The sequence below is a fragment of the Abramis brama genome, assembly GCF_963993115.1.
Source record: "Abramis brama genome assembly, chromosome: 7".
In the NCBI taxonomy this organism is placed as follows: Eukaryota; Metazoa; Chordata; class Actinopteri; order Cypriniformes; family Leuciscidae; genus Abramis; species Abramis brama.
In genome coordinates, this window is record NC_139969.1 from 17,024,813 (window position 1) to 17,096,901 (window position 72,089).

Here is a 72,089-nt window from a genome sequence, read left to right on the forward strand (position 1 = left end):
TTTTAATAAGACAAATATATGGTCAGGCAGAGAGGGAGCAGCATCAGTACGGTCAGGTCTGGAAAGTCCCAACCGCTTCACTCACTGAATCCACCACCGAGCAAATCAACCTTCCTGAACTGACCACATTTGAGCCATTGATTGGCTGACCGTTTCCACTAATGACAGCCCTCAGTCTGAGCATAAGCAGTGAAAGCTCTATCTGTTGCTCCAGTTTGAAAAAGGAAACTGGTCACGATGCGTTGAATTATCAGGAACCATTTAGTAACCCACAAAAAGTATATTTAACTTGTACAAAAATATAAACTCAGTCCTAGGTGGACAATAACATGCATATATGATACCACATATCTTTCTCTTGGGGATGATTTGTGAATTGTAAATGTGGTCAGTTAAAGCAAATAATATATTTTACAGACTCACTCTGGTGTTTATACTGCCTAAAACTTGGCATTTCTCAGCAGAGCAAATATTTAAATGTGTGTGTGTGTGTGTGTGTGTGTGTGTGTGTGTGTGTGTGTGTGTGTGTGTGTGTGTGTGTGTGTGTGTGTGTGTGTGTGTGTGTGTGTGTGTGTGTTACTTTAATATGTTTTATTTTTATATTTGATTTTACATTTTAATACTAACCCCAATACTTTTATTTTAATATTTGCTATTATATACAACTGTTCAAAAGTTTGGAGTTGTAGTCAATCTACCATTGTTTCAGTTTCATTGGTTTGGTACTATAGTCCAGTGGGTCGATGAGCACAGGGGATGGTGCACTGAATTGGGGTGGTCTTTGTCTCACTCCCACTGGCATTAAGTCGGCGAGGTGGCATGCCAGCTGCCAAGCAAACCCACTGCACCCTGCTCTTGTCTCATTCCCATGCGTACATTCAAGACAGAGAGAGAGAAAGAGACAAAAAGCAAGGCAGAGATGGACAGACAGTCCAGACAAGGGTTTTCACAGATCCAAGCAGAGAAAGCTAAGGCAACCTGTTTGAAAACATTTCCGTTTAGTGACTCTATAAACACAAAAATTACACACTTTATCATAAATTTTGGATTATGACAGGATTATTATTATTATTATTATTATTATTTGTTTGTTTGTTTAATCAGGTAATAAGATCATAATAGTTAAAAGGTTAAATGAAGAGTTCACCCAAAAAATTGAATTCTGTCATCATTCCACATCAACCTCATGACGATCCAAACCATATGACTTTATTTCTTCTGTGGAACATGAAAGACATGTTTTAAGAAAAGTCTCACTTTTTTGTGAATACAATGAAAGTAAATGGTAATCAAAAATTTGTGGTTATACTGTCTTCTTTCAAAATATCATCTTGTTCGGCAAAAAGAAAGAAAGTCATACAGGTTTGGAAAGACGTGAGGGCGGGTAAATAGTTTTAATTTTTAAGTGAACTATATCTTTCCATCTAACAGTCATTGCAGACCCTACAGGTTTCCATGTATGTGTGCTTGTCATTGACTAAGAGACTTTTAAATACGGCTCGGTAGGAACTTTGTGAATGACCGCATGCTTATGAAAGCTACTAAAAGTGTCCTCACAACTGTCATGCATGTGTTATTTATAAGTGTATTGCACTACCTTCTTTTAGGCCCAAGACAGATGGAAAAAATACTAAGTGGGGTAGAAGCTGTCAGACATACAGTAGGCTATCGTTTGCACAGTGTTCATTCAGAGACAGCATAAAGCACCCCATGCGTAGGAGAGAACCATTATTCCAGGGTGGAATAAAAGACAGATCCAGCTGCGTACACACCTACTCTCACAGACACTGCTACATGTGTAGACCCAGAACATATGTGCACATTCACACACACACACACACACACACACACTCACACACACACACACACACACACACACACACACCAAGAGGGCTGAAACACATGCCTGATTCTGTGCCGCAGTATGGTGTGTGAGGGGGCTAGTTAAAAATGATTTATTTCCGCGTGGGGATTCACAGGATGGCTCCAGTTAAACCGATTTCCCAGAGTGAGCGGAAGCTGCTACCAGCCATAGCAGGCAGGAATTCTCATCCCCGGACCCTCCTCATTGGGCCCTCCTCAGTCCCCAGGCCCCTATGCAGGCAGACTGATGCAAATCGCAACCCGTCTGCTTCTCATGCAATACGCAAACCGACCACAAAGTGGCGCTGTGCAAAAAGAAAATATCAAAATTGCTACTGAAGCAAAGTTGTACAAGATGCTTCATTGGAACTTGGCAATTTTTTCTCTTTTTTGTATAATAAAAGTCTCCTAATTCACACAATTGCTTCCCCCACATTTTATGGTGTTGCTTTTACAGTCTCAATGGAACCTTCTTACTTTTCCATACATGCAAGCACATGTGCTATCTGTTTGTATGAATAAATAGACACCAAATGAATATATAAAAAATATATTCTTCCTAAAATTAAAGGTTCTCAACGAAAAAAAGCACAGTCTTCTTATAAAACTGAGTATTTAAAATCTCTAAAAAAAATTTAAGTGCACAATTGTACAGTAAGTGCTAAAACAGATGTTTTGTCCCCCTTTTTTTAATTGCGTGTGTGTGTGTGTGTAAACTTTGGTTAAAAAGTTATGAGACTCACATGTGCAGACATCCTCCCACACACACAGACTCAGACATTCTCTCTCTCTCTCTCTCCCGAATACATATGAGTAACCACACACAGGTAAAACAAGCAGGCGCGCAGAAACACACCTTTACAAGACATCACCTCTCACTAGGTGCCGACAGGACCACACATACTGTCTCACACAAAATGTTTGGAATGCTGTAAACATTTATTTCAACAGAAACCTAAATGGTTCCATCTCAGATAGTCTTCCGGGGACATCTTACTTCACCTAAACTCAATAATAAACACAAAGGTGCACGACCACAGTGAAAACATGAAAACATTGCTTGGGTGGCTTTACTACAGTTTGGGTATGATTATTTTAAGACGTGCGTCATCCTGAGATGCTTTTCAAACATCACCCTGTGCGTTTACACTAAAGGAGAAGTTGCATAAAAATAGACACTGAATCTAATGTTTGCTCAGGTATATGTATAATAAAGAGTTAGAACTATTAGCATCCACACCAGCTGATGATATCGTTCTGTCTATTCTTGTCTGTCACTTTAAATGCTCAAGCTCATTACAGCAGGATGGATTCTGATTGGCAATCAATGTTTTTATCGTTCATCAGCTAGATAAAATCCTTCTGGAAGTGATTCCAACGATATCGTTTCTCTGTGCCGTTATCGTTATAACTGTGGTGTGAACTCTGGTATTCTTTAATATTACGAATGATTTTTAGACCTATATGTTTATCGTTACCTTTATAGGTATCGTCCTTTGCGGAACAGGCCTTAATAATCAGTTTGTTATCGATATCAATCGACTTGTTGGAAAAATAATGGATAGATTATTTGATTGAAAAATAATGATGTACAGTGGGACATTAGAATGCAATGGATTGTGAAAAGTGGCAGCTATTTGTCAGAATGGAGCTAGAACTGAATGCTAATGGTAAACATTAGCTATCTGGCTAGTCTAATCACATTGTCTGAGTGTAGGCAGGTGGTGATTATGCGTAACAAACTTCCGTATTCTGTAAAACAGGTTGCCTTTTGTATGAGCTTTGTTAAATAGAGTCGTTTTACTCAAGATACCTTCGAAGGAGCGAGCAAAGATGTACAAAACCGATGTCCATCACATATGCAGATATGCTATGTAGGCTAATCGGAAGGTTATTTCAGAGGAATGCAAGTTTTTAAAAAAGTTTAGTTGATAAAATGTAAACTCTGAATGCACTGTAGTTTGTTTCAGATTTTAAAAAAAAATCTGAAAAATATAAATGTAAATGACCAGTAACTGACAATATGGGTGCCTTAAAGTTGCAATGAAATTTCTTCTGTATTGTGACATACATCCGAATCCACAACCAAAAGAAGGATTGAACACGTTCAACGGTAATAAGAGAAGCGTTTGGTTCACAGCGGAGTGCAGAAAAGGAGATGGTTTAACCGTGACTCAGTCTGAGCCCTGGCCTCATTAGCCTAGTAAATGAAATCCTAAAGTGTGATTTGAGAAAGCCTCTGTGTGTGTGTGGGATGTGTGTTTGTGTGTGCGTGTGTGTGTGTGGCAAGAAGTCCCACCCATATTTGTTCTGCCAGCAGGCTGCTCACACAGTGAAGGTGGACCTCACACAGCGCTCAGCCAAAGCCGCAGCGTTTCCGACAGTGTTCCGAGCCTGGCAGCCGCTACAGGGAGAATGAGGAATTCTCTGAGAATGGAGGAGATGCTGCCAGATATCAGCTCAGAGGCCACAGAGTAAATTTCTCAGGACAGCCAGCTGGGTGTCTGAGTCTGACAGCTCGCTCACAGTGCCCACAGAAGAAATCTCCATTAAACCACAACGAGACACAGGACTTTTCTGACACTCATCGGTCTAATTACGACGAGAGAGAATCAAAAGCCCTTCAGTGTGTTTGGGACAAAACACCAGCGTTTTGCCCGGGGGCACTAGACATTGAAAAATACAGAACAGCAAATCTATAATTATTGCCGTTGAGGGGCGTCATTATACCTGTCATCATTACACAGTGTCTTCCCTCATTCATCTTCTACGTTCAGATCCAAGCATGTTGAGTAATTCATTACAGACACATTAGAGTAATATTCAGGCAGGTGAAAGATGCTCTATTGATACAACAAAACTCAAACCACACATCGAAAATTCATCACAAAACCACACTAGTATTATGTCCGTTGTGTTTGGCGTGGAATCTGCAAGCTATTCCCTGTCTTGTCATCCAAGGATAAATCAAACCTTTATAAATCTGCTCAAAGCTTTATAGATTTCTTTCTTCCAGATATAGCCCAGTCTAAAAGATGGATCGAGTTCAGCTGGATAAAACAGGCACAATTATGCATTAACACGAGTCAACCACCAATGAACAGCGACTGTCTCATCAGCCACTGTGGGAGGAAGATATCACAGGATGCCGCAACTATGCCAAGTTGGCCATAAAATAGTGATTAAACACTGCTTAGATGTGCCTCGTTCATAATTAAAAGAAAATTCCCCAACCGAAATGAGCCACTGCAAGATATGACGCTCATTTTTCTCAAGAAAGTCCCGGTGTTCGGTGCCTGGAGGCAGGCTCCCCACGTGCAGAGAGATAGTGTGGGCACGGCGTTGGAGACAGCAGGGATGTTTGAAGCGGCGTGGGGAGCATGTGTGGTCACAGACCTCACAGACCGATGGGTTTAGGGTGGACACAGGCAAGGCAGACACACACAGAGATCACAGGAACCGGGTGGACTGATGTGCACTGTGTGCAGTGAAAAACAGTACTTTTAGATTTAATAAATAATATTGAAAACAAATTCTAAAGATTTACATTTTGTTTTAAAAAATTAAGTAGGCTACATAATGTGCAGGATAAGGTAGTGTCAAATAAAAGATGAGAGTGTTTGCCTCATGAGTATTCCCGTAGTGTTTTCAACAGTTTAAGAAAACAAGCGCCGCATGACATGTAGCCTACATTTCTTTTTGAAAAAATTATCTTGTAACATTTTAAATTAATAGAAATTTACATATAACAATTTTCAAAAAAAATTAAAATATTTTTTTACATCTGAATTAATGAAAAAAAAGTGACATTTTAAAGGTGCCGTATGTAACTTTTTCACTCTACTAAAGCATACAAATACCATGTTTGCAGATATTTAGGAAACATGCAGAGTTCACATACTCGTTTCTCTGAAAAACACTTCCTACAGCCAGTTATTTTACTTTGAAATGTGCTTTCCGTGTTGGAATGTCTGTTTTGGTTTTGGTCTGGGTGATCTCACCCACTGCCGATTCACCCAATAGTATTTCAACACCCTGGGATGCCAGTTTGCAGGAAACACAGCAAACAAACTGGGTCAGAGACTGCAGATTCCACCCAACCTAAAAAGCCTCGGTATCCATCTAAAAATCTCTATGAACGAGAGCATATTAAAACGCGGATAAATCAACTCATCAACTTACAGTGTGTAAGTCTCCTTGGCTTTCATTGTCAATTGTGCTCCTTCCTGCGTGTCCTCAAACTGGCAACCCGTGTGAGCATTGAGTCTGAGGAGGAGGGGGCGGGGGAAACAAGGATCGATACCGATATTTTGAATTTGGACTGAAGTACCTATTTCGACCACTAGCTGTCATTCTTACAGACTGCACCTTTAAGACATAAAAAAAAAAATGAATTTAACAAAAAAGCCATGTAAATTCGATTCTCAACTGGGGAGCTCAGCAGGTGACTTAAAATTATTGAAATTAAATAATAATAATACTAATTATTATTATGAAAACAATCTAATGCAATTAATATACAAAAAAAAGCAATACTTTTTTTTTTACAACCAAGATTTTTTTTTTATTGAAGAACACGCTGTTCTTGTAATAAATTTGACCCATATCAATGCGCCTGCTAGTTTATGTTATAGTTCTATTAATATGATATAATATAATATTGTATTATATTAAATTATTTTTATACAGGGTATAGTATGAAAATGCTTGTGTGACATTAAATCTACAGCTTGTCCTTTCCCTAAATATTTGATTAATTCTTCTCAAATAAATAGCCACAAACAACAGAACAATGAGAACAAACCATTTCAGAACTGATTTCAACATATTTAGTCTTTACAAAAGAAAATATCACTACATGAATCCATGTTTTATTCTTATACCACTATTCTTATGATTTGTATCCGTAATCCATGACTTTGTCTCTCCCTATGCCCTCTTCTCCTCCCTTTCATTACCCAGGTCTGGCCTGTGACTCTTTGCCTGGACCCTGGCCACAATTAGGAGTTATAGCAATCATTAACCAACTGAGATATGAGGCAAGCCAAGCCCAGACAGCATGTAAAACAGTCAAAACCCTGCCACAGACACTCACCTAGCACAGGGAGCCTGGCATTTGGGGCCCAAGCTCTGGAAGGGAGCAGCATTCCAGACTGGCCTGTAGCTTGGGACAACTGGGATGTGTCTTACCACTGCCACAACCGGACCCATGTCAGAGTGGAGAATGGACTACATAAGCTTTACAAGGAATCTGAAGGGTTTTATGTGGTGTCACCCTGCAAAGTCTGTGTTTAAAGCCAGCGAGTTAATGATGGCTGTCGATGCCGTTATCACAAATTACAAATCTCTGGGGAGCACAGTCTTTCAGCATGTGATAGCAGCATTAATGAAATCCTTAAAGAACAATAACCAGCTATAAGAGCTATGCTGGACAGACTTCTTCAATTAAACAAAATAACTCCAAAAACATTTTAAACATGCTGGAGCAATAGAATGTGCAGGATGTTTACAGTAAAATACTGCTATTTCATGGGAAGCCAGCTGGGGTACAATTACTGAGTTAACGAACGCACAATAGAGTTGACAGTCCTGTATTTGTATTTGTGTTGTTTACTTTCACACCGAATATGGTTATTAAACATTTTCTCACAACCGCATTTTCCGCTCACCTCTGTATGAATGTAACCGCACTGGACAACACGTTCTGTATTGGCTAGACTCGTGTCAATGGACGTCGCCATTTTGATAATTTACTACAGTCACTGCTACTATGCTACTATGGTTACAGGCGGGTTACAGGTGACAAAACTGGGAGTGGCTAGCATCGGTTATTCGTTAGATTCGAATACTTTATTCACAGCAGCGCCAGCTTTGATTTGTGAGGAATGGATTGTAACGGGATGTTTTGGGAATGGCATCTGTTATTCGTTGGATTTGAATAGATAGCCTACTCAAATACTGTGTGTAACGGAATGTTTTTGGAATGGCATTAGTTCCCAGATAGGAAGGTGACATTGATTCAATGTTGAAATTCCATCAGAAGGCCTATTCGTTATTCGATATTCGGTTATTACACAGAGCCAGGGAAAAATAGATAGGCTATGTATTAGGAATTTAACCCCTAAATTCATGTGTTTTATTAATTTGTTCATTGATATCAGTTCAATTGTGATATGATAAATTTGTGATTAAATGATTTAACTAAAATGAAGGAACGAATGAATAGGAAACAACAAATTGTTATTTGTTAATAATTGTTGTTATGTGATAATTCAAAAACGTGGTTGGCTTGTTTAACTGCAAGGTGCACTTTCATTCCCATGGTTGCCAGATAAAGCACTACTTTTTTATATACATTTTTCAGCTCTTGTTATTACTATCAGACATTGTAAAAATTGTAAAACAGCTGGGTATTTAACAGACATTTAAAAAAAAGTTGTGTGGATATGCTTCAGGTGACACTAAAAAGCTGCCAATAATGTCATTCTGTTGTGTAAAAGAGTGAAAGATTAGATCATCCCTTTTAAAATGGGTTCATATTCCTTTTGCAGCTGGAAGGTCATAAAAGCTGCTATTTGAGACATACACACAAGCACCAATAATCACATAGTCCTACACAAATAGGCTAAGCCTATAAGATTAATGCATGCAAATTGCTGACTTTAAGTTAAATCCTGGATTTTTATGTCACAAACACATCCATGCCATTTGGACCTATAAGTATTTTTTCTAATCGTTATTTAGAAATTAACAATCATAAATACCTTCACAGACAGTGCTGCAGTTCAGAACTAACCGAGCGGTTGTGTGGTCATGATTTATGCACCATTATCAGTTGCTAATGGGTTTGTGAATGTGTATTCTCACAGTTCAACCTCCATGTCAACTAGCACTCACTGGGAGACCTGCTACAGCAGAGTCCAATTGTGCATTAATGAAAACCATGTGCTCAGACTCTGTCAAACTAGGCTAATTCCTCAGTTCTTTTAACCCAATACTTTGAGTCAAGCAATGCCTCACTTGCACACTATACTCAAGACCACACCAATGTAATCCTTAATCTCTCTTGTAAACAACACAAAATGTTTTTATGTTCCTTCACTTGTCATAACAAGAATCCTTTTCTGTTTCATGCATTATTATGTCTGTGAAGCCATCCTGTAAAGCCTTGTGAATGGCAGATTTCTTTTTTCCACAGGAGCAGTGAATGAAAAAGGGCTTTCTGAAATGCACAGGACAGAGGAGTATGGAGCCCGTGGAGCCCAGTGTGTTTATCTATGTCACAGTCTATCGGTGGCTGACCGTGAATAAGTTGGTGGGGTGGGGGGTGTTTTTGTTTCCATGGCAGATGGGGCCCCCTCTCTCTCTCTCTCTCTCTCTCTCTCTCTCTCTCTCTCTCTCTCTCTCTCTCTCTCTCTCTCTCTCTCTCTCTCTCTCTCCCTCTCTCTCTCTCTCTCTCTCTCTCTCCCTCTCTCTCTCTCTCTCTTTCTCTGTGTCCAGGAAGTGCCGCAAACACAAACCACACTGAGCGTGTTGTGCTTTCGGCCGGGCCGTGGCTTGCAGTGAGGCAGCGGTCAGGCCTGAGTCTCACTCCCTGGGTGGTCTGGCCCTGCAAATGTTTATGATCTAAACCAACCTAATCCAACTGGCTTGTTTAAGGGAATTGAGAATGATTTACAAGAGCTGCGATGGCCAGGAATAGGAAATCAGAGGAAATCGAGGCAGAGCTTCAAGTCTGTGGTAGCCTTATGACTCTGCTTTGCTTCTATCTATCTGGCCTCATTATCCCATGCCGGAAAGTCTTTATGTTGACTGCACCAATGGCAAATTGTCTGGCTCAGTTGTCTTGATAACATAAGGCTCAGTGGATTTGTCACAAAATGTGCAGTTTTACACCTGAATGCATATTTAAACCACATAAGTCATGTGGTTTTACAATTCATGCTGCATTTTAGACATAGAATAGTGGAATATATATACATTTACATTAATATACACCAAATTTTCAAACCACATTCAGAGAACCTCTGACTCTTCTGGCAAAATCAAACAATTGGCTTAAAACCATTTTATCATGCTCAAAATCAAACAATGTTTTCAGATCATAAAATTATATGATCTGAAATTTATAAACAAGCGAGCCAAAATTATAAACACTACAGATCATTCGTTAGACACTACATAAAAAAACACTGAATTCAAAGCATGCAGTTACAGGAAAAAAAAGTATATTGTAACAAAGTAAACTAATTTTCCAGTTATGTAAAGTATGACAACGTACAGTAGTAAGGTGAATAAATGGTATACTGTATGCACTGCAAGTGTAGTATTATAATGGATATTGTATAGTAGGCCCATCGAATGTCTGTATATTCATCTCTTGCATACTGTGAAAATACAGTGACCCAACTGCAAAAGCCAAAAAGGTTACAGTTTTATAACTCTAAATGAAAAGCATGTTATAGTCACTCAGATGATTTGTGCAACTGCAGAATCAAAGTCAATGAGAGATTGATTCTGCTTAAGCATCATGTCCATGTTGGGTCCGATCGGAGGACTTTGTCCACATCACAGACAATGTCATCTTTGCAGGCAAAGGGAAAAACCCTAAATCAATCTATCTATCTATCTATCTATCTATCTATCTATCTATCTATCTATCTATCTATCTATCTATCTATCTATCTATCTATCTATCTATCTATCTATCTATCTATCTATCTATCTATCTATCTATCTATCTATCTATCTATCTATCTATCTATCTATCTATCTATCTATCTATCTATCTATCTATCTATCGTTTGTGCATGTTCATCTCAAACAGCACTCATCAAGGACTTTGTTCCATAGTGCAACACCTGTGCCACATTTCCTCTCTGTGCCCCAAGCCTCCATGCCATCATTAGCACTATCATGTGACTGCATTTAGTCTTAAGCCCTCAATATTTTGTTATGGTCAAATGTTAGTGCTGTAAAAGAGCAGATAATTACTAGAGAAGTGTCAGTGGCCTGGACTGACTTTTATTACTGCCTTTCTTGAACCAGAGCCCGCTGCTGTAATGACAAAAATATTGCCATCTGTATGTAGTCAACAGCTTGTAAATAAAGATGAATCACAGGTATTAGAACATAAAAACTCTTATTGCTGGATTGCAGAGATGATGGTTCCCAGATTGCATGGATGTTAAAATGCACCCCTGACCTTAACTTTGAAATTTGAAGAAGTGGGAAATGACGGTCAAATACTGAAATTCAAGCAAACATTTGTGTAGGAATGTTTTTGAAATTTCATATGTATGTATGGTTAGAGATTGATCAATATTTTATAAAAATAAATGTCCAATAAGGTTTTTAATTGTTTTATTTCTTCTTCTTATTATTATTATTATTCTTATTACCATTTTTATATCAGCAATAAGCCACTCAATGCTTTATTGTCCCTGTCATTTTATATGCTTATTCCACAGAACATCTGAAGATATAACAATGGTTGAACATTTTTGCTTATTTTGCATTGTACTACACATCTGTTTTAACCAATCTAGTTTCAATGATGCACATCGCCAACATATCATTTTACTCACAAAGCCCAAACAAAAAGCAGATTTGCTTGTTTAGCTATAGACATAAAAATGTAAATGAGAGTGTTTGTTTTGCTCTCTGTTTGTGATCATTTAACATGATGACCCCACAGAAATCGCAGCGGTCCGTTCAGGCAGTACACCAGATGTTAAACTTGGGTCATGTAATCCATATGAGATTTCTCGGGTTATCCTTTAAAAATATTGCTTCACTTTACAAAAGAAGAAAGGATAAGGTGGCCAAAGTTTTTGGAGAGTGTGAATCACAAACAGTTGGTGTTAGGGGACATAGCAAAGGTGTGAATTCAGCACACAAACACTCAGAGCTTTAACATCAATATTTCCTTTGCTTTAACTTTTCTTTCTGCTTTTTTTCTAATGGAGGCAGCCTGCCCTGTTATTCCAATGTTTCTTCTGCAGGCAGCGACCAATGAAGCTCATCTCCTATCCAGAGAAAACAAAGCTAAGCCACATTCCCAGAGTTCAATTTGCTGTTACATCGGAGGTCTGTGAATTGGGGTTTGGGCCATGTCTGTTGACTGAGGGGATCTGGGTGGAGGAATGGGCTTGAGAGAAGACTTTACATTTTGACTATGAAACTGGACATTTTCTTAATTAGGTTCCCAGTGAACTTTAAGAAAATGGAGTATTGTTGATGTGGGAAGGAAAAATCTACTACAAAAATGTACCATGGTAATATTCTGCCAAAATAGTTATAGCTACAGTTGTTGTTATTGCTGTAAAACCATAATAAATTAATATTTGACATTTAAACACTCCAATAAGCATTCAATGTTCTTTCTGCCAATTTATGTTGTTATAGTGGCTAATTGTTTTAAGGAGTGTTGGATGCTATGAAACTGGAAAATTAATGGTTAAATAATAGTTTACATGACATACTGCATTATGTGTAAAATTCTATTGTTATAATCTGTATTTTTAAATGTCAGCATTTGTTTTCCATTTAATTTAAACATAGGCTAAATATCATTTACGTATTAGGCTACCACTTCTCAAAATCCTTTACCTGGTTAAATTATGAAAAAAAAAAAAAAAAAAAAAAGCGAAAGCGAAAGCGAAAATGTAATAATAAAAAAATCATTAATTGCATAACGCATACACTAAAACAAAAATATTTTTACAATAATATTATGCTGTAAACGCCCTTTTGCTTTTACATAGGCAAACAAGACTACAGTATTATTTACTAGTGTAGGCTATAAAATAAAAAAACAACCACAAAATACATCATTATATAAATCCAAATATCAATTCAAATAATCTTTGAATATATACAAATTAAAATAAACAAATTAAAGAAAAAGGGAAGTCATCTGACTATTATCACGCTCTCCTCTCATTTTTTTTTGTGAAAAGAGGAACTGATCTCTCTGCGGAACCAAAGTTTCTGGTCGTGGTTTCTGTACGACCTATTTAATAGTTGTCTTATGTCATTATCTCGAAATGTCTTGTTAGTTATTGTAGACTACTACATATAAAATATTCAGATGATTTTTAGTTATTCGTATTCATTGTGTTAAAATACTAAGATTATATCGGTTTTAGCAGTAAGTGTTTGAAGATAGCGAGTTTAGTGACAGACCGCTCTACACGAGCGTCTGCTACAGTGCTGCAGATTTTCACGTGCACGGACTCGATACTTTACAAATCATAATAATTTGGACGACCAATAGAGGCAAGTCGACTGTGTGTTTCTAAACCTTTTTAAACGTTAATAAATAATAACGTCAGAAGCGGTTATTTGTTCGCAGTACGTCTCAGTTAATGTAGTGTAGTGTAGATGATGAAACAAGAGGCATGTCTGGAGTAATATCTTGAAAATCATGTTAAATCAAAGAAAGCTCCATCTGTCAGTCTGACTCAGTGTTTTCTGAGTGCTGCTGTAGGAAGACTGAATGTGTTGTCTGTTTTGCAGGTGTTAGGGATGGAGCTGCAGGCGGTGTTGATGGCAGCAGGTGGAGGCTCCAGGATGATGGATCTCACCTATAACACCCCTAAACCTCTGCTACCTGTGGGAAACAGACCCCTCATCTGGTACCCCCTCAACCTGCTGGAGAGAGTGGGCTTTGAAGGTAAATATACTGTCATATCAGAAAACAAAGTTCATTTAAAGTGACATTGTAGTATGTTTTAGGATATATCCTGTTATAGAGATTTATGGGTAGATTCTTCTGACATTGCAGAAGATTGTTTGACAGCTGTTTGACAGATCTGCTAAGAATAATGAATAAGACATCGTGGCTTGAAATTACTTTAAAATGTTTCTTTTATAAGGAATTCTTTAGATATTGTATGTCATTTAATTTAATTTAATTTAATCAAGGCCCACATTGCCAAATGGGAGTAGTAACACGGACAATAAAATCTATAATCTTTAATGATATAATAATACAAAATGCAGTTTCATAGCATACATGATGTCAGTTAGTATAGTTTCTGAAGTATCTGGTCTACGTTACTTTGTCTTTTATTATTACATGGTTTAAATTTTACTTTCTTATTGGAAAGTATTTTGAGCTGCATTTCTAGTATGAATTTAGTATTAATTATTATTTTTGAATTATTAAATAATTCAAAATAATTAACTTTCAGTGTCCTGACAGTCCTGGACTCTGTAAAAAACAAAACAAAAAAAAAACAGAAAAAGGACTGACTATTACTTTACCAGAAACAGTAACTCTATGCCTGTGAATTGCTTTGCATAGGTTAGCTGACATCGGATTGGATGACATGTTTTGGGGCGGGTTTTGATGAGTGTGTGTGTGTGTGTGGTGGAAGTTAACAAAATGCTGAAATTGCTTATTACACACTTTAGCTGCAGGTGGTAATAATTTTCGCAGGCTGCTTTAATTGAACTAATAAAGTCCGTATTTCCTAAATGGGAAAGGTAGGGCCATTTTAACAATTGGCATACTATAATGGCATGGTTTCACGTTACACCCACTCACACAGACCATCGCCCATGTTGCTTCTCATTTTTAGTATCAAGACTCTTTTTGTCAGGGACAGGAGCTTGATAAAACCAATTCGATTTTCCTGGGTTTTTTTTGGCAGCATATTTTGTTTTATAAGTCCTAAATTTTAACGTTTTATGTGCCCTAAATTCATGTGCTTAAATGGAAACTGTTTGTAAAGGTGGATGTATTGCCTAGTTGACACTATCTATACAACTAAAGACTAATGAAATTAAGCCAAGTTGCTTTTCAATCTACACAACTGCTTTAGGCTGGAAGGACACTGAATGACAAGATACAATTACACAGAGTCAGATGCTCTCCAGACAACTAATGTTGGATCATTTCAACTCTGCAATAATCAACTGTAGCCTAGTACTTGTCTTATGTTTTAGGCCAGCTTTCCTCCACATAGCTTAGCAATAGGTGACTTTCAGCAGCATAAAACTGTTTTGGGCTAACATAGCATGGAGCAATTTTAATAGTGCTAGTAAGTTATAAAATGGAAATAAATCACATTTTAAATGGACAAAAAGAATAGACATTTAAAACGTTTTAATTCATTTTAATGTATAAATAATAAAATAATAAATTGATCAATAATTTTACGTTGAAAAAAATAAATAGAAAATGATTGATTGCCCCCCGCAAGTGAACTCTCCAATGGCATTTGTTTAATTGACAAAGAAAGAAAGAAAAGCATTAGACAAAATGAAAAGGAATTGGCAAATGGACAAAGAAAGGCAACTGGTAATTTTTGTAATTTAAAATGGGAATATAAAAATTTCGATAACACATTAGTTTAGTTTTGAGTCCAATTCTCACTATTAAGTTGTTGCTTGTTAGCATAGGCCTATATATTACTAGGCTATTGGCTGTTTATTAGTACTTATAAAGCACATATTAATGCCTTATTCTGCATGACCATATTCTACATCCCTTAACCCTACCCAATACCTAAACTTAACAACTACTTTACTAACTATTAATAATCATTAAGTTTATTGAGACAAAAGTCGTAGTTAGTAGTTAGTTATCAGTGCGAACTGGACCCTAATCAAAAGTGTGACCAATTTATTTTTATTTATACAGTTTTAAATGTCTGTTAATCTGTACATTTAGAAAGGGATTTATTTCCATTTTTATGTTTGAATTATTAAGTGTCAGTCCTGATCCTCCATACTAATGGTTAAAAAACAGTCTTAGGCCTAAAGCAACATATATCGGAATTTATAGAATTTTATGCTAGAATACAAGAAAAATAAAATGAAGCAATGAAGTGAACAAAGGGTTCTAAGTTATCAGTTTGGGATTTATTTCCACACACACACACACACAAAAACCTTGTTAAAACCTTATTTCAATAGTTTAAAGGAATGGATGAGGGTCATTCCTTTAAAATATTGAAATAAGGTTTTTTTGTGTGTGTGGAAATAAATCCAAAACTGATAACTTAGAACCCTTTGTTCACTTCATTGCTTTAGCACATTTGAGAGCCAGTAGAGGTGGTGTACCTTCTTGAGTATCTGTGTTTAATGTCTTCATGATAATGAAATGTTTATTGTTCACACCTAGCTGTATTGACTAACCATGAGATCCAGCTGGTATGGAGTTTGTGGCTATGGCCCTTTGCCTGCCCAGCAGTACAGTATGCACCTTTATGTGTGGCACATTCTATCCTGTTAACAGCCAGAGTGCCAGCCAACAAGGCCCTGCAATTAGCTTTTACAAGTTTTAGCACAAACTATGGTAAGTAAGCTGCTTCGTTAGAAAATATTTATGCAGTAAAGCAGGATTCTGGGACAAACTTCATCCAGTTGGCCGAAAGTCTGTCTCACAGGGTAACGGCAAATAACTCACAAAGACTCGATTGAAGGTGTCTTGTCTAATATATTTGTGCTGAAGTCTGAGGTGTCACAGGTAAAATGTGTGCTGTTCTTAACCAATGGTGTCATGAAGGAAAAAGATCTCTTCCATTTCCCACAAAATCGAATGATCATGTCAAAACCATTTACAGTGCTTTGTTTACAGTGAAGTAATTGTATCACTCACCGTGTGTCCTTATAATGTTATTGTCATTTTTGTAAACTGCGCTGCACTCCTAGTGAAAGAACATTTTGTCACACTGTATACCTGTATATGGCTAGAATGACAATAAACTATCTTTAAGCTAATTGTTATTAATTACACTACTGATCAAAAGTTTGGGGTCAGTAAGATTTTATTTTTAAAGAAATAAACACTTTTTATTCAGTAAGGACGCATTAAATTGATCAAAAGTGACAGTAAATACATTCATACTGTTACAAAAGATTTCTGTTTCAAATAAATGATATTCTTTTAAACTTTCTATTCATCAAAGAATCCTGAATTTCTTTTTAATGGTTTCCACAAAAATAAGGCAGCACAAGAAACATTTCTTATATATATATATATATATATCAATGTTGAAAAGAGATTTTTCAAAAACATTCTTGCTGAAAAAAAATCTTACTGAGTCTGACCCCAAATTTCTCAACAGTAGTGTACATAAAAAACATGAATTATGCTTCTGATTTGATCCTTAATTCACCTAAGTGTTATCGTTGTTTGTTTGTTTTTCCAGAGGTGATTGTCATCACTACTAAAGAGGTTCAAAAGGCCCTGAGCACCGATCAACGGCTGAAGACGGACGTGAAGATGAGGTTGGATGTGGTGTGTATTCAGGAGGAAGCTGACATGGGCACTGCAGATGCCCTTCGACACATCCAGCAAAAGATCAAGGTGCGTCAAGTGTCAATATCATAAGATAACACTGAGGTATAACATTTCTTACATTGACAATTACATTGACTTTCCAAAAATGGGATAGAAAATAGGGCAAGAATTAACTGGATACAATAATTGGATGCAGTCAAGAAGATTAAGACGACTTCTTAAAGGGGAGGGAGGAGATAAACATTAAATGTTTAAAACTAGCTAAGTTTCATGCTAGGTTATTCATATGTGATAGATTATCTAAAAAGTTCCAATCATTATCACAGCTAAAATTATGGGATTCGTGTTTTAAACATTCTTCCACATTGATTGTGATGTTGCGATTGTGTCTCCACACCAGACAGTAACATGAGAAGTGCTACAGTTCATAATTCCAATATTGAGAAGTGCAAGCTATGTGATTTTGCTAAGTAAGCAGAGAATTTACAACATTCTATCACAATCCTGTTCTCAATATAATTATATATGGCGTGTATATTGGCGATGCACATTTTGCACTTAATTTTATTTCAGTCATCACTGCGCATTTTCGAAGCCATACCGAGAAACAACTTTAAATAAAACAGGTTTACTGTTAAAAAATGGGAACAAAATTCTGCATTATTAATATCAATGATTTAAAAAAAGAAATAGCCTATCTATATGGAATATGACCCAAATAACCCAATCATAGTCAGTTATGTTGGACATTGCATTTGAGCAGAAGCTGAAGAGTGAATGAACGGTCGGTAAACTGCAGCGTTGTGCTAGCTGGTTATTAAACTCAACCAAACGCGTCTTATATTTGAGATTAATCAGATAAATACAACATAAAATAAATCTTGCAACTTAAATCTGCACAAAAGGAAGCAAATGCGCACATGAACTTTACCGTGCTAGTCTGGTGTGTAACTTGTGAACGCGCTCTTCCTTTAACGGCACGCTGAAAAACTAAAGCACAGAGAATTTACAACATTCTATTACAGTCGTGTTCTCATTATAATGTTATGCATATGATAGATTGGCGCTCCACATCTTTCACTTAACTGCATTTCATGATCAAAGCAATTCCAGGCATTACTGCAGTGCGCGCTTTCAAATCCATTTTTACTTTATTTCGCCGGTCTGGAAGGCGTGCTGTCTAACGCTAACAAATCAGACCTCAGGAACCGTCCCAAATGCCGCAATAACCAATCAGGAATAAAAAAAAATAATATTTTTTTTTAAGTCAGGGCTATCATCATATTCATGATTGATCGTCGCTGTCACGAACGAGTACTCGAGTACTCTTGCCCATCCCTGGAATTTGTTTTCAGTAATTTCCAGGTCTGGGTAATTATGGGGAAAAAAATAGTTTTTCCAGACTATTGCACCTATTCAGTTTTCTAAAATCTAAAATCTAAAAATTAATGTATCATTAGTGTTGTTTTTGGCGGCCTGTTTTAATTTTAGTTTTAGTCTAGTCTTTGTGTCAAGCTGTCATTTTAGTTTTTATTAGTTTTAGTCACATTCATACTCTTTTTAGTCTAGTCAAGTTTTAGTCGACGAAAACTGATGACATTTTAGTCTAGTTTTAGTCAATGAAAATTGTATTTTAGTCTCTTTTTAGTAACGCGATTCTATTTAACCCAGTCAATATAAAATTTCTATTAAAAAAAAAAAAAAAAAAAAAAACTCGTTTTATATTTCCACACAAAGACGCGTGATATACACTCTGCGCTTTGAGAGGGATGTGGGACACGAGCAGGAAAACACGAAGATATCGATCTCTTTATGATATCTTCGTGTTTTCTACTTGATGTAAATTGGTTTGAAGAGCGAATTTTATCCTCCACAAGGGCGAAATATTTAGGCTATGTTTGAGATTGCGCTGCCAGAGAAAGTGACACTAAAAATCACCCGCGCGTGTGAAACGCGCTTTACAACTAAACTTGACGCGCCCTATGTCTAATATAACAAGCACAAACTGTGTTAAAAAGAATTTGACATGCAAGTACAAATGTAGGCTATCTGTCCTACAGCGTTTTTCTACTTTACCACAGTAAAGAATACGAATATAATAGGCCTAATTAAAAGCGAACCAAGAAAGGTTTATAATACCTTTAGAAAATGGGTGAGACGTGACGTGAGTGAAGATTTGGGAAAATAAACAAGAGATTCCATGCAGGGATGAGTCACGATTTTTGGATATTCGATTAGTTTATTTAATTATAGAATATCGAATAGGTTGTGCGATTATTCTCTAAAATAAAATCTCCATGTTCTGGCGCTGATGCGTTCATGTAACCAGAGACGCTGCCAATAACATACAGCTGTCACAAAGAACCGGCAAAAGTAATGATTATGAATGTGTCAAATATATCAATGAGACATTTTAATAGAATAACTAATGGAGTAATATATTGTTAAATTCGCTGATAATAGGGTGACCAGATCGCAATCCAGAATTTAAAGCCGACAAAGCTATGGGTTCACGCACAACTCTCTCATTCGTCGTGACGTTATAACATTTCGTCTCGTCTCGTTTTGGTCAACGAAAATGAAGAGACATTTTAGCATAGTTTTTATTTTTTTAAACCACATTTAGTCTCGTTTTTATTCGTCAACGATATTGCATTATACATGTATTTTAGTCATCGTCACATGACCATGCATTTACGTCTAGTCTCGTTTTCGTCAGGTGATAACGGTTCGTTGACGACAATATTTCGTCATAATTTTCGTTGACGAAAGCAACACTATGTATCATACAAGCGTGTGTTTTCATGGAAAAAGTTTAGCGATCATTTAGTGATTGTTGAACATGAATTAATGAATTCAAGGATCTCATTTTCATTATACAAAACTGTTCACTAAAAGAATATTTACTTAGTGATATGGTAAAATAGGAAAAGGAGCAAACACTCATCTAAATCAGACTGTGCTTTGCTGTTTGGTAGGGGTGTAACAATATGTCGTGTTACAATATATCGCAATACAAATATGCAACAATATGTATCGTGGATAGTGACAATATTTATTGTGTATAGTTCACCCAAAATAAAAATTACTGTGTGAGAAAGAAAAAAAAGTTTTCAGAGTTTGTGTCAGTACTACATTAAACTACTATATATAATGTTGAATATAACGTATAATAATGCAATGGGGGAATATTTGTGGGTCCTGATAATGTCAAATGTCTTATTTTACCAGTAAAAAGTGGCCTACATTATTTTAAATATATCTAGTGAGTGACAGAGTGCAAGCATATTCGTCTAAAATAATTCTGTATTTTCAGCTTTTTTTTGAATATTTTTATTCTGGTGTCACCATTGTCCTGTGCATTGGGTTACCAGCACTAAGTCCAAGCCTATTCATTTACACCCACAATGAATGTAATATCAAATTTTGCATTTTAATCAACAGTACATTTTTTGTTAACCTTTTATCGTATGTCTTGGAGAATTGCAATAATATCATATCGGGAATATCGTGATGTGTATCGAACCATGACGTGGGGGTATCGTTACACCCCTACTGTTTGGTGATCGAAGTATCAAACTGATGTGTCAGAGGTGAATATATGCAGGTTATAAAGCATTTTAGGTTTCTCATCATGATTTAAGTGCATTTTCTCAAAGTGATAAATCTTATGAAAAAAAAATATTTACAGATGACTGTACTGTATACTATACTGTATACAATATGTATACTATATGTTGTGTGTAGGAATCCTGTGATTGGAATTATCCTTAAGGATGTTGATCCTAGAATTTTTTAAGTATAATTGAGATTGTGAAGCTTTTTTCCTTTTTTAAAAAGCACAATTAAAGGATAAGATTTTCAACCAGCTTTGTATTGTTACAATGTCAGAAGTCTATGTAAATTAACAATGTATACTCTTTCACCATGTTACCTGCACCCAGATATCCCTGTTTATTTGACAGCTCCAGAGCTTTTGTTAAAACTGCAGATCGAACATCCATATTTTTGTATTCCTGCCCACGTACAGTCAGATCAACAGGGGGACGGTGCCAAAATCAAAAGTGCATTAACGGTGTTGACGTTTTTGGCAAAAGGGAACACCATAGCCCTTTTTCTCTTGTTTTCTCTAGTCATCTAGCACTGTTTCAATAAATGTTTCGCTTATCTACTGCATAGACAGCCAAGTTATATAAAAGCCCATCTAGCCAGCAGTGAAATTCCCTTTTCAAGGCACTCTACACCCTAAGGTGTTTCTGGAAGATTGTGAGAACTTTTCAGGTTTGTATTTTAAAAGATTGTTCCACCATCATGGGACAGTGAGTGTGAAAGCTCTGGAAAGCTATTTTGTTCCTTGTTGTGATCATAATTTATACCTTATATTTAGACTGTAAAACAATGTTGAATGTTATTATCTACTGATGAAATGTAGCATGTTACTGCTTCAAAGAACTGCCTAGATAATATTTGTAACCTGGTTTGTAGCCAGTATTGATGTAGCAACTGATTTGACATGTGAGGAGTGCTCAATGATGAAGGAGGGTCATAAAAGAGTTAGCAACAACACAATGATGTGATGAATTTTCATCACTGTAAATCATTATGCTCAGAGCATAGCACGGTGACTAAATGGAAGAAACATAATTGCAGCATGGGCATGCACGTCCATGTAAGCATGAGCGTGTGCCCAGAAGCGTGTAAAAGCCTGGCAAGCGTACACAGCCTCACCTGTCTCCCATGTGAGCTTGCCTGGGGTCAGTGGAATGATGTGAGGGGCAGATGCTGTGTTCCACAGGGGGATCTTTGATCCGTGCTGCCCTGCACCAATGGGTCCAACTCATTTCTCCTGCTGGAAGCCCAGTGGCCAGAGACCACTAACTCCACAAACACATGATGTCAGAACCCTTTTTTCAACCCTAACTGGCATTCATGGGCCTGCTAAGGGACATGTGTGAGAGTTGTTGTGTAGATGGAATGGGGCGGTGAGTTGAATAACATCCTGGTGGTGTTGTTTTTTTGGTCACTATTGGGTTAAATGTAGTTCGAAACTAGTCACAGAAACTGTATTTGCTTTTCATTGGGTGTGGTGTAATTTAGAGGTTAAAGATATAGGCTAGTAACCAGTAGGCTGTAGGATCAAACCCCACAAGGGGCGATCCATGAGCTTTCAGCACTGTACTCTTTATAATAAGTACAGTGGAGAATAAATGTCTGAGACCACATTTAAAATCAGAAATTTCCATTTAAACCTGGAAGTTTTTGGATTTAGATTTTTTTTTTTTTTTTAGATGAAGCATTTAAAATAAAATGAAGCAGAAATATTTGGACAGTTGATGTGACATTATTTTAACTTTCATTGCAACACTAAATTATTTAAATGGATTAATTTCAGTTACACACAAAAGTTTGGGGTCAGTAAGATTTTTCTTTTGTTGAAAGAAGTTTATGCTTGCCAATGCTGCATTTATTTGAAATATTCTTAGAATTTAAACAAACTGTTAAAATGTATTTTAATATGTTATTGTATGTAATATGTAACTTGTTCCAGCAATGGCAAAGCTGAATTTTCAGCGTCTTTACTCCATTCCTAAGTGTTGCATGATCCTTCAGAAATCATTCTGATTTGGTGCTCAAGAAACAGTTCTTATTATTAGTTGTGCTGCTTAATATATTTGTGGAAATCATACTTTTTTTCAGGGTTCAAAATGGAAATCTTTTGTGACATTATTACTTATTTGTTGTTACTTTTGATCAATTTAATTCATCCTTGCTGAATAAAAGTATTAATATCTTTTAAAAAATCATTCTGACCCAAAACTTTTGAATAGGATTGTTAGTACATTGGGAATTTCATAAAAAAAAAAAAAAAGTGTAGTTTTTTTAATTGATCAATTATTGACTTTCTCAATATGTCTCAATTACATGATGAAATTTTAAGAGAAATATGAAAATAAATATTTCCTTAGACTGTACTCGTATCACAGTCTCATTAAATTTATAATTTAAATAAAAAAGTATCAGTCTAAAATTCTTTCATAAATATATAAATAATAATAAATTAAAAAAAAGTTTAAAATGGTCTCTGAAGTTTTGTTATATCAAATGCCTTGAAGGTTTTTGTTTTTTGTTTTTTTGGACAGACATTTTTCCCAGCACAGATACTTAATTTGATCCAAGAAATCCATGGCAACCTTAAAAAAAGGTGTTTCTTTTATCAGTTTCAAATTGTAAACTTTTGACCAAATTGTCATGTTGATATTATAATTTGTAATGAAAGTAGGTGTATTAAATTAGAAAAATACAAAATAAAAATTTGCACCCCACTATATACTGAAATCACTTTGGATAGAAGCAGCTGCTAAAAAAGTACGTACTTTCTTGGGTCAAAATATTGTGTCTGTCAGATGCATTATTAGTGCATTTGTTCATTTGCATCATACCTTTGCGCATAAAACTTATGAAAGTGTAAAATATCTGAGAGTGGGATGTCTTAAACATGTGTGAACGCTCATCACAGGAGATTAACTCTCAATAAATATCAATGCAGTGGAAAGGGAATGTTGAGGAGGAGGGCTTGCTGGTGCACGCTAACAGCACAGATGCGTTTATTTCTAATCCTAGAGAGAAATGAGAGATTAAAAGCATTGAGTTGCAGAGCCCTCCAGTGCACGAACAGCCCCACTACGTGTTGAGAGATGAGCGCTGGCAATAGGGGCCCTAAATCCCCGTTTATTGTATGGCGTAAACACATAGTCTACTCCCTTGCTTCAGCAAACACCACGGACATAATGGAAGTATCTGACTGAGTGCCCGACTCTTAAAGCTCTCTTTCATTAGCCTGTGTTTGAGTTCATTCTGATGCATTGAGTCAATGTTTGTACAGAAACTGAATAATCTTCGTGTTGTGTAGCGTTCTGCCTGCTTTTGTTAGTAATAAGGCTCCAAGTTCACTGGGATCAAGTCATTCCCGATCGACTTGTGTACTAATTTTTCCTGAAAAATGAACGTATACATCTTTGTTTGCACCAGGTGGTCTGGAAAAAGTAAATCTGAATGGCACTGCTTTATTTTTGGCTTTTCATGATGATGTTTTTTATGTACAAGTAATATTTGTGTATGCCATTGAATTAAACCAAGACTTATAATGTCCTCAGTTGCACTCGACTTGACAGACTTGATAGTGTGTATCGTTTTTTTTTTCAGTTGAACAACTTTGTCAAAATGTTTACATTTTATCATGTTTTTTTTATGTTCTCAGTGTTGAATAGCTCTGTCTGTCTGTCTGTCTGTGAAATTCGCAATGTAAATGTGTTTGTATTCAATACAACTTAACATAGTCATGATAGCCAATTGTAAGCTTAACAACAAGTGTCTTTAATGGCAGACGAGTGTGAGTCGCATTTCTCCTTCCCTTCCTTTTTATTCCCTCTTATCCTGTCCTCCTCTCTCCACCCTCTTTTTCCCGTCTCTTCCTCTGCTCTCCTCTTGGGTGGTCTCACCTGGCTGGCCCAGGGGGCAGCCAAGCAGAACTGGAAGTGTCTGTGGGTGGCCTGACCTCCCTGTGCCTCTCCTCCAGTGCAGTGCAGTGCAGAACCACGGCCTACTGAAAGGCCCAGCGTCAGCAGCAGTGGCGCTCAGATGATCCAACAGCTGACGCCCACTCCAGACCTTCACAGGCTCTGTGACTAAGACAGGCCGCTGATCCAGCCTTCCTACACTGCTCCCCTCCTGGTGGCCAAGAGGGCACAGCCGTTGTTAGGCCTCAGGCATTTGGCCACTTGTCGAGTCCCCTCAAAAATAGAAACCCCGGCTATGAAATGTTAAGTGGTTTGAGCTGCAGCGACAGATCGATTTACTTGGGTGGTTTACGATGGGTGGGCTGGCATTGGTTGCATTTTTTGCGTTTCGTCCCCATACATTCCTGGTTGACTGTGAAGTCATTGTAAATGTTTGAATGTTTTGGCGATAGCCATTTATGTGGTTGCTTTGCCTTCAGTCCCAGAGTAAATAAAAAACACAGAGCGGAGTATACATTTCCAGACATTGCCTGCCCATTGGCTACTTTGAACCACAGCAGTGACCAGTCTTAAAGGGGTTATTTCACACAAAAATAAAAAATACATGTTGTCATTTAATCAACCTCATTCACGTTGTTCCAAACTGGTATGTCTTTTATTTTCTGTGGGATGCAAAAGATGATTTTTTATTTTTTATTTTTTCATACAATGAAAGTCAGTGGAATCCAGTGTTTTTTTGGACCCCAGTGTCTTTCTATATATGAGGAAAAATAATATAATCGTTCTTCAAAATATCTTCTGTAAAAGACCGAAAGTCATACAAGTTTGAAACAACATGAATGTGAATAATTTACAGAATTGTTGTTTTTGTGTGATCTATCCCTTTAATTCAGTGAAATTAAAAACTGGTAACTGGGAAACAGGGAAAACTGTGTAAAATGTGTGTACAATTTTTCCATTTTGTTCTAAATCTGGAATATGGGGGAGGGATTTTTGCTTTTTTGGATCAACAAAATCTCACATTTGCCACCATTTGATCTTTGTTTTGGTCAGACAGGTGGTTTGTTCCCTTTACGCAACACTTTATTATTTTTTTGACTGAGCAAAACCTTTCTCTATTGGGTGGACATTTTGGCCACCTGAGCAAAAACATGTTTTTTTACCAGATCTGTACAATGCACGTTTACACAAAAAGTGGTTACATCATGCAAATTGTAAGTTTTAATGTACTATTTCTATTTGATTTGTCCCTTGATGTAACTTAGTGATATTAAATCAAATTTTTGAAAACAAGTAGTTAATTCAGAAGTCACTAAATGAAGCACATTAACCAAGAAATTCTGTAAAAAAAAACATGTAAAAAAATCTCATGCATATCAGGTCAATTCTTTCTATTGTAATAGAATATAAAACAAAATAAGCAGTTACAATGAGATGGTTTGGGACAACCATAATGTGTTTTTGTACGGTCATTTATTGGCAACAGACAGAATTCTCAGAGCCATTATTTACAATTTTGTGAAACCTGGATATATATGGTAGGCCAATTTTAAAAGTGCGATTTTATAGACCTCTAAAACGTATGTAATCAAATTACTCCATGGGCAATTTTATAATGAATATAGATGTTTCTTCCTTTTAGTACTTTAAAAAAAGATCCGTATGCTAAATTCGTAACCAGTAAACTACAAACAACTGGAAAATCATGAGGCCTTTGAAAATTGTAGTGGACAATAGGGGCCTTGGAGTCAAAATGGTGAAAGTCTCTCAGCGGCTTTTAGCAAGGACTGAGTACCCGCTATATTATTATCTTTTTGCCAGCAGACTCTCCTCTGTTCGTTTGCCAAACAGTTTTTAAAAGGGGGATTCCCAGAGGTTTGAGATGTAGCGTGCCATCATGTCAACCATTCTCGCACGTTGTGACAGCCATAAACACTTAAAATAGGGTAAGACACAAACATGTTTTAGAAGAAGAATTGATGTATTGACTTTTTTTTAATCAAAAAAGTTACATAGTGTACCTAAAATTTAAATGAAAATGCAAAATGTAAAAATAAAAACCAATTCAGTGTATTAATAAAATCTATAATAGTGTCTCAATGATACTAAAATAACACTGGCTTGAGAACCACTGTGATAGACATTGCTGAAAAGCACAGTCCCTCGGGTCTGATTACTTTAATTAAACGCCGGCAACAATATTATTATATGCTCAATATAAATAATTTGAATAAACAATTCTTCTGCCAAGTTATGTAGTTCATTAGTCTAACTGTAGACAGTTTACGGTTGGCAAACAATGTAGTAATTTAAGTAGATGGGTGATCAGAGGTCTGTGTGTATCAGCTGTTGTACAACTGCTTTGAATGTGCTTTGATATTCTATGATATGGACATCTTTTCTGACAATAGCTGAAGTCTGAAGCATCTCAGATTTTCTCTCCAAATTAGTGTAAACATTAGTGCGGAATGTGTGTGGCTCTGGTTTTGCTGTGGATTTGTGAGGTTTTAAATGTGCATTAGCTTGAAGTCATTCTGGGTTTGCAGTGGTCAATGGGAAGGCATTGTTCTCCTTCCTCAGTAGCACAGTTAGCTCATTCTAAACGGACAGCGCTGTGCACCCTGTTATCTTTTGAGCATGTGTGCTCTGGTGGCTCCTGGGCCTTCTGCCCTAGGGCCAGAACAAGAGAACCGGAACTGTATCGGAGCGGAGCGTCACGGCAGGGCCTCTCCCTGGGCCTCCCCAATGAGGCATGCAGCTCTCCCTGAGCCAGGCACGCTTTAACGGGCTGTTCCCCACTCCCGCTCCCATGTTTATTTATCCACAGGCCTGAGATGGACAGACCAGATGGGAACCAGACAACTCAAACAGAAACAATGGCAAAGGCGAGCAGGATTTATCACTAGGTTCCCCTCCATGCCTGCGCTCACTCATACACACACTTAGGCACACATGTGCACACACAAACTGAGGCAGAGCATAGTGCTTATTCCAGTGACTGGGTCTCTCGTTTTCTCACGTCATTCTCATATCATATTTTAAACTTTTCTTTTGTTGTGCTGGCCATCACCATGAGTCTTTATACAAGAAGTTGGCTGCCTTAGTCCATGGAAAGCATTGCGACAGTGTTTTGCATTGGCAAGAACATATTACATTTTCTTTAAAATATGTGAAAACCTGATTGTTGTTGTAATGAATCAGCCAGTTTTAAGAGAACAACATAACATTAAGTAGTCAGTAGTATGTTTGGCTAAAATAGCATGAAATAGCCTGAAAAGTGGACCTTGAAATATTGACCTAAGCCATGGCAAGATAAACCTAACATGATGTTAATGTGCTGATGGTGGTCTATTTAGATGAAACCCAAACCGGCTATAAAAATAACTTTACTAAGCTTATTTTAACATCGCAGCGCAACTTGTGCTCCAGGATCACTGGCACTTTTTTGAATTCTTTGACCATGCTATATGCGTATGTATGTTTTTATTTTCTGTGAATGTACACATGTATTTAATTAATTACTGTACTTTTAAGACTCCTGTATGTAAATGGCCTCTGGTTTGATCGACTAATCTCTGTCCTGGCATTAATCATACTGTCACTTTTATTCTATGTTTCTGAAGATGAAATTGCTATTAATATAAATGTTGGTGGTCATATGTCATGACGATTAATGAATAACCAGTTTGGGCTGAATTGACCTGGTGTGGGAGCTTTATGTTGTGATCGAGTATGTCTGTATAGTATATTGAACTCTTTTATGCTGTTGTAAAGTGTGTCCGTAGCCCACTGCCACAAAAGTACAACATTTTTATTCAAGTATTTATACCCAACTGATGATTTAAAACCCTGAAATTAATCATTCTAATTATGTGTAGAGAACATGACGTCCTTCCAGTGGACATTATAATCAAATTGTGGGTGGAAAATCTGGATTGTTGTCTTGTCTTGATTCTGGTTTAAATAGGATTTGTCTCTTTTTCTCTCCCACAGACTGACATCTTGGTGGTGAGCTGTGATTTGATAACGGATGTTGCCCTGCATGAGGTTGTGGACCTCTTTCGTGCACACAACGCTACCCTGTCGATGCTCATGAGCAAAGTCCATGAATTCACAGAGACTGTCCCTGGCCAAAAGGGCAAGAAGAAAGGAGGTACTATCACTCATACACATGTGATTGACAAGGAAAAAGATGTGGTTTTGAATGAGTGTTGTTGTTGCACTGTTTCCAAACTACTATTTACAGTAGTGACCGTTTCCTCTTTCAAACTGAAAATGCATCCCAATGGCCTGTATAATCTTGCATTCCTGCAGATCTTTCGGGTTGTTGACTGGGCATGTGTCTTAAGCCAAAATACAATTTGACTATACTATATCTCGCAGTAGTATTTTACGAGTTCGCTATGACAGATTGTAATTGTGATCTGTGGCAGGAGAACAGAGGGACTTTGTGGGTGTGGACGTCACAGGGAAACGGCTTCTGTTCATGGCCAATGAGGCAGACCTGGAAGAAGGCCTTGTTCTCCGGAAGTCCATCATGCGCAAGTAAGTGTCAACATCACTTCAGGGCTGCTTTTAAGTCCACTTTTTTATGCCCTTCCCTCCATCTCGTTCACTCAAATATACGTCATTGCTTGCGTTGCACGAGTGCCCACTTCTGGCGGATTCCTTGCTATGGGTTGAAATGGAACGCCCTAAGCCCTTGATAACTTGCAATTCGCAATGGAGCTGATTTATTATTTACATTTTTTCATTGTTAATTTGTTTTATGCAGCATTCTAAAGCCCTTATGTATGCTTGAGCTGTTGGATAAAAATACACAAATGAAAAAGATAATACTATGTAAAAACAGTCAGCTTAATAGCTACAAGTTAGCCTAAATGTCAAAATAACTCCAATATCATACACTAGAGTTGTGTGGGGTGGTGGTAAATTAAGCGCAATCTGCTGTGACGTCACAGTCATGTTGCATTGTGGTTTATGGATCTGCCTGAAGTGTATATGGTGAATAAACTCTCCCTCGGTCAAAATCAAGCTATCGAGGCTCGAGGGTTTGTCAAAATAAACTTATCTTGCCCATTTGACAAAGTTGAATGCACTTCAAAATGGCGGCGGAGATTCCATGAGGGGAATTGCTTAGGGATGTTTGCGACTGTGTGAGTTAAACGCATTGGGATTGGTTCGTAAGATCAGACAAATTTAGTGACTACCGATCAAGTCATAGAATGTGATTATCGGCCGATCGATTGGAGTATCCAGATTTTTTTAATTATATAATTCTTTTCTTTAAAAAAAAAAAAATCCAACATGTTCATAATCGGAGCAATTTGAGATATTGATCTAGCCTTCTAATAAAAAATGCCCATTAATGTACAATACTTTGGACTTGTTGTGCTGCGGAAATGCGTTAGGGCATTTTGTTGCCTGGTTGGGTTTACTTTTCATGCTTAAAATTGACTTGGTCTGTCTAAATACAATTTAAAACTGCTACCCTCAGAGAGGTGCCGCTTCCTCAAGCGGCCTCACGGGACGATGACCTGCTGTTTTTGCTGCTGGCTAATAAAACTGGGGCCTCCTCCACACTGGCCTGTCATAAGTGCTGCCTGTCAACTCTGCTTTAGCAGGCGGCAGCCTTTCTTAACTGTTGATCCAATCCTTCTTTCCTGCCTTTCTGTCCTGTGTTTCTTTCACGGTTTCTCTTTTCTTTGGATTTTCTTTGTGTCTGAGGTTTTAGAGCTATGTGTATTATTTCCCAGAACTATGGGGAAATATTAGACTTTTTTTTGTTTTATTTTTATTAGACTTCTATCTAATGATTATTTAATGTATGAATATTTAATTTTGTTTTCTCATCTGTGGATGTTTTATTCATGTTTAAGTGCAGATATATTCTCATATTTTAAGATAGTATAATTTAATAGCTTATTGTTAGGCTGTAAGCTTACGCTGCTGTTTTGAACCAATAATCGGAACAAAAAGCAGTTGGAGGATGTGCATAATTCAAGTATTTTTCTGACTCCATTAAAGTTGTTATTCTTTAACCTCTTATTCTTCAAAGGTGAAATGTCTTCATTAGAACTGATTGGAAAGCTTAGGATTTAACCTGAATGTTTAGATAATGAAAGTTACAATCACTTAAACTTTCAACACTAGGGGCTTTTGCACCGGAGGAACCTTTTCATAGTTCCTAGAACTATTGGCGAAAGTACCCGGATGCCGGCACGTTCGCACCGCAGGAACTAGGAACGAATTTAGTTCTAGGAACCAAGCTAAACATGATCATGTATTTCTGCTCAGCAACACTGGACATCAACCACACGGCATACGCTAATAACTTTCCATATACTGTCTACTTTCTATGTATAACAGTTCCATCTAATAACGTATTAGACAGGACTGTTGGACAGATCGTAAACTAATGAACACGGAGAATGCGAGCACTGTTTGTTTGCTCTGGGTCTGGCGTTCTCAGTGTCATCAAAATAAAGGTCTGCAGCGCCGTCAAAATAAAAGTCACAGCAACGAGCTACGTCGCTTCAAAGTTCGTACTGGCGGTGCGAATGCAACAGGAAAATGTTCCTAGGGGAACCATTAGTTCGCTCACCCTGATGGCTAGTTCCTAGAACTAAGTTCCTAGAACTATCTGCTGCGAAAGCCCCTATTATCAGTGATAAAGGAAAGATTAAGATAAGATAAATAAGTTCACTGCCATTCAGTTCAGTTTACAAGCTGTAAGATGAGAAAACAAATGTGTCCTGTGAAGCAAATGGTATACATGTGTCATTGAGGTGTAAATGACTCCCCAGACAGAACCAATCCTGTACCTGGAGTGTCCCAGCAAGTCCTCAATAGGCAAATTGATGAATCCCTTGCACTAGATAGATACTGTGATGATGAAGGCCATTGTGCCATGTTTTATTCACATGCATACCTTTAAATGGAATTTAAAAAATATTTTTTCTTGTGATGGCAAAGCTGATTTTTTTTTTTAGCAGCCATTACTCTAGTCTTCAGTGTCACATGATCCTTCAGAAATCATTCTAATATGCTGATTTGGTCTTCAAGGAACATTTTACATCTTATTTTCAGTGTTGAAAACAGTTATTATTTCAGGATTCTATGATTAATAGAATGTTTAAAGAACAGTGTTTATTTAAAATAGAACATTGTATCTTTTGTGACTTTACTCCACCAGAGTTCGTTTTGTTTGGTGCGCACCAGGGTTCGGATGGCAGTGTTCACACCATCACACAATCAAATGAACCGCACCAACAGAGCAATCACACCAGAGTTCGTTTTAGTCGAAACAAACCTGCCAATTGTGAAAACACCCCTAAAAGAATAAAAGTATTAATACAAGTATTTTCCAACCTTTATTAATGCATTTTGCATTTGAAAATTTCCAAAATTTAACCTTAGTCATGGTAGACTGCATATATAACAAATTAGATATGTCGACTAGTCTGACTAAAGCGTATAGTTTTTATAGAGATAAATTAAGTAATATTTGGCTGATCATGTGACTTCAATATGGCTGCCACCATGAGGGGGACTATTGATAATATAGAATTAAATAGCTCAATTTATGCCACTGATATGACTAGAGACTTTTTTTAGATAACTAATCTTAAAATACCCCCCCCCCCCCCCATCTTTCCTCCCAGCCTTTTTAATGTTTTTTCTGATGTTGTCATTTCAGTGTTTAAGACCTGATGTTGGCAAGGCTCCTCAGATTGTCAGCACCTTGTGTGGGGCCTGTACTTTGGGCCTGTTCCTGGTTGTGGGGGTGATCAGGGGTCTGGGAGTAGGAGAACTGTAGGGCTCTGCATGCGGCTGTGTTGGGAGCTCATAAATAATTTGCCACTGTAAATCTTGTCTAGTAATAGAAGGGTTGCAGCAGCTGTTAGCATGTTGTACGCTGAGAGGGAGACTAAACACTCTGCCTGATCTGACGTTAAGTAATGTATTGTTCCAGTCTAATGCACTAATATTATCATAATATAAGCAGATATTAAAAGTATAATCATTAAAAAAATTATTTGAGTCAAATCTTACCCCAAAAACAAAAGAAAGAAACAAGAAATTATATTTTATTAAAAATAAAGCTATACGCTTATTTAAACCATTTACTGTTGTACAGTGGAAAAAGTGTACTTTGTAAAAGTGAGAATCTAATAAAAAATAAGATTGCATAGTTGTTTTGACAATAATGTCAGAATTTAAAAAGTGCACCCAAAATTTAAATGACCCTGAATGACTTTCGTTTTGTCCTGTGGAACACAAAATAATATAATTTGTAATTTTTTCTTTTGTTTTTCCACAGAAGAAAGTAAGTCATATTTATAAGTTTCAGGTTTGAAAAACATGTGCGAGAGTAAATGATGACAGAATTTTTTATCTTAGGATGAACTATCCCCTTAATTTTTTTACTTCTACCTTGTTTGAAGTATCTCAGAAGTTTGGTTAAAGATGTGATGTTGACCAGGGTTGCCAACTTCGGTTGCCTGGCTGGATTGAACTGGAGCTGGTGCAATCTTTAGGACTCCCATCCTGAGGTAGAAACAGGGAAGCAAAAAGAGAAGTATTAGCGTAGTTGCTGTTAATAGCATTTTAGGCAAAAGATGATTATGTGATGATTGTACTTTTTTAAATCATATAATTGTAGCAAGTTAATGAGAAGCATTATGTGAATGATTGGCTAAATAGATGCGTCTTTAAACTAGGTTTAATCTAGATTTATGCCAAACTGTTGCAAAATGGAAATATGCACATAATTGTGATGTAAGTTATGCGCTGAGGAAAACGATTTTTGATTGCTTTAAACTGTAAAAGCACCCTTTCGTCACTTGACACGTTAAACGGCTCAAATGAGACTTATGAATATAAGTCCCTTTAAAGTTCAAGACAAATGGGGTCATGATCTTTTCTCAGTGTAAGTCACAGAAGTTATTCATGCCACAGCGCACATATTCACCTAATCCACAACAAAATTATCACCTGGCTGGCCTGTGACAATGCGAATTTAACCGGCCAAATAGAACATTCAGAAATCATGTCTCATGCCAAATGCATGAGAGTTGGCAACTTTGCAATGACCGACAGATTTCTAGCATTCCCTCATCATAAGAGACAGCAACAGTGTTGAAGTACATCTTAGTGGTGGTCCTTTTGTGTTTCTAGGATTGAAGAAATGTGAGAGAAAAAACATTTTGGATATCGGTTTCTCCATCTTTATGTGGTCTAGTAGCAAAACTGTTACACATGTGACATTAGTTGGTACTGGAATTGATTTTTACAGATTCCAATCTCATACATCTTGCTTTATTTTCAACCTCATATTGTTTACAGGTGAGATCTTATTCTCTGTGAGACAATTACAGTGTTGTTTAGTATTACTTAATTTATTTATTGATTAACTTTAGTCATTTTACTACTTTTTAGTTAGTTACCAAGGCAATATTTTGGCAAAAGTAAAAAATTCATATTATTTCAATTCATTTTAAGTTGTTTTAGAATTAGTTTTAGTTATCAATAACAACAATGGACTGTTGTGGCCCAGAGCCCAGAGCCCATCACGTTATGATCTGATCAGATTATATTAAGTGCCACATATATACATAGACTTTCTAATGTATTTGCACAATTGTGGTAACAATGCTCACAGGACACACTCACATACGTGACAAAGTGGTAGTGCTCAGTTTGTGAAATGGTGGTCACAACTCTTGGTTCCCTATTTTCTAGCACTAACTTGCTGTAGCCCACTAGATTTAAACTTTCTAATTGTCATAAATCTAGAAAGAATAGATCGGACAGGAAACATGTATGTATCTTAGTCTGGCAGCCAGAAAGCAGTAGTAAACTTCCTCGGACAGCTCACTGAAAAGGCATGTTAACATTGCTGCTCCTTTTGCTTTGTTAAAGCTGCTAGTGTTTAATAGTGTTTAACATTGTGCGCAATCCAGCTCTTCCTCCTAAACACGCTGCTCAAACATTACACTCTCCAGACTGGCTGAGGATGTTTGAGAGTACGGCGTGAGTATGTCCTGTGCTAAGATTTACCAACCCGTCAAATCCAGACTCAGCTGTTGTGTTTCTCCTCCAATGTTAGTCTGTTAGTTATTTAACCTGCCGATTCAGACGAGCGATCGCAGAACAAAGGCCTTGCGTTTATCTAGGTCTGGATAAATTTGCTCAGGCTCCATCGACGGCACACTGTGTAACGTATGACCTCACTGTGCTGTAACGCAGATTTTTGTGCTGGGCTTTATAGGAAGTAGTAAGCCATTAAAACTAATAGTGTGAGTCACTCACAGTCCTGGAGGCCTTTCCCAGGTTTTTGTCATCCTTGTCAGCTTGAGGAGGAAGCAGACAGTGAGGGAAAATTATTTATTGATGGAACATTTGGTTTTAGAGCAGTTTTTTTACCTTAGTGTACGCTATATGACATTTCATGACAATTGCTTCAAGATTACAGTTAAGCAAATTTGTTTTTGCCTCTACTAGTCACACAGTCAGCAGACCGTAAATAATAGGGAAAAGTGGGGGAAACTGGTTTGCAGAATGTTGCGAGCTGGATTCGAACTTGTGGCACCTATACAAGCACTATGTGTTGACGTTTTTTCCCCCTAAACAGTGCCATAGACCAGTGGTTCTCAACCTTTTTGACTCAAAGGCCCCTCTTTGTAGAACACAATATTTGAAGCTCCTCCTTCATATACGCCAAAATATTTCTGATATTTCTGCTGCAATTGACAACTGTTAAAAAAAAATCATGTTGAATTAATTCATGTGGTTAATATAATATATTAAATCAATTAACCATGATTAATTGTGTGATTTGAGAAGTTATGTATATCAGAAAGTAAAAGAAATGTGATTTCAGTTTACATCTTCATTTTATGCATTTATTTTTATCATTTTAATTTAGATTAGAGTTGGATATTTTTAATATATTAATAATAATTCATTCATTTATATTCTTTGAAATTATTCCGAGGCCTCCTAGTGTGCCCCGGCCCCCTGGTTGAGAACCACTGCCATAGAATTTCATTGAAGGTCTTGTGCTGTATCTTTGGTCCTAAATATCTTGAAGCGAGTAGTTTGATTGAAAAGTTCTTCCTAGTTGTTTTGCACTGTGAGCCTTGTATTTTCTGCACTCCATAAACAGCACCTGTTGCTCATCATTTGGCAGTCTTGCCTTCTTCCTGACCCTCTGTTCCCCTCTCTTTAACAATCATTCCTCATTCAAAACCACTAGGATCTGTATCCGTTACTCATCATTCCTTCATTCGGCCCATCATTTTCTCTGATTCACTCATTCTCCTGCCCGCAGGTGCCAGACCATGATGTCACATGTTGGGTGTTCCCATAAATCAGCGTGTCATGCCTTTGTTCATTCCTCACCTCCTTTGGATCTCTCCCTGCTGTCTGCGTGTGTGAGCCTAGCACATTGGTACCATATGTAGCCGAAAACATCTGAACGTTCCTCAGTCTCCGCACGCACTTTTCCTGCTTTTCAGGAATCGAGCCACTGCTGGCTAATGGAACGACTTAGTGTCATCATAATTTATTTTGAATGTATCCACACGCATACACGCTCTGATTTACACATGGCGAGTCTGTTTTTGAGATTTGAGTAAACACTGCAGCGTTTCAGGCTCTCAGTGTGTCATCCGCTGGAGGGAAACAGTAAAGCTCTTGAGACGAGATGGTTCTCTTAAGTTCTCGCTTCGTAAATGTCACGGGGTGGGTGGGGGGTTGGGGGTGGGAGGGTCCTCCTGTTCTGTGTTTACAGCAGGTCGCCCGGCATAAAGCCTGCATGTGTAGCTGGAAGGGTGGGAGTGGAGTTTAAAGGTGTGATATCGCAAGTGATAATGCTTCTCTTTTGCAATTTACATTTTTTGTTCGTTTATTTTTATATATACACTACCGTTTTAATGTTTTAGATCTGTAAGATTTTTTTAAAATGTTTTTTAAATAAGTCTCTTCTGCTCACCAAGGCTGCATTTATTTGATCCAAAATACAGCAGAAACAGTAATAATGTGAAATATTTTTACAATTTAAAATAACTAATTAAAATGTAATTTATTCCTGTGTTGGCAAAGCTGAATTTTCAGCAGCCATTGCTCCAATCTTCAGTGTCTCATGATCCTTCAGAAATCATTCTAATATGCTGATTTGCTGCTCTAGAAACATTTATTATTATTATTATAAATGTTAAAAACAGTTGTGTAAAACATTTTCTCAGTATTCTTTTATGAAAATAGAAAAGCTTTTGTAACATTATAAATCAATGTCTTTACTGTCACTTTTGATCAATTTAATGCATCCTTGCTGAATAAAATTATTAATTTCTTTCATTTCTTCCCCCCCCCCCCAACTATTCTTTCCATTCAAACTTTTGAATGGTATTGTATAATATAAATTAATAAATGTATAAAAAAATATATCTTTTCTTTTTTTTTATATCAAATTTACTTATTTAGAATTTACAAATTCTTAGCATAATTGTATGGAATTAAAAGATTTTTTATAATTTCTTAGTATAGCCTACAATTTTTTTTATTGTGCCCCCCCCCCCCCCCCCCCCCCCCCAAATCAATTTAGCCTTGCTGTGCGTGCTTTGCACTGCGCCTTAATACACTTGAATCATCATGAATTGAGGCCATTGAGCAAAACCTTGACTCAGTAATCTTGAAGTAAAGACTATTCTCTCCAGACATATGAGTTTGTGTATGTGACTGGAAGTCCTCATGTTCATCTGACAGCTTAACTTGCATTGCTGTCTAGTCTGCTTTACCTTTAGTAACACTTCGTGTTGTCCGTCAGGATGCACTGGACTCTTTCTCCACGTGAATCGCTCTGGCCCCAGGGCAGCCATTTTGTGGGCCTCTTGTGGCACTGTGGAGGGGCTCCGGGAGCATTTTCATGTCAATGGCAGGCTATAAAACAGTCTGGGGGGTCCGTCGGTGCTCATGACATCTCACTACTTACAAGCTGTGGAAGCAAACTTAATCCGGCTGGAGTTGCCATGGTATTTTCTTTTTTATTATTTTTGTCTGAGATTTTATAGAGATACTACATCATTTCTTCTCTTTCATGCCACTTCACTTGTCTTTCACTTGTTATTCCTATTTTGGGGGTCATTATAGTTCTCTTATAGTGCCTCAAAGAGACCAATTAGGTTGGGAGTGAGACAGGAAAATGAAAGGCTGCATGGGACGTTAAGGCAAGCTATATAGTCTAATTATAAAACATCTGAGGAAACAAGGGTAGCAGGGTGCCTTACAATGTTTTTGTCAGAGCTGTTATGTATTTACTTTGTTTCGCCATCAAGCACGTTCCACGTTTACCCTGCGTGTTATTCTGGAGGAGCCGCAGCCTCCTTCCACACATTTACTCTAATTATTTTTTATTTGCACCCCAAGATGCTAATAAAAAATTATTTTTTATTTGCACCCCAAGATGCTAGTCTTCACTGCCCTCCCTTTCTCTGACACTCTTTTTTTTATATCTCTCTTTCAGACATCCCAGAATGCTCATCAAGACCGGCCTTCTAGATGCTCACCTGTACTGCCTGAAGAGATCTGTGGTAGATTTCTTAGTACACAACAAGTAAGTTAGGATTTCCTAGTTTCAAGAAGAGTTTCACAGCTTTTTCCGTGTCCTTGTTCCGTGTCACAGAAGAAGTACTGAATGGTGCGGTCATTAAAGCAAAAGGAATATTAACAAAATCATGTTAATTTTTCCATTTTCACTCAAATTGTTATGATAGTTTAATTTGTCTAATTGTGTGTTACATCAAAATGTGCAAAAACTGATCCGTTTTTTTCCTGAAAGCCATTTGACAGTGTGCCACCTGAAAGCACCTTCTCTGAATTTTGAATTTGACACATTACCATCTGTTAAATCTGGCTTTACCATATTATAAACTGATGTTAGGGTGGACATAGGTCATTAAAATTGGGGTTCAATTGTATTGCGGGACTTTTAATGAAATGCAAAGAGCAATTTCGAAGGTGTGCAAGTTCTTGGTGTAGGCTAATTAATGAACAAATAAATATAATAAATTAAGTATATGTAATACGTTTTTTTTGTTTTTTTTCACTATAATTAATCACTTTCATTTGTATTTGTTTTTACTGTAAAAGCCTAAATTGAAAAACAAGAATTGCTCCTTGCGCTTCATGGCAAGCATCTTATCAGCACCACTTTCACATAACCAGTCTTCTCTTCATCTAGTCGTTCCGCTGTGTCTCTAATCTTAGAGAGTGTCCCTGTGTCCTACAGTCCACCCCTCCATTGCTCCCATAGCTCTCCATTCATCCTCTCCAATAGCCCTCCGTTCCCCTGCCCCTCCAGTCCCCTTTGTGCTCCTGTAACTGACATTGTGAGGCCGGGCAGCCTGCTGTAAAGTGGTGCCGTGCATGGCCTCTCTTAGGTCCTCTCCCGCTCACATACTTCAGAAAAGCGTGAGGCTTCTCTCCGCTTTGACATTTTAATTCGCTCTCCCCCTGATATAAATATCATTTCATCTAATCTGCCCCCCTCCTCTCCCCACTTTCCCTCATCAAAGTAGTTTGACTTTTTTATGCTGCCTTTTCTCTCTCTCGTTCACATTCTTTTTTTCCCCATCCATCCCTCCCTCCCTCCGTCTCGCTCTCTCTCTGTCGCCCTTGAGCCTGCAGTGCCATGGAGTACTAAAGGAGAAAATGGACATAGTAACTGTTGTTTCTCTCTCTGCATTCAGATGGAAATTCTAATCTTGCCTAAAAGAAAATAAAGAGAGAGAGGGAAAGAGAGAGACTGGTTTAAGGAGGTGGCGGAGATTTTGAATTGCTCCTCAAGCATACATGATTTTTTTTTTACAACCATGATTCAACTCTTTATACCTTCAGGAGACCAAAAATTCAATTGTTCATTAAAATAAGAACATTCATCTTTTGCAGGGTCTGTGAATGCGGTTTAATTTTGGATTTAAGCATTGTTTATCACATTCATTAATATTAATACATAAATAAATCATTTTCTTTTTTTAAATAATTAATATATTAAATGAATCATCCAGATTTCCTTCCACTGGAACAACTCTGCTTTTAGCTTAATGCAAAGCATACTTTGTCTTCTATTGCCATACACTGCAATTTCAAAAATTTGGGGTCAGTAAGAGTCAATATTTATATTTTTAAAGAAATTAATACTTTGCTGTTCTTTTAAATTTCCTCAAATAATTAGAAAAAATGCATCAGTTTTCACAAAAATGTTAAGCAACACAACCATTTTCAACATTGATAATAATCATAAATGTTTCTTGTGCACTAAATCAGCATATCAGAATGATTTCTGAAGGATCATGTGACACTGAAGACTGGAGTAATGAGGCTGAAAATTCAGCTTTGCCATCACAGGAATACATTTTTAAATGTATTCAAATTCTTAGCAGTTATTTTAAATTGTAAATATATTTCACAAGATTCACAAGTTTTACTGTATTTTTGATCAAATAAAAGATGCTTCTTTTAAAAAAAAATCTTATCGACCCCAAACTTTTAAATGGTAGTGACTTCTAAAGCCACCTTTTGTAATGTCTATTCAGTGCTTTACTCTTCTGCCACAGTTATGTCTTTAAATCAGTTAAATGATTAATCATAATTGCATAAACACGACCAGAATTTGCTGAAAAAAATAAAATAAAATACTAAACTGATTTAAATCTCCAAAAATGTTTTTTCTATATGCTTTTTTTACAGGTCTGTGACTTCAATCAGAGGAGAATTAGTGCCGTATTTGGTGCGTAAGCAGTTCTCCAAGTCTTTAAACTCCCCAAATGCCACAGAGGATTCAAATAATCAAAAACAACAAGATGCTCACAACAATTTGGGTAAGCTTCCTCTTGTAATGACTCGCATTTGCACAATTCCCACTTGTCAACCCTTTTAAGTGTTAAGTGTACATAATAAACGGTGACCTTTCACAAACTCATACACGTCTTCACAGAGCTCCTCAGCACCAGTAAAGATGAGCCGCTGCTCCAACTTGCCCGGGAGAGGTCGTGTTGGAACGATCATCGTGGAGACATGAGCGAGGCCTATCATGGCGGAAAGCTACGCTGCTATGTTCACGTCATGGAGGAGGGCATGTGTTACCGTGTGAACACGCTTGCAGCTTACATAGAAGCCAATCGTGTGGTGAGTACAAGCCGAAAGAACTGTTTTAATGGCACAGTTTTCATTAAATCTGTAAATAAGTTTATTTGTCCACAGTTAAAACAGTTGTTTGAGACACTGGTTCAGGTGTAATGGCTGCATTGAATTGTGGGATGGTTTCCCTTATCCCATAGGTTCCAAAGCTATTTGAGGACCCTTCAATCCATCCGACTGCTATGGTCACAGAACGCTCTTTGGTGAGTCCCATAGCCATGCCACTAATATGTTGGCTGTGTACAGTAGGATTAAAAATGCATATTTTATAATATACCTCATTAAATTCTATTAAAGTAACATTCTGCTATTGGAATAGAGTGCAACAGCACCAAAAAAAAACCTAACTTAAAAAAAAATCAGACAAAAAGGACTATGTACTTAACAGCTTTAGTGAGGGAAAGAACTACAATCCCATGGAGCGTTGCAAACAGCATAATCTAATTAAGAACATTGGAGAAATATAAAACTACTCATTTACAAATGTTGGTTATGAATATAAAAACAATATATTTTAAGTTTATTGCAAAATTGCATGTATGTATATAAAATATTAAGGATGGGCATTTCAAGCAAAAATAATATTCGAAGATCGCTGGGTTTTATTCGATTGTTATTCGAAAATCGCACCTCTCCCACACATGCACGCACACATGCATGTATAGGCTACACACCAGAGCATGTGAGCGAAGCGGAGCGGTGTGATGCTTAAAAATAACTTTTCATTGCATTGCTGTAATGCCTTTCTTGAAAATTTCGTTTTGTATTCACAACTTTCCCGAACTCTGACCTTTCCCATGATCGCTATGGCAACGTAGAACAAGCCGGTAACGAACTTCCGGTTTACGTTAGCCTGCAGATACTGCTATCAGAGAGCCTCAACAAGCCCACACAACTTGCTTGGGTAATGACGAGTAGAGCTTAGATCGGGCCCAAAAAATCAAGCCCGACCCTACCTGAGCCCGTTGTGTCCAAGCCCGGCCCGGCCCGACACATTAACTGTAATTATGAGCCCGAGCCCAATGTAGACCCAACCATTTTTAATACGTGGGCCGTTATAACCAGGGGCGGCGCCAGATAATTTTTTAACGTGCTGAGGGGGTGCTAGATATATTATATATAAATACTTTTAATAAATGAGCAAAAAATGGCCACTTAATATTCAATTATTTTAATGATCACAATTAAAGTATTAATTGAACAACAATAATGTTATTTCGACATAATATGTGTGCCGAGTGTGCGTGCAACAAGCAAGATGAGGATTTGTAAATCCGGTGACACGCGTGCATTGATTTTTATTAATAAACTAGTCTTTTCTGTCAGTGTCTGCTGCAAAGATGAAGTTGACAATCGCCATCTCCGTAGAGAACACACCTAGAGAGAGACAGGGTTCCCACGGGTCCTTGAAATCCTTGAAAGTTTGTGAATCTGACAAAAAAAATTCAAGGCCCTGGAAAGTTTTTGAAAATAAACGCGCATAGATACAGGTCCTTGAAAGTGCTTGAATTTATTTTGTGCAAGAAGTTTTCTGGAAAAAAATTCCAAATTATTGGTCCGCTAATGTGTTATTTCGTCAACACTTCGTGGCCTATGCATATTAGCTTGCTTGATTTACTTTAGTTACCCGCATTTACGCATTACTTTAAGTGTTTCCCATGAGGTACTTTGTGTTGTACGTTGGAATGACATTCACGGGCGCAAAACTGTAACAACGTATCTTAAAAGGTAACACGATGTAACCTTGCTCTCACTTGAAATCTGTCCCCACATTAAGTCCTTGAATTTGAGGGAATTGGACCTGGAAAGTCCTTGAAAAGTTCTTGAATTTGAAGTTAACCAAGGTGTGGGAACCCTGGCGCCTCCATGTCATGATTTATATTGTCTGCTATTTGCTTCTTATTTATTAAATCTAGGCAATTGGTTGATGAAAAATTTATTAAAATTAAGATACAATTTATACAAAACGAAATTCACTTTAAAGAAAGGTTTTCTACAAAACAAAACTTAATGAAGAAAATTTTGACTGACCCATTAACAAAATCATGTCTGACCCACTGTCTCCCGATGCATCCTATCATGGTGTTCACTTTTCATAATCAACATAGATGGAAAAAATAACATTATAATATTTGAACAAATATGAAACTAAATGCTCTTATTTAATGGCTACAACAAATATAGTAGGCCTGCATACTCTATATTTGTACAAATTGCTGCACATTCAAGTTAATTCTCAAATTATTTATTGAAAACAATAAACATACCACTTAAAAAATATATATACAGTTGTACTGCAGTTTTTTCTAAGTACAAGAAACACTATTTCTGCGTAGAGGGTCCGTTTATGTTGGAAACACCGGCTTTACTTTGGCCGGTTCTTTATGGCAAGCTTTATGCATGCGCTTGATGCGGAATAGGCAATATATTACGAAAACGCTCATTATGGTTTAGTATTCTCTTCCATATATTTAAGTAATTAAATTAAATATATTATAAATTATAAATATGTGATTAGACTAATGGCTTAAATGAACAACTACTAGTCGACTAGAAAAAAACTTTAGTCGTGCACAGGCAGCCCTACTTATTTCACACATTTTCGAACCAGCATGTCACAAAGGGCATTCTGGGTTGAGCGAGCGGAATCTTCAGAAAGGCGTTCCCCACTCTGGATGAAATATTACCACTCTGCTCACATGCTCTGGTGTAAGACAATGTGTATCTTCTTCTGTTGTCTGAGAGTTGATTGACAGCTTTTAGATGTGTTATTGGCAGCGCCACCCTCTGGTCTCATGATCACCACCGCGTCAGAACCGAAAACATGGGGATTTTTTTAAAGACAATAATCGTACAGCCTATTCGATATTCTATAATAAAATCAACTAATCGAATATTCGAAAATCGTGACTCATCCCTTTCATTTCCCTATATATATATATATATTAGGGCTGAACGATATGGACAAAATTTCATATCTCGATTTTCATGCCAGATATCTCGATATCGATACAATACGATATGACTACGTAAGTACTAAAAAAACAATACATTTAGAGTTTGTAAAATACACACTGATGTCTATGGAAGAGGTAATAATAATCCTTTCCATTATAATTCGACACGTTTTATTCATATCAGATACACATTGTGTAAGTAACTTCAATGTTTACTCTATTCTATTCCCAGTTCACCAGCCACTTACTTTAAGTATTTCGGGAGAAGTGGATGAATTCACGTGTTGTAAACATAGAGGTTGTAAATCCAACAGATCCGATTCTCTGAACTGCGTCTGCGGCACAAACTAACACGGCGGCGCCCATCGCGCATACAGCTCAACTAACGCGATCGTTATAAAGGTGTTTAAACAACAATATACTTCCACTTGCATGTATTTGACAATCGGAATATCAGATATTTCATGCCATAGCTAACACATTTGTGAATATTCTGAATAAAAAAGGAAAAATGACATAAAAGCAGATCATCATTCATTCAGCGCTGTTGCTGCTGCGGTGTGTCACGTGACAAGCAATGACGCGTCACCATGGAAACGCCGCCCCCTCTCTCACAATATAGTTCCCACGTCCCTGGTAGTGTGTGCGCGCTGGCTTTAGCGGTGCATTCAAGGGCACTCGTAAAACTGATGTTTGTTGTGACTGCCAGAGTTGTATGCAGGGCGAGCGCGGAGAGGGGAAATCTATATCGTCTATATCGTTGCTTTTTTCGATAGTAATATCTTGAAAGTTCATATCTAGATATAGATACGATAATGATATATCGTTCAGCCCTAATATATATATATATATATACATACATACATACATACATACACACACACACACACACACACACACACACACACACACACACACAGACAGACAGACGTTTAAGTATTTTGAGAGCATAGAAAGATCGTCTCGGTTTTAGTCATTCGCAGTGCTTACATAGAGGCCATTCGTGGGAGTGACTTTTTGGGTGCTTGTTTTTTTTTTTTTTGTAGTTTTTCCACCAGGAATTCTGCTGTTAAATACAGTTATTTTAAAAAATAAGTTGAAATAATGCTGGCTGACCGCTTCAGCAGAAGCAAATACCATGGAATATCAACCTTGTAGCTCACAGTAGGTCTGTCTTTAAAGTTTTATAAGATATTATCAATTTCCCTATGGAGAAAATGAATAGAGTTTTTACTTCCAGAACCAGGCTGTTGCACTCCATACATTACTCCTAAAATAAAGTTATGCTGTCTCTTTTATTAGATTGGAAGTGACAGCATTATTGGGCCATCTTGTCAGATATTAGACAAGACATCAATCAAGCGTTCAAATGTTGGCACATCAACCACGATCAAGGAGAAGGTGAAAATCATCAACTCCATCATCATGAATGGAGTCACTATTGAAGAAGGGTAAGTGATTCTGACTTTTTGTGAGAATATGATGCAGAAAAGGCCTCTTTATGGGTAATTTATTTTTAAATCAAACCCAGACAGGATGTTTAACAAAAGTAACGTTGTTTGCTTTCTTTGAATGTTAAAATGTAATAATATTTGAAAACATAGACCTACTAATAAACTAAATAAATTAAATAAATAACTAAATTATGTTGCTGCAATAAAAATGTCATGTACATCGCAGAGACTTCTGGGAAAATGTTTTGAATGAAGAGTCAATTAATTTTCCATTATCTTTATCCAGTGATCACAACTGTAAGAGTAATATGGAGATTAATGGGAAACTTGATTTTAAAATGAACATGATCTGAATTACATTTACATCAATCAGACTTCAGACGGAGTCTATTCACGAGATTGGTATATCATTCTTAAATTTAGATGAAGTAAAACGTATATTGCCATTCAAAAGTTTGGGGTTGAAAAGATTCTTGTATCCAGTCTTTAGTGCCACATGATCTTTTAGAAATTTTTCTAATATTTCTAATATGAAACATTTCATATTATACATTTTGAAAGTGGTTGTCGAATATTTGATGAATAGAACAGTTTATTTGAAATATAATTTTTTTTTGTAACAATGCAAAATTCTTTACCGTCACTTTTGATTCATTTAATCCATACATGTTGAAGAAAAAAAAAAAAAAAATGACTGACCCCAAACATTTTAACAGTAGTGCACAAAGCTTTTGCAATTGAATACACCCCTGTGTTGTCCTGTACCATCCATAGTCTAGGAAGACAGACAGATTGGCTGTCTCCAGCATATTTAGTGGGCTGGATGAGATGTCCAGCATGTAGAAACAAAAGTTCAGATTTTGTCAGTTAGGTTAAAAGTGGGCTTGACGTAGGATTAATGCGCAGAGAGTCTGACCCGCTTCTGCCTGCGGGTGGTGTTGGGGTGGATGCTGCTGCTTTTTGTTGTGTTGAGAAAAAGCAGAAACTAGCGTTGTCAGACCCCTAAAGGTGTTCGCTGACCCTGAACAGTCCCCCCGTACAACAAATTAACAGAAAAGTGATGAATGTAGATGTAATGATTCCCAAAGAAACAAGTGTCTCGCTGCAAGTGTTACATGCTCGCGAGTAAAAGAAGCCTCAGCAAACATTCACATCTCGCTAAACCCGGCCGACTCTTGTTCAAGGGTTTTACTCGCATGCTTCTTTTCTGAGATCATAGACTTGTGAATGAACAATGGAATTTTTTCTTTGCACTCCACTTTTTTTCGCCCAAAACAATTTAGTTTTAAGCTGATTTGGGTTAATGGCGATCTCACTTGCCATTGAACACAAACTGTCCCAAATCAGGACCCTGTTAGGTAGAGACAGAAGGGAAGAGCTTTGGTTTAAACCACTTTTTTAACGTGGGGTGGGGAGGGGGAGGGGGTCTGGGAGCCAATGTGGCGGCCCTCGTGTACAAATTAGCCTGTGCATGAAGAGCATAGAGAAAGAATATAGAGAAAGATAGAGGAAGGAAAGAAAGGAACAGCAACTCTTTCAAAACATAAAAAAGTAAGAAGGGATTAGGAAATCCCTGGCATTTAAAAGCGCCACTTGCATTTTTCGGCCCTTTGTTTGCATGTAGGAGTGGTTGTTTACAAAGCTCGGGAGGTCGGGTTGATGGGGGGGCTGATGGTGGCTTGTGTGGGTGGAAGGCGAGGAGGGGGGTCACAGCAAGGAGGAGCATAGTGTCAGTAATTAGTGGTATTTCAGCAACTACATCTTTGGTGGTCTCTCTGTTCAAAACTCCAATCCTTGTAATCTCCCATCTACCCCCTCTGTCACACCCGCTCCCTCTCTTTCTTCAAACCTCGCTCGCTCGCTCTCGCTCTTGTACACACCCGTGCACCTGAATAGAGCGCCCTGTTGTAGCTGCCAATAGAAACCTGCCTCCGTCAGCTACAACACGGCCGCACTGTCCGACGCTCCTTGATCTGGAAAACGGGACGCCCTGTCCGCTGTCCCTGTTCCGTGAGGCAAAAATCTTGGAGTATGTTGAATAAAAAGTTGTGGTTGAAATTTTTGCATTGCTTTATGGTTGGGGGAGAGTGTGAAATGGCACTTCCTGTAGGTCCAGTGACATTCGGACGCTAAACCGCAGAAAGTAGCACTAAAACGCTTTTGTACGTCAGACGACGATGTTGTTTTTAATATATATGCTAATGCCGCCTAAAGGAAAATAAACCAAGCCTGGTGAAAACATTGAGGTTTCAGGTTTCAGATTGGCGTGGTGGTGATGCGGAGGGAGATGTAATAGGGTCGGGTGAGGAAAGGACAAGACCCTCAGCTGTGCAATTAGCAAAAAGACATGAAAGCTGAACACTCGTGGTAAATATGCTTCACCGCAAGAGAGTGCAGAAAAAGTTAAGAGTTGGCCCAGGCAAACCAAGTAAACATAAAACTGTGCAAATAAAGTTTTATGGTGCCAAAGCGATCCCAGGAAAATATTATTCTTTGTTTGGTGTAAACAGAAAGCAGCACAGGGGTGTGTGTGTGTGTGTGTGTGTGTGTGTGTGTGTGTGTGTGTGTGTGTGTGTGTGTGTGCGTGTGTGCGTGCGTGCGTGCGTGCGTGCGTGCGTGTGTGCGTGTGTGTGCGTGTGTGTGCGTGTGTGTGTGTGTGTGTGTGTCTGTCCGTCCAAGTACACTCAGTTCAAAGCCTAGCTTCCAAGCACTTCGCTGTCTACAACTCATACACAAATATCAGCCCTTCAATTTGCTCAAAGTTCTAGACGTACATTTTTTTTTTTAAAGAAGCCATGTTACATGTAAGCACTGTCAGTGGTTCTTTACTAATGCATGTCCTGTATTATTTTTAATGTAGAAAAGTATTTACTGCTTTATATCTAGTGTTAGGGATGGAGAAGCTTTAGTTCAAAAACTGCTATATGGAGTGCAGTGCAGTGCAATGGAGTACAACAGATCTCGATACCCCTCTAAAATTTGGACTTAAGGGGCTTTTCATTCCATTGACTTCCATTCATACTCATACGAATGCTGGAGAGAAACGCAAGCTCATGTGCAGATGTTTCACAGGTTTGGTTAACTCTAACCTGCGAATTCTTACTATCAATATGTCACGGCATGCAGCGTTGCAGGAAAGTGGAGTAGATTGTATGATCTTACATTTTGGATTTGATATTATATTTGTTATGTGTTGAATTTGTATTTAAAAAGACGCTGCAGTGCATGACGTCATATCACGGCCGTTGCAGTGTCCGAAGAGGTTTCGTAACTTTCGTATGCTCAAAGTCTGGTGTGACCGTGGCTTTAGACATCTCTTAAGACTTTTCAGATGTTGTTTTGTTTCGATGCATATGTGCATAAACCAACAGTTAAAGCCAACAAAAATGACTTTCTAAACAAATGTTCCTCGTCTTATTGTGAATGATTCATTGGTCCGTGTTATTCCAAAGAAATCACTGTAATATTTAATCAAAATGTAATAACTTGCTCTTCCTCTGAGACAACGTTCGTTTTGCGCAAATAGCTATATAGCCATTGTTTTAGCAAACATTCGGTCTGGCTCCATTCTGGTATGTAGTGTCCACATTTCACCATTCATGTTCCACCCTACATGATTTCTTGTTGAATATTCTAAATGATGGAATTTAAATGGTTTATTGACAGTGAATTGGAAAGCCAGAAGTCAAAACTATGTGAACAGCCCCATAAGAATGGTTTGGTTAGGACTGGTGGTCAGGCGATTATGGACTTTGTAATATCCAGTCAGTGGCTGAATGGTAAAATATAAAAGTTAAATGGTCATTTATTTGAACACAAACACTTTTGTTAACTCGCTAAGTAGAAGTGGATATTAACCAGTATGACGGTCTCAAAATGTAGTTTGGACATTTATATAATGTGTGTGTGTGTATGTGTATGTATGCATGCACGTGTGTGTATATATGTATATATTTAATTGCATACTTTTCGTGAAATCAAGCAAATATCTTTTATCTTGTTTAACATGTTTATTTTGTCATCATTTGCTATATCACGTTAAGTAAACTATCAGGTTGAAGGATGATTCTCACAAAGCTGTGTTTTCTGCAAGGCAAATTTAGGTGTCTTTCCAAAAAAGGACAATTGGAGACTCCAAAAGGACACCAAATGATAAAAGGAGTCCATATAATTCATAAATTTATGCATACCAAAACACCCATGAAAAAAAAAACATTGTAGAACAAAACTTTTCAAAATTCAGTGTGCAGTTACAGTATGTGTAAGAGCTTGTTTAGAGCTTGTTTACATTTTAGACTTGTCAAGTTGTGATACTGAGCAGAACCACATGGAGAGGCCAAAAAACAAACCTAAACGAACCGCATTGACCTGACTGCATTACATGTCTACTAAAGCACACAGATCCATTCAGAATTATGAAACACTGCAACATACACGTGACAGATAAAATCATTATCCTGAATATGTGTGGAAACAATGTACTGAAATGTGTCTGTGCATAAATACAGTTTGTGATCAGTGCGTCGAGAGCACACATACAGTTTATTTGCGCATCAATATAACGGACACGTGCTTACTCTACAACTGAATGAATAATTAAATAGAAATCATTATTATTATTATTATTATTATTATTATTATTATTAATTATCGCTTAATGGATAATTCGACTGAAAACTTTCCCAGAGTTTAGCAGCTTAAAATGATCTGATCGCAAACAGAGAAGTGAAATCGGGTTAAAGGGAAATTTCCACCTAGCAGGGTTACAGGCGCTTGCACCATTGTAGATGCTCAGTGTGATAAACTCCCGACTTCAAAGATAATCTAACTGTGTGACGCAGCTTCATGTACTTCTGTAATTTATTTGCGGAATTTGCGTAAAATTATTTTAACACATTAAGGATTTTGAATTAATCGCATGCAATAACGTTGACAGTCCTAAAATAAAATATTGTTATATATATATATATATATATATATATATATATATATATATATATATATATATATATATATATGTATGTATATATATGTATGTATATATATGTATGTATATATATGTATGTATATATATGTATGTATGTATATATATGTATGTATATATATGTATGTATATATATGTATGTATATATATGTATGTATATATATATATGTATATATATATATGTATATATATATATATGTATATATATATATATGTATATATATATATGTATATATATATATATGTATGTATATATATGTATGTATATATATGTATGTATATATATGTATGTATATATATATATATGTATATATATATATATGTATATATATATATGTATATATATATATGTATATATATATATATATATATATATATATATATATATATGTATGTATATGTGTGTGTATATATAATGTATATGTGTGTATATAAAAAATGTGAAATTCAATGCATCCTTGTTATAAAAGTAAACAAAAGTAATATTATGAGTTTATAAATAAATTATGTGTGTGTGTATATATATATATATATATATATATATATATATATATATATATATATATATATATTTATATTTATTATTATTATTATTTTTTTTTTTTTTTTTTTTTGAGAAATAATACTTTTGTTTACTTTTATAGCAAGTAGCAAGTATATGCATTAAATTGATAAAAAGTGATAGTAAAGACTAAATATTTCTATTTCAAATAAATGCTGCTCTTATTCATCATAGAATACTGAAATTTTTTTATCAGTTTCCACAAAAAAATGATCTGCACAATGATCTGCATTGATGATAATAATAAGAAATGTTTCATAAGCAATTCTAATGGATCATGTGACACTGAAGACTGGAGTAATGATTCTGAAAACTCCGCTTTGCGTCACAGAAATAAATTACATTTTAAAATGTATTCAAATAGAAAACAGTTATTTTAATTTGTTATAATATTTAAAAAAATAATATTTTTTTAAACTATTTTTGATGAAATAAATGCAGCCTTGGTTAGAATGAGAAACTTTTCAAAAACATGAAAAAATCTTACTGACCCTTAAACTGTTTGTTGTATTGGACATTGAAATGACACTCATTCTCTTCCCCGCAGGTGTAACATTCAAGGTAGCGTGATCTGCAACAACGCAGTGATTGGCCGCGGAGCCGACATCAAGTACTGTCTCGTGGGGAGCAGCCAGCGCGTAGAGCCAGAGGGTGAGAACGCTGCGGTCCAGCGCTCGGCGCGTTACACTACACGCACAAAAACACACACTCTAAACTTCTGTAGTTCCGCTGTGTTCATGTTAAATCCAGCCTTTTGTGTTTGTGTTTATGTGTGCACTCTCACGCCCATGTCTGCCTTTTCGTTTGTGTGATCTTGTGTGTGTATGCACGTTTTAATCTGTTTTAATAGCGTATTAAAACCTAAGCTTGTGTGTACAATTGAGCTTTATTTTTTAATATGCTTAATCCTCGCAGTCTTAGATCACTGCAAGGTTTGTGTGCGTCTATTTGTGTGTGTGTGTGTGTGGCTTCAGGCTCTTGTATTCCGGGTGGTCCGCGCCTGGTCTCTAACCTCTCCATCAATGACAGTGCCTTAAGGCGGCCCTAAGATGTCCAGAGGCTGCACAGTCTAATTGACTGAACAACAGGGTGTTGCTGCCTCGACTGACCCGCTCTAACCCCTCCCCTGAAACATTTCTACATCTCCATCCCCCACCCTTCCATCATCACTCTTGAGCAGGACTCGATTAGTTGGCCATAACCTCTAAAAATGCTTAGGCTTATTGAAGTGCTCCCAGAAATCCCAAATTACAAGCTAGACCCCCTGTACTTCCCCCGACACACACCCGCCCTTAGGCTTCAGCGTTTTAAGCGCAGCGAGAAACCACGATTCAAAGTTATCCCAGAAAAACCCAGAGCAGAGGTTAATGTAACCTATTATTTAAAAAGCATTGCTTATAATAACTGCAATAAATTCCCTCCAGTAGCTGAGGTTGACACTCGCTCCTTTGTACACACGTTAAGTCAAAGAAAGAAATTAAGTTCATTAAAGAGTTGCTGCTTGTTTTTGATGTGTCTACCCTTTTGAAATAAAAAGGCTGATTTTCCTTTGAGGTTGAGCTAGAAAATTGAAAGGTTATAGAGTAGAGCTTAAATGTTATGGTAATGTTTAAAATTAAAAACTATTTGGAAGCAAAACTGATATTAGAGACTTTGTATAGCCTATACTATGATCGTCTATGAGCTGTTTTTAAGAATGATTTATTAGTTACTGTATCAACAATATCAGTCTAACTAGGCCAATATTGGAAGGAGACAATGTCAAGTTCCGCCCCCCTCCCAATTCAAACAGTATGACGGATTACCAAAAGTGCTTAGCAGTTGAATCTTAAGAAAAACTTCCAAGAAACGTATGTCATATTTCACCCTAAAATCAAGAGAAATTATATATTACATTAGGAAAAACATAATTTTAGCACCATTCATGTGGAGGGGAAATGCATTTAATAATCAAAATAGTGTAATATTATTATTTATTTTTATATTACATTCATTGTTAATGTGCAGTTTTAATATGTATTTATTTATTTTAATTTTGGAATTTTAAACATACATTTATACATAGGCTACATTTTTTTTTCTCTCATGCTCACCAAGGCTGTATTTATTTGATAAAAAATACAGTAAAACAGTGATATAATGAAATATTTTTTACAATTTAATATGCTGATTTGGTGCTCAAGAAACATTTCTTAATTCTCATTGTTTAATATTTTTTAGCATTGCATAGCATAGAAATCTTAGCAAAAAATATCTGTAATGTTTCTAATGGTTTAAATTTCAAATTTTTCTGTCACTTTTGTCACAATTTAATGCATCCTTGCTGAAAAAATAATGATTTTCTTTAAAAAAAAAAAATCTTACTGACCCAAAAACAGTTCTGTATACAGTACACTATACTGTCCAAAGGTTTTGTTCATTTATTATTATTATTTTTTTGGGTGAAGTATTACACACAGTTCTTAAATGATGTTTACAATTTTTTTTTTTTTTTTTTTTTCATCTGAAAAAGAATAGCCTATACTGTTTAAGTTGGATTGGTCTGTCTAATATTGAAAAGTGCTAATATTGCACATTTCCACATGAGATCCGCCAGTTTTCAGTCTACATTTTATTTTAATGTCTGATTACATTTAGAGCATATGCAATTCTAGATTAATGAATGAAATGAAAACTTATATTACAGACAAATCCATGTAGATTTATCCATCAAAAGTATTGTCAGCTAGAACATAAAAATTGTCGGGATCGGTCATAATCGGTACACGCAAGGATTTGTATTCACTTGTAGTTTATATGTTCCTCCCACATTGGACTCTGGTACACTTGTAACCTTTTTAAACAGCTGCTGAGTGATTAGACGACTCTTAGTAGACTTTATAGCTGTTCCACTATGGTGGTCTAATAGAGTCAGCTTCACACACACTCTCTCTTTCTCTTCCGTCTCAATGTCTTTCTCTCATTCACTCTCACTCTTTCTGTTCCCGTCCTGTTTACCACTACTGGCTGTTCGCGTGTGTTAGCCACAAAGGAGTGATAGACATCTCATAAACTCTAGCCGAACACTTTCTCTATAAGGTCCTGTGTTCCCAGCATCCTTGTCCTTAGGGGATTGAGCGTGTTGGGTTATGGCTGCTAAAAGCATCACAGGTCCTGGAGACGGGGTTGTACGGCCAAGACCACCCGGCCTGCCGCTTGGCACCGTGTTGTAAGGTGCAATAGATTTGCAGGTGCTACGGAGGCTGATGACATGTACCTTTCCTCAGACTGTTTAGACTCCCTTGTTCCAACCTTCTCTCTTTGTGTTCATCCCTCTCGCTCTCTCTCTCTCTCTCTCTCTCTCTGGCATAGCACGCTCTATTTGTCTTTCCCCAAACTCAGAACACAAAAACAGTCTTTTGTGCAGATTCCTTCACACTAAAATATGTCTTTATATGGATCATTAATCTTGCTCTCAAACGTTTAGTTTGGAATAGCCACATTCGGCAAGAGGATATCATCCTTCCTAAGCGAGTGTGTATAAGCCTGACACGTTTGTAAACTGTTTGCTTGTCAGTATGTGATGGAATGGCCCACAAAGGGTAAACTCTAGATATTATTAATTTTTTTTGTTTGTTTGTTTAAAGTTGTTTTCCTATCTTTTGATTCATTAAACCAGTCATCATATCAATACAATGCTGAAGCGACTCGTTTGAATTAAAGCAGAGTTTTGAATCTGAACAGAACACACAGCTCATCTCCTTTGAGGCACGGCGGATGCCTGACAAGAATCTTGTTCTGTCCCCTCACAGCTGAAAGAACCAATGAGGTCATCGTTGGATCAGACCAACTCATGGAGATCTAGAACCCTGGAGACGGATCACAGGCCCAAAGACGCCCAGATCAACCTGCTTCCATGTGCATAACCCCTGCACAGGATCCATTTTTTATATGTCCAAATAAAAATGGATTTATTTATCTCAACACTTCTGTTTTTGTTTTTTTTTGTTTTTCTCTCACCAGTTTGGTACGTGCAGTCGCTTACAAAAAGTACCATTTGAATTTATACCATTTTAAAAGTGTTAAAATTAAAATAATGCAATCAATTTAATGTGTTATTATTATTATTATTATTATTGTTTATTATTATTAAAATTCAATTGTTAGTATTATTAAAATGTAATTGATGTTAATAATTATTATTTTTAAATTAATTTAGTATTGTTGTGGTTGTTATTAGTGCTGATGTTAATAATAGTAATAATAATAAATACATAACTAAAAATCATATTATTAAAATATAAAGAAATATTTTATAATTAATGATAAAATAAACAACTGGCATAATAAGGATTTATTGTGGTTGGAATACTTACAAATTGTAGTCCATTACTGAATACAATTTACTTGTTAGTAATGTAATCTATTACATTACACATTTTGGGTAATATAATCGGACTACTTCTTTGATTACTTTTGACCTACTTATTTATAATACTGATTTGAATAGTAATCTTTTATTTTTTGTTTACCATTACATCAGGGTTTTGCTAACTAGGTTTTGGGAAGGAACAGTTGATTCATAAATGTATGAAAAGCTTAAGCTAAGTTAAATCATAAAAATAAAGAAATAAAAACAAAGATTAAATATTTTAATTGTTTATGCTATGCTGCGCCTCAATTGTCCATGTAATTATAGTCGCCCTACTATAAAGAATTATCGAGAATCAAAGAATTCTGAATAATTTACTGCCAATTTGTGATTATTTATTAATTAAAAAAAACTTACTTTATTCTGATTATGAGTATTTTAAAATGTAATATAATGTAATTGCAAGTATTTAATTTCTGTATTACTTAATCCACATTACATTTAATCAGTTACTACCCAGCACTATATCTATCTATCTATCTATCTATATATAGGCGTGGTATTGCGTCATGCATTCATAAATCTGAGTTATGTGGTGTAAATGAATATAAAGTGTTAGATATATTGAGTTCATAGAATGTGTTTGGTTGGAGTTGTTGATCTTGGTGGGTGTCTGTGTAGTTTGGTTGTGGTTGTTTGTCCAGTGGATATCCCATCACCCATCTGCGTGACCACCGTGACTGGGACTGCATGCTCTGGTGCTGAAAGGAACAGATAACCACAATGGGGATAAGTTTATTTGTACACAAAAAGACTGAAAGAAATGGACCACCCAGTCGGACAGCGACTACTAACAGTTTCTTTTACTCTCCAATACTTGCAGGCTTTCACAAAATGCCTAAAAGGAGTACTTCCTAAAGATTTTCCTCTTTGCTGTCAACGATTTATAGCATTCCAGCACTTGTGCATCTCTTAAATTACAGGTCCCAGGTTCCCTGGTGACGATGGATTCAGAGCCTGAGGAAGAAGTTCTGACTCTCTGTGATTTATTACTATTCCAACTTATTGTTTTTAGGGCCAATCCGAGTCATTTAGTGTCACCGGTGGAATGATTGCACGTTCAGTGTCTTCAAGCGGAAGCTTTGTTTTGGGGCGTATTGAAATATTTCACAGTGACATCTCTTTCGTGTTTCCTTGTCTTTAAATCCATAAAATAATATGTGTATTTATGAGATTGTCACTGTTCCATTCGTCCTCCCTTTTCTCTTCATTATGATTCAAGACTTATGGCAGATTAAGCTTATTGCGATCCCTCAGTAGGCTATAGTGTTGATCCCAAGTGGCTTAATAACAATTTTTTTAAATAATAGATTTTTCCCTGGAGACACATAATGTTTATAAGATTGTTTGGTCCTATGATACATTGCACACGTTAAGTAGAGATGAAATAATTAAAATCCCCAAATGCCCCAGGCCCTCTCTGAATGCTTGTCATCTGCTAATACGAAACATGTGTCCTCCATTTTGTCAGTGTGATAACTAATCAGATGTCGTGCCCTTTGCCCCCTCTCGCCGCAGTGTCCGCGCTCGGACCACCAGACCTGGCTCAGGAGATGTGGCAGCAGTTGTTTTTCAAAGGTTTGTATATTTAGACAAAGCCTCCCAGAGTTGGAGTCCCCATGGCTGTGTTGGTTTGGAGCTGTGCGGAGCTGTGTTCAGTGTCATTCCCCACCCTTTGGGCCAAATGTGACAGATGCTTGTGTTTTCCTGGGCCTGGGATCAGATGTCAGCTGACAGATCATATATCAGGCCCACCTCGCTGTCTCTGTGTAGCTTCCAGCCTGGATTTCTAGACCTGTTTGGAAGCAAGCTGAGGTTCAAGATGACTCAAACTGAGTCAAACACGCCATTTTAAACAGGTATTTTAAATGTATGCATACACACACTACTGGGGTCAGTAATCTTATCGATCTGTCTGTCTGTCCATCTACACATTTATTCAGTAAAGATGCATATATGAATGCAAAGATACTGTTCTTTTTTAACAATGTACGGTAAAAACACTTTCCGCAAAAATATTAAGCAACACAACTATTTTCAACATTGAAAATGGTTTCAGTATTGAAAATCAGCGTATTAGAATGATTTCTGCAGGGTCATGTGACACGGAAGACTGGAGTAATGACTGATCACAGGAATAAATTCCATTTTAAAATGTATTAAAATAAAAATAAAAATGTACTGACCTCAAACTTTTGAACGATAGTGTTTATATTGTAGAGGTCTTACAAAAAAATACCATGATCTTACTGAAACAATTTGATCCATTTATTATTATTATTATTTTTTTTAAATTCAATTAATTGTAATGTAGAAACATGGATTTTTCTGTAAAACTGCTTGGAAACTATTGTGAAAAGTGCTATACAAATAAATGTGAAAACATCTGAAATGTGTGCGTGTGTAGACATATTTCAGATGTGTTCACTGTTTTCTTAATTGTTTTCTCAATTAAAAAAAATATATATAAAGATTATATTTTATTTTAATTATTTCTTTGCCATGCTTTTTTGGCATTATGAAAAATGTTACCACTGACAAGTATTTTTCACACACTCTCTCTGCAAAATAAAAAAAAGCAATGCAAAATAAATAGAAGTGTACATTTAAAGATGTCATGGAAGCTTCTGTTTGAGTAGTTTAGATGCAAGCTGCACTGTAAACGAAGACACTAATGCGAACAGGCCTGTGGGTAAATTAAGTACTGTACTTGTGAGTTGTCATAAATCATAGAGACTTGGATATAGCTATGCGACTTGTTACATCCAGAGGTCTTAAGAAGTATCGTGTACCATGAGAGCCAGTGACCTGATTGACCAAATGACAGGCACAGTCGAGCCCTTTGCTCCGAGGGACTGTATGAATGTATGTGTGTGTGTGTGTTTTGGGGGTAGGCGGTGTGTGTAGTCGGTGGGGAGGGGTGGAGAGATGGCTGAAGGCTTGAGCATGGTGGAGGGTGGTGAGAGGCTCGCTGGCCACCCAAGTGGCAGAAAACCTGCATGTTTTCTGCTGACCCCTACACATTAACAGAACACTTCCTCAATTTGTCTTCTGTGTTCTTGAGGCACAAACGAAATTTCCTCTCTTTTTCGCCTCCTTTTAAGACGCCGCATCCCCCACAAGCCTCCTGCAAATCCTCACGCCCACCTTCAGTGCACACACACTTAACAATTAGTACTTTCTTACTGCTGAACAAAGACAGTATGGAAGCTGTGTGGCCTGTAAAGGCCAATAACCTCTATGACATGTGAGGGACTGCGCGCTCTTTGAAATGAACATACTGGCTGCTTTACAACGCTCCCCAGGACGCTCGCTAAATAACATCGGAGCTTGTTTATCTCGCACGACCCCGGCGATGTTACACCCCTGTGACTGGTGGCTCTGTTCCTTCTGTAAGGAAGCCATAGACTAATCAAAACACTTATCAGATTCTAGTTAAAGCGCTTCTATGCGAAAGATTTGTAATGATCCTAAAACGGTTAAAACGTTGCACTTGTTGAGTCAAATTTGGAGCAGTGATATCAGAGAGCAGATTTCTACTTTTGCGTCATGCACCTTTACCCAACTTTTTGGGTTGGATGTGCACAATTTCTGCAATTTAGTCATTGCATTGAGTATGGTTGTAGTTTTAGACAAGGCTTGATTCATTATATTAAATACATACAGAATGTATACATGCACTCCAACAGGGATTAAATAAGTAGAGAGATATCAGTAAGAAAACAAAGGGGTCTGATTTCATCTTGCCACCTGCTAGTTTTGTCCCAACAATACCCCTGTTAAAGGGCCACAAACAAAGACGGCTGAAAAAGTTTTTTAAGCGAGCCATTCATTACGATGACAAAGGGCAAAGAAATATATTATCATAATTAATCTTATCTGTAGCTGTGGGTGGCGGGTCTTTTCCTTTTGAGACTGATGGACCCTTACAATGCCAACATGTACACATCAGTGTGTCACAAAGCACTTTGGGGGCTAAGAATATTTTAAGCTTTGTAAACATTCGCCAAACAAGTCCTGAATGTTAGCTGGAGGCTAGTGTCTCCCCATGCTTTTATCCACATCAAAACAGTGAGCCACTGGCAATTTGAATACAAAATTTGACTTCCTTTCTTAAGGATATTTCCAGAGCACAATGGCACAGGTTTCTAGTATCTCTAGTTGTGTGGAAAAAAATCCACATTGCTTATTTAATGTGTACGGCTGTGGCAGAAACATTTTTGTCAAATGTTATTAACACTTTAACATACATCAAATGTAATATTGTTGTTTTCTTCTTCTGGGATCATTTTCTAAATTAGTCAAGATCCTGGTTTTGAAATATGATAATTGTCACTTACAAAACATGTATTTTTTCCTAAATATTAGGTTCAGGTTCACAAAAATGCCATGTGAATTATAGCACTCTCATTGCGGTAGCTCTTTCTCCCTCTCTGTCCATGTGTATATTTATGTATGTATATGTATATATTCTCTATATGTAATTATGATTTTTTTATATATATAATATAATGTTTTATTACTTATTACTTACTTACTTTTTATTGTAACTGTATGAAAAATATATGCTTTTGCTTGGCAATATTGTAGTATAACTGTAATGCCAATAAAGGTATATATGTATATGTGTGTATGTATATATGTATATGTGTTTATGTATATATGTATATGTGTGTTCGATATAAATTTATATATATAATGGTATTGACGCCAGTGAGCATCATTACCTTCTGATACCATATATCAGAAGGTAATGATGCTCACTGGCGTCAACTACCATTAGAAGCTACTTGTCTGGTAGTTTCAAAGCAATTCGTTCATGGTGCTGATGCCTTTATAAGATAAATAAATTCAGCCCTGAAGCTTTTGAGGAAAATAAACACATCTTTGCCTGCGGAGCCTCTCAGCTGTCGTTTGATAGCCGTGCTTCGTTCTTTTGGAGCTTACCTTTACATAAGCAGGAACGGGCTTTGGCCGTTTATGTTTAGGGGCTGTGTGATGGCAGATTTCTGGACAGCGCATGGTCATCTCCCCAGTTTATTTATCCAAGGCCTCTAGACCTCGGCCCGGACCTCCCTCAGTTTGTTAGGCTTAAAGGGGCCCCCTACCGCATGGAGCAATTCCTCAGATTCCACATTAGCTCCCATTCCCAGCTGCCCTTACCCTCATCAAATTAAACAATTTCGAGAAATACGCTCAGTGTTGCCACAGTACACGCATACATGCCCTTGTGCTTTCCCTTATGTCAATAGTTCTTTAAACTAAAAAAAAAATCAGTTTGAAGTAATATCTTGACTACAACCGTATTAAAGTAAATAATCATTAAATGACAGGTGGAACGGATTGCTCATACGGTGATTGCACAAAAGCAAGGGCACTTGAACTCTGTACAACTTCTTATCAACCTCTGTATAACACATTTGAATATAACACACTCTGTGTGTCTATATATGTTGAGTTTGCAAATAATTTGTCTTTACTTTTTTTTTTTGCTGACAGAAATGAATAGAATTATTGTTGTTGCATCAGTGTGCTTAAGTTCACCAAATCTGTGCATTGCTGTACAATTGCTTTAAGTGGATGATTTAATTGAATGAATGATCCATTAATAATTGAACCAATCATCTCAAACAGTCTTGATAAGTTTATCACTATATGAGTAGCCTTGGAATGGACTTGACCCAGCCATTGTGCAGTATCTAAAACCCACTATCCTAGACCTTAGATCATGTACTAATGGTATATAAAGAATAACTGCTGTCCTAAATATAGTCAAAGTGGTTACAATGTGCATTGTTTGTTGTCGTTTTTTTGTTGTTGACCATTTTGAATTTAATTAAAGAAAAGTCTTGAGCAGAAATAGCAGAAATTTTGACAAGTTAAATGTTAACTTAAATATAGCCAAGTCCTTTTTTGACATTGATTGTTTTGTTTGACAGCTAAGCTCAGCAAAAGATACATTTATTACAAGTGAGTATTTCTTTATTCAAGCCATTTTGTTACTCATCAAAATCCCAGAATCAGTGCATTTTGTTCATCTTTATTATTGTGTATTTATTGTTGCAATTTTATTATAAATAATACTATTTGATTAACTTGTTCCATTATTTTATTGGTTTTCCTACGTTTTTGAAAGTATGTATGAGGCCAGAGCAGATTAATTTGTAAAGTCTCCCTCTGCATCCGACTGTCAGTATAAAAGAAATGTGTGGCTGTAGTATCAATAGATGGCCTGTGTGATAGCGTGTTAAAATACGAGCTGAGGCTATTGGGAATGTGCAGAGCGGAGCAGCAGTGCAGTGAAAGAGCTCCTCTAGCACTTCCCCCTCCCGGCGCTGATGTGAGGGGCTGCCTGCCTGGGTGGTCTCCCTCTCTCGCCACTTTGGTGAGCTGTTGCTTAGCAGCTAATAATAGGAGATGTTTGCAAAGTAATTTGCCTCTTCCTCGGCCAATGAGAACCAGAGCACTTTTCCATCAAACCACCCTTTTCAGGCTTTGCAAAGGGGCTACCTCTCCAAGTGTTACTGCAACAGGATCAGAGGTAGACTGGCGGAATCCGCTCGCGACTTTCTTCTGCTTTAAAACGAGTTACGCGCTATAGCTGGACGAATGAAGACCGAAGGATCTATACGGATTCGAGCACATAATGTTGGGATGGAGTTGGAAGACTTTGGCTCAAGGAAAGACTAGAGAATACTTCTTAAAGCTGAACCCGGTGGATGCGCGTGTCGCGAATCTTGGATTATTACTATTATCGTCTTTGCCTAAAGCACCGCGTTTGTCTTTAACTTTCTTCTGCGCTTTTTCTGCCTCCCGTTTGGACTATGGCCTCGGATCCCAGAGACCCGGGACCGGCCGGTGGTGTTTTAGGAGATTTACCCCCAAGTTACACACGCTCTCCGCCGCCTGTGAACTCAGACCTCATCCGAAGACCCAGTTACTGCCACGCCGCTTTTGCGTTAAAACAGATTTCTAAGGTGACAAACGCTTTTCCGTTGGAATACACAAATACGCACTACGTTGTTGTTGTTCGTGCATTAGTATTTCAGGGAGCCAGGGAACTAACTGTTAATTACGTTCTTTAGCGTAGTTTTGGAAGTGTTGAAGGGAATTTACTTCTCTTTTTAGGCTAGTGAGAAGGAAATGATCAAAGGCAACATTTAGCCTACATCTCAAAGCTTATTAGGTGGAAATCGTTTTAGAGGGCAAGTGAACGACGCTAAATATGAAAGTATGAGTGCGGACAGCGACTTTTATGAATGAGAGCCGAGTCTCCATTCATTTAGTTCTTCAAGTCCGCGCGTTTTGAGTATTTTTCACGTTTAACACTTCTCTAAGCTGCCTCAGAGTACAGCCCGGTTGGTCTAGATACAATATAGCGTGTTTGTTTGACAATGCGCGCGTCCTGCTGAGGAATTCACTGATTAAGTTTGATCTGACAAAGCATCAGTGAAGCGCATGAACGCTTGGCTATGTGTCAAAACTCCCATGAGTGAAACCAAAACATGTCCAGTTATACTGCAGATAGGACTGCCAGTTACAGGACACTTGTGAGGTTGTTGCAAAGTCTGGATACATGAATTAAACTTCTGATCTTTTTAAATGTAATATTAAATGTTTGTAAGCTAGAAAATGCTTACAAAATCACTGTCTTTGTCACACGCTGCTGTGTTATAACAGAAGAACCAAGTAGCCTACTTTGAAATAGTTTTACTTTATAGAAACACATGTTTGACAGCTTTTATTTGAGGTTATATGTTTTAGCATTCCACCCTTTAAGGCTAAAGCTTTTAAGCTTTTATATAGGCCTAGCTGTTATGTTGTATGATATATGGTTAATTCTTATAAAGTTCACCATCTTTCTTAACAAAAAGATGAGCACTGAATCCAGACCAGATGAGAAACCTGAGGCCTGTAATGCACTTAAACAATTTAAACCCACTAAACTTGAAAACAAGAAGTTCATTGAACATTTTAATTTAATTGTGACAAATAAAATTGAAAAATTACAGAAATTATTGCAACAAGTTAGAAACAAATATATAACAAAATAACAAACATTTTTACAGGCCTATGAAGTTCTCCAACTCATGCCAGTTGCCATGTTATATAGGAACACACATGAAATTGTTGAGATTTTAGTGTTTACTATACAGGTTAGGGTGGATTAATGAGAAAACAGTTCTGATATTGTCACACTGGTATTCAAACTGAATTTTGAAGTCATTCACTTATTGTTTTCAGTTGGTTTGCTTTGTTTTTGTAGTCAAACATCTTTTACATTGTCTGATGGACAACAAATAGACAGTGTCTCGTTTAGAAATGTCTTACAAGAAAGAAAAAAACCTCTCTTCTAAATATTGATTTGTGCGTTGTCAGGACAGTTCACTATCCTGGCAGGGCACCGTGTGTTACAACTGATCTAAAATAGCATCACTGTACATGTGAATAAGTGTTCCTCTCTTGTGTCTCAGGGGAAAGCTGTGGGACAGAAAGCACCACTGTGGATTCGGGCGAGGTTCCAGGCTTTTCTCTTTTCTCTGGGCTGTCACATCCAGCGACACTGTGGAAAAGTCCTTTTCATTGGACTGCTTGTGTTCGGAGCCCTGTCTGTTGGTTTGAGGGTCGCTGCCATTGAAACGGACATTGAGAAACTATGGGTGGAAGGTGAGTCCAAGCTTTCATGTTTCGCTGTGTGGGTGGGTTTTTGGGGCTGATCGGTGTGGAGATCTGCAGGATCAAGTTATTTGTGAGCTGTATGCTGTGACTTTTCACTTTGCAAAGTGCCTGACACTGTTTTACATAGTCCTTTTTAGTGCAACTCAATTTTAGATCTCTCTCCCAAACAATTTGACTGTCTTTGCTTAGCTTAACAAAGCTTAACTGATTGAAAATGTGATTGTGGTGCTGTTGTCGGGCGATATAGACCTAGACCTTGTGTGGGCTTCTGATATGAAGTCTCGGGATCTTTGAGCGGACATAGACCGTGGCCTCTGGAATTCCATATCTCCTGTCACGCACACGTAGCATTCTTTTTCCTAGCGCATGCAAGCCTTCTCTTGTTCTCTCCCCATCAGCCTATATTGTTTGCGGTGGGAGCTGTGCTTGATGTTTTTCTTTTTCTCCCCTTTCCCGTTTGACGTCCTTTCCGTGCACCTCACTTATCTGTGCATTTTCAGGCAGCTTTATTTGGTTTTCACACTGCCAAATTCCTTCTAAGCCCCCTAGGCTTTCGCCACACTGCTGATCCCCTGCACAGATGGGCTGTGTGTGAATCGTTAGCCATCTTTGAGGTGCTGACCCTCCCCCTCATGCTCGCTGTGTGGTCCTTCACTATTCTTGGGTTCCATTCAACAATAAAGGCACCCCCCCTTTACCAAAAAAAGTGAATACAGCTGAAGTTTACCCACCTGTTTCACACTCACACACACAACATGCACACACACAAGGGGAGTCGTTATTTTGTACTTTTATTTTTGTAGTTTTACTTGAAAATAAAACATGTTCATGTTCATGCTCAGCATTGGTTTATTTAAAAAACGTGTTTTTTTGTTTGTTTTTTTACAATATCATTGTCAGAAAATATGGCTTTGAGCAAGTCAGAAGGCAAAAAGTTTATAATTACTTTTGAAATATTCAGAACTGTAAATGTCGCGATATATGAACTAACGCTCTCTGGTGGGAACGTTAGATGGAGTTTAAAGCAAAGGGAGTTGTCAGATGTTGGCAGTGAAATTTGTGTTTTAATGTAAAGCAGGCATAAAGCATGGGGCTCCTGGAGTGAAACGCCAAAGTGCTGAAAAGGAACGCTGTGCCTTTAAGAGGCAGTGCCTGTGTTTCTAAAGTTTCTGCCTGTGTTGTTTCCCCCAATAGCCCATTGACAAAGCTGCTCTGGGCTGAATGGGGAGTAAGTGGTATGGTAACAAGGAGAGGTTAGTTCTCACACACAGGCACACACATTCACTTCTGCACACATACACATAAAAAGTCACAGGGACAAACAAAAGAGTTTTATAATAGATCTTGTGATTGGGAATTGAATTTAGAAATGTCTCTGGTGCTGTTAGCGATTGCTAAATAGTTTCATATATTAAGAGGACTTTCCAGTGACCTGCCAAGACAAAACCTTTTATCATAAAATTAATATGGCAAAGGCATTGCAACATTTCAAAGATAGATCGGTTACATTTTTAATATTACAACCTTTTTGTCACAAAAATTCAAATCTGTTGTGTTTGGGGGAGCTATAAAGAATAGTAAAGCAGCCAGGGCCTGTGGATCTCACACTTGCCCAGCTGTGCATTTTGGAGAATATGGCTCCTCATTCCTTACCCCTGAGGCGGTGACTGTCCCTCTTTCACCTCTGCTCTAGCCCCCACCCAAATGACACACAGGCCACCAAGTGTCCATGTCCTCAGGGACCACCCGTAATTGCTTCCGCCTTCCATCAAATGATGTGCAAAACGCAGCAACCTTGTGTTTAGATGTCTTATAAAAATTAACCTACAGTTTAGTAATCAGGTTTAGACATCCTGTGAAGAATACTGTGTTTTGTCCATAAAAACCTTTAAAAAATGTAATTTAAGTCAGAATGTAGATACACAGTATCTATCCAACCTGGCCTAAAATACATCAGTGTTTATATCTGACTGTGAAAGTTGTATGGTAATGATTTTTTTTTTTTTACATACAATGAAAGACAGTTGAGACATTCATCAGAATATCTTATTTTATGTCCCAGTTAAAAATGCAAGACATAAAGCTTTTTGGGTGAGTTATCCTTTTAAATCATTGGATAATTCTTGGGAAAGTGTGATTTCGTTTGCCGCGCGAGGCGTGAGAAAGAGGTGATAAAATTAAATGTAGGGTGACGGTTTGGGGGCTGGTGAGAGAAGAAACATTCTAGAATCTACAGCCTTAAATTACTCATGTTTTCTTCTTATGTGCAGTGTCGGATTGCAGAGGGGAATTTGTTTGGAGAATTAAGAGAGGGAGAGAAAGGATTGAGAAAGTTGTGTTTTCAAAGAAGCTGAAGTTATTTCATTTGGTTTCTGACACCAAACTGAGAAGTTGTACCACATCTTCTTTTAATTGTGCGGATTTTAATATTTGATTGAGTTTTTTAGAGCGAAAGATGAGGAAAGCTTTGTCAGTGACAAGTTGCCTATCGGTGAGAGGCGAAAAAAGCAGACTTTGATATGTGATTATATGCTTGAGTAATGCTGGCCAAAAGGATTGTTGGCATTTAACGGTCATTGCAAAATGTGTGTTGGGCTAAACAAACGGCAAACTTTTTCAAACAGACGGACGTGTTTATCTACTCGTATACAGTTGTAACTTAATTTTTCTCATCCGTTTTGAACTATTTCATTGTGCCTGACAGATGTGTACACACAGACAAGCTGTACAAACATTACTAAAAAGTTAAAAAGTTTACCCAGATATCTGGGTAGCAGGCCCGTTTGAGTTTTATGAAGCCACCAGGCAGTAGAAGAGAGGAATAAAGAACATATAAACATTGCATGAATGACTTTGTCCACATACATGTAGACTGGTGGAACCAGCACAAGCACAGAATTTATACAGACACATGTGGACAGTTCAGTGTTAAGAGCAGTTATCTAAACAATAAAGAAATGCGAGGTAAATGCAATAATTCATTAGAAAATACACAGTCTTCCAGTCCTGGTGCCGGAATCAAGAGAAAGAAAGCTCTATGAAGCATTATTGGAGGTGAATGGCAAGCCACAGTACCCCAGCTACATAAATAAACTCTAACTGCTGAGACTTAGACCTCACTAGTAGAAAGTACAAACAAGGCCAGAGTCAACCTGGGTCGGTTGAAAATGTTTACTTCAACCCCCCCCCCCCAACTCCACACAGGCCAGCCATCCAGCCCCTATTACTCAAGAGCAGCCATAAGACCTGAATGCATCCCTTCTCAGAGTTTAGCAACTTTCTACCCCAAATCAGAGCGTTGCCAATTAAGGCTATGCTCACTCTGCCAGAGTTTTCATTCTCTCAACCTAATCAGTTCATTTGGCATTGCATTTGTTTTTTAACCATTGGGTAGTTAAGAGCATGATGCAGTTCCAAAGGTTGTCAGTGCAGCAACAGAACACGTTTCATATCTAGGATAGAGAGGCAAATTGAGGTCTAGCTCCATGGCAGAAGTGCTAGGGTACACCTTTTAGTTTATATTCTTAAGCTAATGTTACTAGAACAACGCCAGCGGAGGCAGGAGGAGTCCAGACCCCCAAGAAGATGCCCCTCTTGCTGCCTGATTCAGACAGTATTTCTTACATTCAGTCCAACGAGGGTCATTCTCTTTGATCCATGCTGGAAAAAAAAGAAACTGGTCACTTTTTTGGGAAAAAAGTCTCCTTTTTGTCCTCCTCAACACTTTGTCCTTTTGGTTAGGGTAAAAAAAACAAACATTTTCTTGGTACGTGGTGGAAAAGAAATGGTTTCTGGGCTCAATAAATTCATTTCCAGTTTGAATGAAACCAGCAACGTGGAAAATTTTTGCCTTTCACTGTGGGATGAATGTATGTTTCAACCACACATTAAGCTGCATTAGCAGCCAGTGGAGTGCCTAATGTGGGTATTTTTCACAGCAGCCAACACTAGGGCTGATTAGCATAATTAGTACAGGGAAGGCTATACATATGGAAATGGCCAGGACCTAAATGCCAGAACCGGTGGAAATTTATGTCAATGCTGACAGAAGTATCAGGTCTGAATAGGTGTTAGCTCAAGCATAGTTTTAGTATTCTTGATTTGTTTTTAATATTTTTACCTGAGGTACAGTGATGTGTATTTGTTTTATCATCAAGGCCAAAAAGTTCTGTCAGAGAGATGCACTGGAGGACATGCATGTGTGCTTATGCATTTCACACTCGTAGACAAGCTATGAAGCCAGCTCTTCCTCCCTCTCTTTAGCATTGTTTTATCTGCTGGGAAAAAACAAGGTCAAGCTGCTTTTGTAGTGAGTTTCTCTCTTAATTTTTTTCCCTGTTTGTTGGAAAACAACTGAACGTGACTGAAAATTAGGTTGACAAAGACCTGCATTGAGTCTCTTGGTGGCCTTGAGTTAGAGCTCATAGAGGCAGAGGTGGATCAGTCTCCATCTGCCACTGTATTGGGGCGAAATGGGGTGGTTCTCTCAGTCATGGTCAAGCCATTGAGACTCCTTGTGATTAAGAGTTGCAGTGAAGCTGAAATGTTTAAAAAGATTTGCACTTGAGCCAAATCTATCCTTCTTGCCTTTATAATGTGTCTGGAAAGAAGAGGAAGAAAAAATCAAACAAAGAGCTTGGAATGGACATTATGGGGGCTTGACGGGACCAAGGCGAAAGAGCTGGACCGGCTTGTTTTGTTCTTGGTGGTTTCATATACTAATGTGTGTGGAAGAAAAGGGGAAAACAGAAAGAGAGAATGAATGTGTGTATGAGAGAGTGTGTGCGTGGGCACGCACTGGCACCCGACTGTGTATCTGTGCTCTTGGATTTACTTGGGTGGTGAAAACAGGTAAAAATGTCTCTTTCAGCACTCTTCCTTGTGGGACTTCCTCCAGAACAGCGTGAGTCCTTTCAGAAGCCTCTTAATCCCTCTAATCTGGCCCACAACACTTTGAAGGTGGCCTGTCCTAATGGAGAAAGCACTGGGTTTCAGATCTTGTTACTTATTGGTACTGCACCATATTCAAATGCTCAAATCTTGACAGTAAAGCCACATTTTTGCGTAATCTTTCAGTTAATTTTAACATGATTGTTTTTGTAACCAAGCGATTTTTGTTCTTAACCTTTTTTAGTCAAACCACATTTTCTTGCTCCCCTTTATACATCAATATGGTAACCATAACTTTATTTTAGGTGAATGTAAGCATGCAGTTGTGGGTGATATGTTGCAGAGCATTGGATAGGCCGTGCCAGGGTGGACATGAGTGAGATTGGATCTGACAGGGTCCACTGGCAGGGTGACAACCGGGGAGCAAGGGGCTTCTTCTCCATAGTTAATTACATGTCACTTTCCATACTGCCCACTGGGAGGGAACCCTCTCACACCAGCTCATTTTGCTGGTTTGCTCCTGGGTGGGACCTTGAGACAAGCTAGCTGAAGCTTGCTACCATTGTGTCCTAGCCAGTTAGAGCAGACTGTAGATTAGCTTCAGCTTTTTATTTGCTAGATAGTATTTACAGGATCCGCTGTACAACTATCTAATCTGTGAGACATTGAGGCTGGTTTCCTTTCTGGCTATGTTGGGGAACATTGGTCGGACCCTCCTCATGGATAATTGGCTTGTGATGGTGATGTCACCCCCAAGGCTGTGAAAAATGAAAGTAACAAAGAAAGGAGGGGCTCTGCTTGGGAGACAGTAAGCTCTGTATGGGAGTATTGCTGCATCGATATCACACAACACCTTTATGCTGCCCTCACTTTGGTGTCTATTGACTTTTTATTTTATTTTCATAAACATGGACTTCTCTACCCTGTTTCAGCCCCAGTAACTCAAAGCAAAGATGCTTTGAAATCCCCCTAGGCATCTGTGTTTGACAGTTCTAGCTGTTTGAATCTTAAATGTACCCAGATCACTCTTGTGCATCATAGTTCTTTTTTCCACCCTCCTGTGTTGTGTTTCTGGCTGTGAAAGTATTTGCGTGCCTGTCTCTTTAAGTGTACAGCAGCAGTGAGCCGAGAGAACAGAGCAAAGCTCCCATCTGGAGGGTGGCTGAGTGGAGCGGTGACTGAGCGGCGGGGCCCACTCGGGCCTCTAGCTGGGTGGTCCAGATGGGAGGAACCAGACACAAATAGCTATAATTTACTTCAGGAGCCCCTGTAATTACAGGCCCAAGGATTGGAGCTCAATTCCTGCAGATGCCTGAATGCATTAAATATGAACATGCTGTCCGTATAACGACACAAATGCGTGTTTGCGTTTTGCAAATGGATACAGCCTTCAGATTTAGGCCGCCACATTTTTTGAAGTAATGTGTTTATGTAACCTGCATGTCAGATAGCTGCATGAATGGAACCAGGAGGTTGAATGTTTGCATTTTTAAAGTTGTAAGCTCCAGGGCAAACCACATGGAATTTATATTTGTGGTGCAATTTCTTTGTTTCTGTTCAGATCTAAGCCACTTACAAAGCTGTGGGCTACCCTGACAACAACAGTACTACTCTCTTTCTCTCTTTCTGTTTTCTTCTGTTTCTCTATGTCTCTTTCTCTTCCACTCCCTCTCTCAATTAACTGAAGCAGGCAGTGAGATGTGCCGGGGAGAAAAAGTGGCTCGGTGGGCTCAGCCAGCCACTGCAGGCTTGTCATCATGTATTGGGAAGTGGAGGGGCAGACGGGCAGGCTCTGATCTGGGCCGGTGTTTTTCATGTGCATTTGGCATGGCCACAGATACCCCGCGTCCTCTTTTTATCACCGCCTCCGTTAATTAGGAGGCTGGACTCGGGAGTTTCCTCTGCACTCTTTGATGCTTTTCGTTCCGACTCAACATACCACATGAACAGCATTTCTGCTTGTACTCTTCTGCCTTGCTCCCTCCTTCAATTTACTGCTCAAATCTTGGATGTGACATGTAGATCAAGAAAGACCTAAAGTCCTGAGGGACCTTCCAATCAGGAACCACAATCTGTGCTAAGTAGTGTAGAGTTAGCCATTAATTAAACCTTGTGTGAAATTGTGGGCCATGTCATAAGGAGTACTTCCACTCTTTAGTGTGCTAGAGACATAAATGTGATCCACACATCTGTTTTCTGGGGTTAGTTGGAGAGTACACAGGGGAATGAGAACTAGCGTGTTTAATCTCAGTTTAATTTGGGTTTAATTATGACATTAACCTCTCACTGAAGATCATGGTTGTTTCTTTGTTTAAACAATTGTTGCAGTGTGACCATTAACATAGAACTATATTGTTCCTCTGGCTTGTTTTTATCCACAGTCAGAAGGAATAAAAACATAATGACTGCAAAGGTCCTTTCTGAATGTTTGAAAATAAACAATGTTGTCTGTCTGTTTCAGCTGGCAGTCGGGTAAGCAAGGAGCTACGCTACACAAAAGAGAAGCAGGGAGAGGAGTCAGTGTTCACCCCACAGATGCTCATACAGACACCCAAACAAGAGGGAACCAATATTCTTACCCAGGAGGCTTTGCTGCTCCACCTGGAGGCTGCTTTGTCAGCCAGCAAAGTTCAAGTGTCTCTTTATGGAAAGTGAGTGCAACCCCCAGAAGGATTACAGGGAATTTCAAACACTTACAAACATGAGGGCCAGTCTTTTAATATGTGGTTGTGTGATTTCTTCCCACAGATCCTGGGATCTTAATAAAATTTGCTTCAAATCTGGAGTCCCAATTATTGAAAATGTCATGATTGAGAGGGTAAGCATGTTTTTTTATGCGTTATTTGACTTTCTCCCAAATAATTTTCTTATTTCTTTTTGCTTAGTGCTTCAGACAGCTTTTATAGGGCTATTTTTCTGTGCCATGAAATCTGCTTTACCAAAGATTATATGCTATTTCTCCCAGATGATTGACAAGCTTTTCCCCTGTATGATCGTGACTCCTTTGGACTGCTTTTGGGAAGGCTCCAAGCTGCAGGGAGGCTCCGCCTACTTACCGTAAGCATTCTGCTTATTCTAAATTAATATATAATGACATCTCTAATTAAGTCATACACAGCTTGACTAGACTATTATTAATATATAAGCTCAAGAGATCAGAACTAACTATAGAATAAGCAACTGTGCCTGAACTGTAGCTCTGACCCCCCCATCCCCATCCCCATCCCCATCCCCATCCCCATCCCCATATAACACGTGCTCCTTTAACAATTGGGCTTTACCTTCAACCAAAACGGTGCTGGGTGTGACAAAC

At 37.6% G+C, this 72,089-nt stretch overlaps 2 protein-coding genes across 2 annotated transcripts in view; both read left to right on the forward strand.

The window, feature by feature from the left end:
* Positions 1-12,848: 12,848 nt before the first annotated feature.
* On the forward strand, positions 12,849-54,759 carry eif2b3 (eukaryotic translation initiation factor 2B, subunit 3 gamma). The gene is made up of 12 exons (XM_084119161.1): positions 12,849-13,143; positions 13,384-13,540; positions 17,028-17,185; positions 28,630-28,789; positions 29,070-29,181; positions 38,165-38,254; positions 40,390-40,520; positions 40,637-40,827; positions 40,980-41,042; positions 45,099-45,247; positions 51,344-51,447; positions 54,588-54,759. The coding sequence occupies exons 2-12, from the start codon at positions 13,393-13,395 to the stop codon at positions 54,638-54,640; spliced, it is 1,359 nt and encodes a 452-aa protein (XP_083975287.1). The 5' UTR covers positions 12,849-13,143; positions 13,384-13,392; the 3' UTR covers positions 54,641-54,759.
* Positions 54,760-61,743: 6,984 nt separating this feature from the next.
* Positions 61,744-72,089, forward strand: part of ptch2 (patched 2) — a 26,645-nt gene continuing 16,299 nt past the window's right edge. The window contains exons 1-5 of the mRNA XM_084120493.1: positions 61,744-62,184; positions 63,682-63,874; positions 71,238-71,427; positions 71,525-71,594; positions 71,742-71,833. Coding sequence (XP_083976619.1) covers positions 62,032-62,184; positions 63,682-63,874; positions 71,238-71,427; positions 71,525-71,594; positions 71,742-71,833 — 698 coding nt within the window. The 5' untranslated portion in view covers positions 61,744-62,031. The remainder of the gene's footprint in view (positions 62,185-63,681; positions 63,875-71,237; positions 71,428-71,524; positions 71,595-71,741; positions 71,834-72,089) is intronic.

Excerpts from the sequence above, each read along its gene's own strand:
- eif2b3 (XM_084119161.1), top strand. The coding sequence starts at position 13,393 with ATGGAGCTGCAGGCGGTGTTGATGGCAGCAGGTGGAGGCTCCAGGATG. Across the intron at positions 41,043-45,098 it reads TGGTCACAGAACGCTCTTTG|ATTGGAAGTGACAGCATTAT; the intron begins GTGAGTCCCATA and ends CTCTTTTATTAG. Across the intron at positions 51,448-54,587 it reads CCAGCGCGTAGAGCCAGAGG|CTGAAAGAACCAATGAGGTC; the intron begins GTGAGAACGCTG and ends GTCCCCTCACAG.